Here is a 72,089-nt window from a genome sequence, read left to right as displayed (position 1 = left end):
ACTTTATTCCATGCCAAAAATAGTGTATTTTGCAGATTGGGTGGGGTGCTGAGGGGCTCACCACCGTGGAGAATAGACTTTACACAACACAAAACCATCTTTGGTTTGGTGAGTAGTGAAGTAGTTTTGTTTATTTTGACTTAGCTCCTTTCGGAACCACTCACCCCGCGGCTAACCTAGCCTGACACTTCAGTCCGCACATCACCCCCCCCTGCTGGTGGGTGGTTTGTAGTGTGGACTGAAACCGGTCCCATTTTAATCTATTTCGAAGGCGCCTTTAGAGCGGGCGGTTTGAATGGGCCAATCAGGGTTGTATGCTTGGGGCACATGGCTTGGCTGCTCCGGTCCCAGCCCCCTCCAAACAGAGCTCTTGAGCTCACGTGAGACTCGCTCGTGGACTCTGATTGGTGTCCTCTGCCCACGTGAGAGTCTAGTGGACTCTGATTGGTCCGTGAAAACTGTCATGGCGGAGTCAGACTTGACTCGTATTATTTTAATAAACGATGCAATAGTGCCGTTTTATCACGTTTTAATACCATTTTGCACTAACGTAAACATGCAGACATATAATATGTTATGAGAAATAACGTATTTTTGCAATGTCACGCCACGTCGCCGTCGCGTGGGTGTGTGTGTGTGTGTGTGTGTGTGTGTATGTGTGTGACGTCAATAGGCTTTACCCCGCCCCCGGCGAAGTAAAATCTCCGTCCCCGGTCTCAGACTCAAATCCCACGACGCAGTCAAAGATATTTGACGCAGTGTGTGATTGAGACTGACTTAGCAGTCAGGCTACGGCTAACCTGACTGCCGCCAGATAGGTGGCAGCAGTGCGTACCGCCCTACTGTACCATCTGGGACTGCTCAAGCACAACCGATGTAAGGGGCGGGGCCATTTTTTTTAGTTCTATAGCAGGTGATTGGATGGGGCCGTCTGTCTATCACAGTCTGGGACTGTGATAGACAACCACTTCCAACCACTCATATTGGCCTGTCTGCATGACGTATCAGGGAGTTCGGTGACGCAAAACAGCTGCGCGCTCCGGACGAAAAAGGCAGGAGGGAGAAATCAGCCACAGACAGAAAAAGTAAACAACGGAATAACTACACTTGTATTCCTCACGTTAGTCGCTGAAAAGACAAAGATATCATGGAGGTCGGAGATTGTTGCCGTTTTTGTCATGCGAATCTGCGCATCAAAGGAGTTCTAACGGGTTCAAAGAAAATATTTGATAAGAAAGCAAACGAAAAAAGTGTTAACGAACGCCTGATAGTGTTAGGTTTAATACTTTTTAAAAGCCCCTCAGTGTCTTGTAGAATGTGTCGAACATGTCTTCGCTTGCTTGCAAGGATGGAAGAAGATTTTTCAATTTTTAATCGCTGGGAAAGAGAGGACAAAGACAGCAGACCTGACGAGAGTGCAGAGGCGGCTGGATCGGAGAGGACAGATAAACGGGAGAGGGAACCCACACCTACTACAACACCACGGCGTATTAAAAAAATGCGTCCCAAACCCGTGACACCAGTTCATCCCCCCCCAGCTCACACACCCACAACGACCCCAACTCGTAGGCTGATCTCTAAACCGACAACTGCGATGCCACCACGGCGAATTAATTTGGAGGTAAATTAATATTGTGAAACTATGTTATTATTACCTCAACTTAAACGAATCGAACATCATACTGTGTGTGTGTGTGTGTGTGTGTGCGTGTGTGTGTGTGTGTGTGTGTGTGTGTGTGTGTGTGTGTGTGTCAGAGATAGACATGTCATTAAATGGGGGTCTGTAGCCTAATGCATTGGTTCTCAAATGGACTATGTAGGCTCCTTTAGGGGGAGTGAATTTGACCCATAGTATACAAGTATGTAACTACTGTGTACAAATGGAACCAAGAACCAAATAGACTATTTGGCCCAGCTGGGAGAAATAAGGGCACTCATAAAGCCTTTTAAAGCAACGTGCCTATGCTGCACACAGGAACAGGTCTGAACTCAAACCTGCAATATCCAAACTGCATTCACTGTAGGAGTTTGATTGTTGGTAGCCACTCAAGCCTGCATAAAAGGTTGTGTGGCCATTTGCACATTTGTAGTTAGTGGCTGGAGACAGGAGTGTTTGAAATGTTATTATTTCATTTTCTATTGGATTTTTAAACAAAAATACTCTTTTTTTTTTTCACCTCAATTTATTGTAGCTTAGCCTGTAAAAATTGACTCATTAGAGTCTATTATTAATAGACCCTAATGAGTCTATTTTTACACTGTCAAAGTTAAGGGGAGACCTTGACATTTTAACATTTTAGAAACACTGGCCTAACGCATGTCAAACTGGGGTTCCCTGAAAGTGAAATGGTTGAAAATCACTGCTAGAGCTGTAAAATATCTCATATGTGAGGGTCCCCTGCATAACTTCTGAAATGGGGGTCTGTGGGTTAATAAGTGTCAATTTGGGGGTCCTTGACATGAAAAAGTTTGAGAACCTTTGCTGTACTGTAACCCACTGTACTGTATATATATGTATTTCTGTGCATAGTAACACATTGTTTGCCTCTATTCAGCGTTATTGTCATGGTTAGGAGCGGTTTTTCGTCTCATTGCATTGAGATTACTAAAAACAGGAGTATAATTCCTTTTATGTGAGCACATACAGTATTTGGCCAATTATCTTTAAAAATGCAGAGTCACAGCTATGATTACTAATAATAAACATGTTTTTTTGTCTTTCAGGTTAATATCAGGGGTAGAACAACAGTGTGTGACAACAACACTGCAGGGATTGTTGAACACATCACCAGGGGAAATTGGACAACAGCAGCCAATCTGATTGTCAGACATGAAGAACTGTTTGGAGAACTTAAGATAAATGTCCTACAAGTAATAGAGGATGAGAGCAAAACACTGTGTAATCCATACAAGGGTTTTATGCTGTGGCGGTCATCAGCAGATGATTTGAAGGCATTTTCATTTGCAAACTTGCAGTCCGATCTCCAGCGTCTGTCACCATTCCTATTTGATGTATTTCATCGAATCACCAAACAGTCTCCCCAGGTTGCCTGTGCTGCTGCTGCAATAGCGCTGAGAGGAAGGGAACCACGCTTATCTGCCTTTGCCTATTATGTGGACAGTGTTCTACAGTATGGAGGGGCAAAGAAAGCAGTTTTTAAAAGGCTCAGCAAACTGGGCATAACCACAACGCACACCAACGCTGTAAAAAAACAGTTGGCAAGCACCTGCGGAGAAGATTTTCACCTACTGAAAGTAGCCAATGAAATCTTCCTCAACTCCGTCAGAGTTGTGCAAGACGGAGAGACAGACACTGCTGAAGGTGCAAGTGCTAGCAAGTCAATGGATGCAGATGGATCCCCTGGAAGAAGCGACAGTGCGAGGGACCTGGATGAAGCTATCCACAGCTTCTTTGAGCTGTCTGTCTTGTCAGGTTAGAAGGGCCAGATATTGTTTTTGGTTTGATAGATTGAATATAATTGAATTGAATTAGACAAAATGAATAACATTACAAGGACTCAATACAAAGAAGTGCAGTACAGTACAAGTACAGGTAAACACTCTGCCAGGAACATTCCAAATAAGTCCTTTTACGGTCTTGGAAGTCCTTGGTATTCAATTCATGGACATGGCGACAACATTCAATAAAATTATTAAAATAAGACTATATGTACAGAATAGGGGAATTCGTTGTCTACTTTTGTCGAAACGTATTCATTTTCCATTGATGTGTTACATTTCTATTTATAGCTTGTTCTTTTTCTGTCATGTGTGTATGTTGTACAGAGGATACCATGCAAAGCACCCAGGATAACAGCATGGACGCACTGGGAGCAGTGGGAGGTACTGTTATCCCCAGCGGTACTTTACAGACGGGGACTGGCGATGGCACAGCGGAGTTCACCTTCAGCTCTTTAACAGATGCTGAAATGGCAGATCTGGGCGTCGGCTTCTTGTCGCTAGGACCAGCACCATCACCACAAGAAACCCCACCACCCACATATTCTATAATATTTGACAATGTGGATTTCTTCATTCGACCACACTACCAGTCTAGCAGCCAAGCAAACAAATCAATCCACTGGATCCACCACATAGCTGTAGAAGACCGAGTGCCCACAACCCATCTTTCTGGGGACAAGCCAAAGCAGTCAATTAAGGACTTTGACATTGGGAACTCCCTCCCTGGCCATGAGACCCAAGACCACATGCGACGTGAGTTTATTGTCCTGGGGAGCCGCATACTGACCCAGTACCTGGATGCCTTCAAGCCATTAGCAGCAGTAGTGGTTCATCACATCCCTCACCAATATTCAGATGTAATGTTAGAGGCGTCCACACACGTAAGTATTAACTGACATAACAATTGTGACTTGTACCGTTGAGCTAGTAACAACTTGTGTACTGTACTGTCATAGCATTTTAACAAAAATTCCATCCATCCACATTCTGTCTTCATAGCATCCTCTTGGAATTCTGTTCAAAGATGAGAACAAATCTTCGGAATTGGCTGACGTTATACAGCATATCCAGAATGAGTAAGTAATGGATTGCCTTATAATTTATGAATTAGATTTTTTCAATTCCAAATTTGCCAACTCAAAAGCATTTAAATAAAGGATCTGATGTCAGTGTTTGTGCATTTCAGTGTCCATTGTTTGTTGAAAATGTACACAATCCAAATGACTGATTTTCACTCAGCTCAAAATTACTGAAATTCGATGTCATAGACATTGTAACATCATCACTGATGTACAGATCATATCATTGTCATTGTGTATTTCTACCATTCGAATAATGTTGACTGCAGGGGGTAGATTAAACAATCCAAGTGCCCAACTGACCTTGTAAATATGCTTGATATTTTGTGTAGGTATGCTCCAAAGGGCCCACATGGACTGGAAAGTGTTTTTGTAGGTGGAGACAGACTGACTGACTGAGGGGAACAGTCGCAACATCCAGTGGGTCTTTGCAGAGGGGGAGAGCAGAGAAGACAGACTGGAAGGCCTTGTTTTCAAGTTCGAGGATTGGCATGCAATCCGAAACTTGTTTGAGGTGGGTGAGATCACTACATTGTTTCACCTCAAACTGTATATTCTAAATAATTTTTTTACACAATTTATCGATGCTTTATTTTGAAGGAAAAATGTATTATAAATACTAATTATATTTTCCTCCTACATGACAATTTCTTTCTTCACGTACTATACAATCATTTGCATTTTAGATCTATCATCGTGTGTTCTACAAAGAGGGTTCGGCACGAGAACCACGAGGCACGAGAATCCAACATGAACAAGTTGAGGTAAAAAAAAAGAAAAGAAAAAGAGTGTTCTGTTTGTATACCGGTATCTACATATAATCGTTCAGAGAGCTTTGTTAACTAATGTTCAAATGTTTTTCAGATTTGTTCTTTACAGATGAACTCCATCCACCATGAATTCCGGCTTGGTACTTGGTCATCACGACTTACTGTGCTCTTTGCTGCAAGGGTAAATCCAGTCCAGCCAATATTAATTCTGGCTTGGTACTGCTGGGGGGAGAGGTGTTGGCTTAATAATAACTCCTGACAACTGATGATATACTGTATGACTTGATGAGCCTGTTTTGTTTGTCCATCTATCCATCCATTTCCAACCACTTATCCAAAATCGGTTCGCGGGGGTAACAGCTCCAACTGAGATTTCCAGAGTTCCTTATCCCGAGCAACTTCCTCCACTCCCTCAGGGAGTATACCAAGCCATTTTGGAGATATAATCCTTCCATCTGGTTTATGCATAGAGCATCTTCCTAGGAAGGCGCTTGGGGGGCATCCGTACTAGATGCCCGACCCGGGTGCCACTTGCGGCCACCACCTTCACTTAATGTGGCCTGCAGGTTAATATTGGAATACTGATATATTATTGATTTGAGCAGTTACAATTCTAAACATGCAAACATGACCTAGTAGCTTAATGACCAGTACTAGTCTTTTTTATGTCCACTGTCCAATGCATTTGTATTTAAGTTCATAATGTTAAAAACATATAAATGCATTTGAAATTAAACAAAAATGCACATTTTCAGGATTCAAATTGAAAAAAATAGTTAAAAAATATATATATATATATTCAGGATTCCAATAAAAAATTAGCAGATCTACAAGCTCAAAATGAGTTGCACTGTGACGCGTTTTCAGCTTGTAGATTGGCTTTGTTTGACTGTACAGTATATGCAATGTGGCCCTCTTCGTAGTCAAAGCTGTCCACCCCTGACTTAAGCTGACTTCTTTCCAAGTGTAGGAGCGGGCGACTGAAATTCTCACCCTATCTCTTAGGGAGATACCAGCCACCTGTCTGAGGAAACCCATTTTGTCCGCTTGTACCCACGACCTTATACTTTCGGTCATGGCTAGGGATGGAGCTCGTTCATTTTTATTGATAATGAGCACCTTATTGATCCTGCTTATTGAGCCGGGCTTTTATCAAGCCTACTATTGAGCGTTTTATAATATTTTGTGGAAAGATATGAGACGACAAATTCAGAACATAACTAGTATCAGTTGTTGAGACTGAGTTTGTTGCTGACCATCTATGAAGATGACAATTGACAAAAGTAACAAATATCATTCAAACAATCATTCATTACTGTGCGATAAGTGTCATGGATAATACTGTAATAACTTCTTGATCGCCTCTTGTCTTGATTGTGTCATGGGCTGCTATGCTCAATAACACGCTTGATAAGCCCAAAGCTTATTGATACCGGGTACTCAATAAATCTGTTATCAGGCTAATTGAGCTACCCTTGTTTAGGGCTCCATCCCTAGTCATGACCCACACACTTCATGACCTTAGTGAGAGTTGGAAAGAAGGTTTCTCTGTAGACATAGAGCTTTGCCTTCCGGCTCAACTCTTTTTTCTTTTTTTTTTTCCCTTCACTGTCTGTTTATAATTATGTGTTTGTGTATATGCTTCTCACCTAATTCACTGCCACCCTTTTCAACATAGTTACCCTCCTCGAATTGGCTTCTCTCCACCGCCGAGTCTAAATCCTCTACCATCCACTGCTGGCTGTATGTCTGTCTCATGTTTTAGTGACTGTCTGTTGGTCCCCTGCATGTCCTCATCCGCAAAAGCACTAGTTATTATTTTGCTTCGCCATCTCCTAGGGTAGATACGCTCACAATAACATGTTGTAATCCTGGTCTCTATAATGTCTCATCCTTGCCAGCCGGGGCACCTGATGGAGGGGAAAGGAACTGGTTGGAATAACGTGTTCCTTCAATGCGCTACGTCTAACCAGGGAAACTCCCCCGTCAGGTGAAAAGAAGTGGCCTCCTCACTCATCATGCACTGAAGGGAGCATGAGCTCAGTTCGGGGCCCTCCTCAGCGTGGCAGAGGGAGAGCAGAGCCCAGGATTACAGTTATTATTCTTTGGCTTATTAATTTACTCTTTCTTGCTCTTTCCATGTTTTTGCAGTTGTAGCAATGCCAAAAAAGGTCCCCATGCTGCATTCAACGCATATAAAGATTTTGTGAAAACCGATACTGCCGCTCTGTTCCTTGCTGCCACAATGGAGCACCTTGGACTGAACAATGTCACAGGTAGACAATTGATTGTCACTACTAAAGCAGATGAGATCAATTATGGTCACACAGGATTTGTTCAAGTTCAATTCAATATTTCTAAACATTTAAGTTATGAATTTTCAAATGTTTCACTATTGAACACGTCATAAAACCTCTAATTCGCAAGCTACTAAATTATTATTATTGAAATAGGGTTTAAATCTCATCACTCTTTTTTTTTGTCTATTGCTTCCACAACTACGTTGTTGTAATTCTCTAATTTTTTTATGTCTCAACAGATGTCCCAGAGGACTTTATCCCAGCGCACATCCGGTCTGGGTCAACAGATGTGCAAAGGAGCTGGCTGCATAGTGTCGTGTCAGAAATTGTTGACAGGTTTGTCATGTTCAATGACATCCCAGACTTTGCAGCCGATGTCAGGGAAAGTGCCAGTGATCGTCCGCCACAGGGGAAGGAGCTCCAGTGCCGCATGCCAGGATGTTCCAAAACCTACAAGTACAGCAAGGCCAGGGTAAACCACGAGCTAAAACTTCACGGCTTAACTGTTACTGTACCTCCAGTGGTTGTGCCAGATCCTGTCAGGCCTACAAACACTGTGGACCACAAACAGCAGCACACGGAAGCAAGACTCGGTTATGGCTTCATCCTGTCCAACATGCAGGATGCAGTGAAGGAGGGAGATGGGGAGAGGTTGCTGAGATTGTACTCTGTTGCATTGTTGTTCTACAAGGCGTATGGCTCTCCAGGTCAACGCCACTCTCTCGCCTCGCCAAGCACACAGTCTGACCTGGAACAGGTTCTGGAATGGAACGGGAGGGAAGGGCAGGAACATTTCCCTTGACTTGCATCTCGAACATCTCAACAACTTCTTAAAATCATTCCTGAAGCGCACAGGGCCAAACATGACTGAGAAAGCAGCAGACAGAATCAGCAAGTCCATTGGGGTTCTGAAGGACATGATGGACATAACAGACAATGAGCTGGGAGTATCAAAGTCCACCGGCATCCATCATGCACTTGACCAGACTGCAGACATTCTGACACTTGTTGATGTTTTCAGAGAGGCCGAGCTGTTCCAACACCAACCAGGAAGAGAGTTCACAGCCTTCCCCAAGTTTGACCGAAACCTGCTTTCCAAACTGAAGCACAACGAGTTCTGGGATTGGATTAGGTCAAAGTTGAAGGACTGGGATGGTGTCCCGATTTGAAAAGTGACTGCATAAAGGCCTGTCTAAGTGTCTATACTTCGGTGTGCTATTACACTAGATTAGGCAGGGGGCCACAATTATAAAATGACTAAGTCAGTCAGTGGCCACAAGAATGTTACAACACATGTTCACGGTTTTGACCGTTTGTTTTGGGCTATAGGTCTGATAGGACACAACAATGGACATGTGTCCATTATTTAACTTATGGCCTGCTTTAAACTCCTTTATAGAGCACAGGCTTTGATTTTGATATTAAGAAAATAGGGAGTAGATATTTCAGTATGTTCTATGCACGGATCCCTGGCGTGGGCGTGTCTTTGTGAGAAAAAATATTGGAGACAGACTTGCAAGGTGAAGTGTTTATATGTTCATTATGAATGCAAGGCTTTTGCATTCCCAGCTGATTAGAGCACTTGGCTTATGTGTTTCAAAGTAGTGACATGTACAGAAGTAGTAAAAGTAGACAACATTTCTGCCTGTTTTATTTCTTTGTACAATAAAAAAGGTCTTTATACTATACTGTTGATACTTTTTGTACTTTTATTGTTGATACTTAAATACAATTTAACACCAAATACCTTTTGACCAAAGTTATTTTCTTATGGAAGATTTTAACTTTTACAATAGTGAAATATCTACACAGGCCGCCAGTTGAATATCACTGATATACAGCATCGGGACAGATGAAAAACAATGATTTAATACTTAATTTTGAATGGGAAAATGTGATTGTCTATAGCCTATAGACTTTTGTCCCTGAAAAAAAAAAAGACAACTGAGGCAAAAGAGAACTGTTAGGAGTGAAATCATTTTATTCACTCGTACCGTATACAAAATCACAATCGTGAGCATTTAGTAAACAATTCCACCAACAATGTCAGTCTTAACCAAAAAAATGTTTATATCCAAAATAAAGAAAATGTCAACAAAGTTATTGTATACAGGGTCTTCCAGAGTTACTACAGGGGGTCCTCCAAATCTTTGTGTGATATAAATGTTTCCCTTTGATATTAACCTCTTGAACCCTACATCCATATTCGGAGAACTTTAGACAAAAATAGCCGATCTACAAGCTCAGCTTTTTTAGAATGCATATTTAGTTTGTTGTTGTAGATGGGGAAAAGAACAGACTAAAGGTCAAGTGCATTCATTATTGATGGTTCAAGTGGTTAAATATCTGAAAATACAAATTGACACAAATCCTATATACACAGATGTTTTTGCTGTCAAACAATGAAAATATATGGAAATAATTCACATGAATCCAAAATAAAATGCAGATAACTATGGAATCTATGAAAAGGTTGTGGGGCTCCCTGATTCATCTCTCTCAACTAAGAGGTCCTTGGCCTGAAAACATTGAAGATCACTAGTCTGAATCTGAGCTGCTGTGCTGTGTGCCCATCTCAAACTCCTCACCTTCTTCATCAAAATAATCTGTAAAATCGTTATCTACCTCGGTGAGGCTATCCTCTTGGGGATTAGGCTCTACATCATCGATGTCATCAAATGCTTCGCTGATGATTAGCAGAATTTCTCTTGCATGATTTAGTCTGAAAACTGGAAGGTTTCTAACAATGTACGACAAGTCAAATATGTGTGTGCAGTGTTCCACTACGGCATCAATGAGCTCAGCACTGAAACCATTACATATCGACTTGCTAGTGTAGACATGTGCTGTTTCTTTATCTAGACAGCTCTTATACTCCTCTAACATGTCCCGGATTAGAGATTTGTCCTCTTGTGACACCACTCTACATTTCCCTTGTTTGACATCCTCTTGTTCCATTACCTCTAGTTTGGGGATAGGCTCTGCACAATCTCCATCTGAACATTTACATACAGAGTGACAATAGCTGCAGCATAGATGGCCTGGCAAAACACTTGTTGGCTCGCTTTCAAAATGACTGTACAGTGCTTTTCTAATGCAGCTTTTAGTGCCAGTTTGTACCAGTTCTTTCACTTCTGGATCAGCTTTGTCAGTTTTTTTTATGGCGTACAAAATCGCATGCGACTGCAAACCATTTCTGCCAGCCCTTCCAGCTTGTTGAACAATGTCTTCAACATCCTGTGGCAAACCATACATGACCACATGAGACACATTTGGGAAGTTCAAACCCATCCCCAAAGCTGTCGTCGAAACTACAACTCGGCAGCTCCCCACTCCATTAAAGGAGGCCAACACTCTGTCTTTGTACTTCGGTAATGTGTTACTGTGGAACATTCCAATGAGATGGTTATCGGATTTATGATCGGGGTCTCTGTCAACCCAAGCATCTTCTCCCAGTTCTGCTTTAAGAAAGCAGAACACTCTCCCAACTGACTTCAGTTTTCGGCAATAAATGATAATGGGAGACATTGATAGACCCTTATCTTTGACCTCCTTTACCACCCAGTCCAAACAGTTCAAGTTAGTGTCAGGAACCCGACTCAATCCCAGCCTGACGTTTCTCCTGTTTGGGCTGACAGACACAAGAGTTGCCTCCTCCATGTGCAGCAGCCTGGTCACACGGTCTCGGTTCTTCTTATCGGCAGATGCTGTCAATGCCAACACAGGTGTACCTGAAAGACAATAAGTGCACGTGTATCAGCAAACAAGCATTAGTGCATATTTTGTGTTAGCTAGGCTTTCTGTAGCATTCTAAAATTCAAATTGTTATAGTACATGCATGTAAAACAGGGTGGTCACTAGGCTGGCTGGGGGTGAGAAATCTCCCTGAATAGATCAAACAACCTCTTCATCAACATAGTCCATTGTCTTAAGCCTTGCATAGTAAATAGGTTTACCAAACAGCAGGCACTGTTAAACAAAAGAGGTGTTACCTCAGCCTCTCTAGCAGAAGACCAATGAATATCACTTTGGTTCTCGTAGACGTACTGTCTCCATACATTCATACAGTAACATTAGAAATATTGGGTTATTAACATTGCCAGATTCACATCATTATATTTTATAACTGGCAGCTTAAGGTAAGGACTGCCATTTCCAGAAATCATACATACAGTATATAGTGTACATGCGCACGCACACACACACACACACACACACACACACACACACACACACACACACACACACACACACCACACACACACACACACACACTCACACACACACACTTAACAGACCCTTTCAAAAAAACAATCAATGCCGCTTTGCTGAATTAATATAAAATACTTGTTTAAAAACGTACCTTCTTTGGCTATGGACCTTAGTTCACCCAGCCTGGCAAAGCTCTCTCTGAATGCCTGCTCCTGCTCCCCTTTACCTCCCAATCCCCTGGCGGAAATAAAATGAGCAAAGTTTAATAATGATGCACATAGTTGCATTGCAGTAATAGTCACAGTCAAATGTTTACCATTTCAGTTAGCTTATTGTTTACATAGAATGTTTCACATGAACAGTGACTCAAGCATTTTAATTTGAGGGACCCCCCAGTTTGAGATGAAATAGGCTACAGACCCCCTACCCAATTTATATTGTAAAATCAATGATAATGTAACTGAGTGTACAAATGGAACCAAATGGACCCATTATGCTGCATTCACACTGAGAAAAGCCAAGCTAATGGTTTGCTTGGTAATTCAATGTGATCTCAATGCAAACCAGCTTTAAGAAGCTCAAGATGCTCCAAACAAAGCTTGGACATTTTTAAAGCTGGTTTGCATTGAGATTACATTGAATTACCAAGCAAACCATTAGCTTGGCTTTTCTCAGTGTGAATGCAGCAGAATAAGAGTCCATTTGAACAATCAGAGTTACAGACCCATAAGGGTCCATTTGGTTTCAAACTATCATTTAGCTAGGGACCCCCAGGAACTCCCTCAAGTACCCCTGGGGGTCCCCGACTCCCCGGACCACACTTTGAGAACCAATGACCTCAATAAAAGAAATGCTAACTGTATTGTATAAACACGTTTGATTGATTGATTGAAGAATTTATTAGAAGTTTGCAATAGAAAAAAGTACAGTTTCATGACAGTACAAATCACTGGTACAAGGTCAACTAAAAGGAGATCCTAGAAAGCCGAGGCTTATTTCCACAGGAACCACACTTTAAGTATCTCATATAACATTGAAAGACAGACGGATAGAACATAGTACTTTATCTAGGATAATATCAGTTTCAAAAGCATAACATCAAATACAAAAGGCAGAATACAAAGAAAAAGGGGGGGGGGAGCATGGGGGCTTAGTCTATTTACAAGTCACGGGTAGCTGCTGTCTGAAGGTGACTTTTCATACCAATTTTGAAGGAGGCTAGGGATTTGCTCTCCTTTAGGGCTTGTGGAAGGGCGTTCCACATGTTGATGGTATAGCAGGAGAACGAGTTAGCGCCTTGTTTAGTGTTAAATCTACGCTGATGATGATTAGTGGAGCTGCCTCTGGTGTTATGATCGTGAACATCCTTGACCTTTAAGAAGTAGTTTGTCAGGTACATGGGAATCTTGGAGGTGTAGTGTATCTTGTACACCAGGCCCATTGCAAGATGCTGTACTCTGTCAGCTACTTTGAGCCACCCCACGCTTTCGTGGTGATGCTCGGTAAGGTGGGTCAGAGGAGGGAGACCAAGCACAACCCTAATTAGTTTGTTTTGGGCTGTTTGGAGCTTTAGCTTTAAGGCAGCTGGGGCGTCGCGATACCAGACAAGGACTCCGTAATCAATGAGGGGCCCAATAAGAGCACCTCCTAGTGTCTTTCGGGATTTAATATTGATCAGTGGGGCAACTCTTTGCAAGAAGCGAATTCGTTGATTGACTTTATTGATTACCTTGGTGGTCATTTTTTCACTGGATAGGTTAGCCTCCAGGATGCAACCCAGGTAGCAGATGTGGTTTTTTCTTTCTATCACAGTGTCACCTACTTTAATTGTGAAGTTCTCAACTAGGCTAAGTTTCTGACTAGATCCAAAGAGGATACATTCAGTTTTGCCTAGGTGAATTGAGAGTCTGTTGTCATTGAGCCAGGTGCAGATCTTGTTAAGTTCACAGTTAAGGGCCTTTTCAACCTGCAAAATGTCTCTGCCTGAGACTAGGAGAGCCGAGTCATCCGCGAACAGAAACAGATTGCAGTCACAAGCAGATGACATGTCGTTTACGTATATTAAGAACAACAGTGGTCCTAGTATACTCCCTTGAGGTACTCCACAGTTTACTGGGAGGGGGGGGGACAGGGTTCCGTTGACTTCCACCATCTGTTCCCTCCCCACCAAGTAAGAGTACATCCATCTCACTGCTGTGCTATCAAGACCAATAGCTTTGAGTTTTTCGATCAGAATAGAATGATCGACGGTGTCAAATGCCTTCTGGAGGTCCAGCATGACCATGCCACAATATTTGCCATCGTGAATTTCACGTTTGATGTAATCATTCAAATAGATGAGGCATGTATCTGTGGAATGGGACTCTCTGAAGCCAGACTGGAACTCGTAGATCAGTTTATTCTCTTCAAGATATCTAGCCACCTGTTCATAGACAATTTTTTCCATTACCTTAGAGATGGAACTAAGGATTGAGATTGGCCTGTAGTTGCCAGGGTCAAGTTTACTGCCTTTTTTGTGCAGGGGGGTTACCTTGGCTAATTTGAAGTCCTGGGGGACATAACCCTGCTTGATAGATAGATTAATAATATGGGTAATGATTGGGGCAATGGTGGCAGCTGAGTCTATGAGAAATTTGGGGGCAATTTTATCATGGCCAGCGGCCTTGAATTGAGGTAGGGTGCGCAGTTTTTTAAACACTTCATCAGTTGACACCGTGGTAAGTTTAAAGTTGTCTTTGCATACCCCAAGGTTCCTGTAGAATTTCAAGATGTGCCTAACACCAAACAGCCCAGATGGAGCGGGCAGTTTATTGACCAGATTTTTGGCCATGGAGGTGAAGTAGATGTTGAGATTTTTGGCTACATCAAGACTATCCGTGAGGAGGGTTATGGGAGTTTGGATGGATATGTTGCTGGCTATGGATCTGAGTTTAGCACCACAGCCTAGCTGGGTTTTAAATAGCTTCCATAGGTCTCGTGGTTTGTGGATGTTTTCCTCAACTTTCTCATCCAAGTAGTTTTTTTTGGCAGAAAGGATTAAGGAGGTTGTCCGATTTCTCAGTTTATTAGCCTCTAAACTGACTATTTCTAATTTGGCTTTAAGGTGTTTATTGGGGCCTTTTTTGAGTTTGTGATTATATTTGCGTTTCTCAGAGTATTTTTTGTCTCTGAGTTTCATTGATTCACAGATTTCCGAATTCCACCATGGCTGTGAGCGGGCTTTAACCCTGACCCTACGCAAAGGAGCCACTTCGTCTAGGGTAGTGTTGAAAATGGATTTAAAGCCTAGCCAGGCTTCATCGACCTGAGTGCTAGCTAGTACTGGGGACCAGTCAGATTTCTCCAGTTTGTGGTTAAAGGCTTCGCTAGAGTAGGTTTTGAGGTTTCTAGCTTCAACTGTTTTGTGGCCGTCAGCTTTGGACTTATGTATTTTGCGGGTGCAGTAAATGATATCATGGTCGCTTAGACCACCACATTCAATAGTCCCACTCGCGGAGACTTTAGATTTGTCTGTGGTTACAATGAGATCTATGGTGGTTTGAGAGTTATCTGTAACCCTAGTTGGCTTGGTGATGAGCTGAGTGAAACCCTGTTGATTACATAGCTTATTGAACTTTTTGAATAGAGGAGCTTCTTTACGAAGCATGTCTGTGTTCCAATCGCCAATAATGTATTTTTCAACATTGTCCACCGGTGCAAGGCTCTCCTCCAGTAACTCATAGAAATCATTTTGGTCGGGCGGTCTATAGATGGCACCGATTAGTATGTTTTTAGCTTTCTTAAGAATCACTTCCACCCATACAGTTTCTAAAGAGCTGTGTTGTAGGTCAGGGCGGGGGATATACTTAATACAGTTATGAACATACATGCATACACCACCACCAAATCTGTTTCTATCATTTCGGATGACCGAGTAGTTGTCAATTTCGATCTGAGAGTCAGTGATAGAGTCATCAAGTTTGGTCTCTGAGAAGGTTAGAAAATGGACCTTACCTTCGTGAACCATATGCTTGATTTGTTCAAATTTAGCAAACAAACTGTTAATGTTTAAGTGCATAATATGAATACCTCTTTTCACAAAGCGGCTGGCAAAGTCCATGGCGAGGTCTATGGAAGTGTTCGCAACGGCGTCGGTGGGGGAGGGGGGGTTGGTTGCAGTCTCTGGGGGCTTCAGAGGGGGACAAAGGGACAAAGGGGTCTCCATGAAAAGTTGGGGGATGGGGTGGTGAGGGCCCGTGGTCACCGATTTAACCCATGTTGAAAACAGCGCTCTGGCCTTCTCCGTTAGCCAGCGTGGAGCAGAGTTAATGTAGACTCTGTTCTGGGGTGCTGGGTCCATGAGGGGGTCCACCGGGTCCATGAAGGGGTCCGCCGGGTGCGTCTGCAGGTCGGGTGGGTCGGTGGGGCCGCCGGGGTCCGGTGTTGTGTGACTAGCGTTGATGATGCTGGTCTCGTGCTGAGCTAGTCATGCGGGGGCGATCGCCGAGGGTTCACCGGGGGTCCGTGAGCCAGGGGGTCCTTCGACGATCCGTGAGTCCGCGGAGGCGACTGCCGTGTGATCGTCGGAGGTCGGCTGGTCAGGACATCTGGAGTAGCCCGTTGTTAGTCCCTCAGGATTCATCAGTGAGGAGCTAGCTAAGTTAGCATCGTTAGCTTCGCTGATCACAGACAAAGAAGGATCTGCCGTCGTCAATCCAGCTGCAGTAGCGAGAGCAGCTAGTCTTCGGGTCATCTGTCTGGTAGTTACAGGCCCTGGATTCAATTCTAAATCTCCTGATTGCAGTAATAATAAGAAGATCAAAGATCGACTCATACAACCATTCAGGGGTTTGTCCCTTTTGTTCCGGTTAGCAGCCAGCAAAGATTGAATAACATGAGATCCAAAGCTCGGGTGCTTAGCTACCGTTTTGGCAAGAAGATATAACTCACTGTGTTTTTCGTCCGTTGCTTTGTTTACGTTTACAGTGTAACACTACACAGCCAAGGCGATTATCTTACCATTTATATGTCACGTGAGCTTCATCGACGACAATGCCGATTAGGTTTTCACGGTACAGTGGTGATGAAAGCAGATTACGCCACTTGTCGTTCAAAACCCAGGATTCAGGGCTTCCAAAAACCAGCTGACATCGGCAATGGAGGATATCGTCCTGTGCTGTACTGTCTGTGAGTTGCCCAACTTTGAGTCCAAGTTTAGAAGCCTCTTTGATCTGATCTTCTACTAGGGCAACCAACGGAGACACGACGATCAACACAGGGTTTGGCTTCAACTCCATTTCTTTAATTACCAGTGGAGCTAGTTGGTAAATTAAACTCTTTCCGAAGCCAGTTGGGAGGAGAGCAAAAACATCTTTTCCGCTCAAAAAAGCTTTCAGTGCAGTTCCCTGTTCGTCTTTCAAAGTAGAAATATGCGGTATTTTAGAAATAACTGAACTTATTGCAGCATCGATGGTGTTCGCGGAAGCAGCCATGATGAAGAATGAACAACAACAAGCAGGGCAGGCGATTGTCTATGACGTCGCATTCAATTCGGAGCTTTATTGTCATGAGAAAACAGCCCACACTCAGAGCCCGCCCCATGAGCCCGCCCAGCCCGCCCGTAGCTGCCGCTGATTGGTCCGGACAGGGACAGTCCGAAGGGAACCCCTCCTCCCACAGTGAACCCAGATGGTACAGTAGGGCGGTACGCACTGCTGCCACCTATCTGGCGGCAGTCAGGTTACCCCGCGGCTATGCCGCTCCGAGATGTGGTTCCTAGTCAGGGCATGCCCAAATGAGGTATAGCCGGCAATGCCAGGGGTGGTTCGCCAGGTAAAAAAACGCTCTTACTGTCACTAAGCGTTGTATCCAAAAAGCAATGGTCTGTCTAGTCTCTTACTTCACTACTCACCAAACCAAAGGTAGTTTTGCGTTGTTGAAAGTCTATTCTCCACGGTGGTGAGTGATTTTTGTCATGAAATAAAACGCACTCCCCTCGAGCCACCCAGCGGCCACCGCAGATACAATGGTTCACAACCCGGAAATAAGCGGCGGTCGAGTTGGATGCACTTTATTTCATGCCAAAAATAGTATATTTTGCAGATTGAGTATTGGGATTTGCTGTATAGTATATTTAAGCAATGTTACATGAGCGGGTGTGCATTATCACGGTTATCTGGCACGACAGTCTTGCTGCAGGAACGAGCCGAAGGTGAGTTCCGTAGGCAGGACTGAAGTATAGTCGCTTCTCTTGGGCTTGTTTTAAGGACCTGGTTGCTTACTCCTCTTGCACAATCTGGCAATACTGATCGCATGGCATTGAAGAGGAGCAGATCTACAAGCTCTCTCATGTCACCATGACTCAGCCATAAACCTATAAGGAGTTTGTTATCTAATCTCAATTGTGTTTTCATGGGCATGGCATTCGGCAAAAAAAAGAAAAGAAAACGTCAGCTCAATATATGTGTAGAAGACAGGGCACGCCCTGTCGCCCATATGGGCTGTCCAGATGTAGGGAAAAAATGGACAAGGACAGACAGATATGTATGGGCATATCAGTTGGATTGGCGGTGCGACAGACGTGTGAGTGCTCCGTAGTGGCCCAAACTCTTGACTAGGGATGGGTATCGTTCACCTTTGAATCGATACGATACCTTTTTCGATACCTGGGAATCGATACGATACCATTTTCGAAACTTTTATAGAGGTGATGATGATGATCACACAGTGTGGCGGAACGGAGAGTATAGACGTTGGATAATCATCATAATAATAAACATTATAGGCTATTGTCGGCTATTTTCCACAGTAACGAGTGTAGCCTACTAAAGCAGTCATTAAACTCTCAGTAGCCCAACTGTTAGAGATGCGACCGGCCAGGGGTGCCTTCCAGAGTATCGAAACTAGGTATTGTTCGTTTTTACGTGAACCGATACCCGATAGTATCGACGTCATGCAATCGATACCATTAAAAGTATTGCAGATGATACCCATCCAGGGGTTGACACTAAGGTCTCAGAGGCACTTGCTCGTCGGGCAAGTACAGGTCATGTTCTACTTGCCCTCAGGTCTTGGCCACTTGCCCCCCCCCCCCCCCCCGCAGCGGTGGAAAGTAACTAAGTACATTTACTTAAGCACTGTACTTGAGTAGGCCTACAATTTGGAGGCATTTGTACTTTACTTGTGTATTTCCAATATGTTTACTTCTACTCCACTGCATCTCGGATCCCAATATTGTACTTTTACTCTTCTACAATTATTTGAAAACTTTAGTTACTAATTACTTTGCAGATATAAATTATATTATACAGAAACCACTGAAAATAGATGATCTGCAAGCTAGCATGTAGATCTGCTATTTTCAAACATTTTGTATGTTTACTTTTGGTACTTTAAGAACTTATTGATAAGAACTTATTGATGACAATATTGTTATACTTTTACTCAAGTAAATCTTGAATTCCGTACTTTTACTTGTAACACAGTATTTCTATATCACAGTAGCCTATTGATACTTTTAGTTTTACTTAATCATATAATAATCTATAATCATAGACTTGGTTGCTTGTTTCTCTCTCACAAACAACACCTGGCAACGCTGGACACCACAGCAGGCGATCTAAGTCGGAGATGTGTTTATCTTAGCACAATGCTAACAAGCTGCCCAGCAGACTGTGCATACGCATGCTGCTCATGATTAAATGCATTATGTAGAGCAATACAGGGAGTGAAAGATCGGAAAAGCTCTATTGATAGCGGGTGCATCTCTCCACTCCGACATGTCTCCTTTCCGACATGTCTCCATTCCGACACTAACCCTATCTCTACCCCTAACCCTAAACCTTAGGCCCATGGGAGTGTCGCCACTCCGACAATAAGAAGTCCATTTCTGAGTGGCGACATGTCGGAATGGAGAGAGCCTCCCATTGAGGGGTAGCATGGGAAATAGACGCTTTGCAAAAAAATAGACGCTTTGCAAAAAAAAAAAAAAAAAAAAAGACGCTTCGCACGGGGGAAGAAATAGACGCTTCGCGAACATGTTTTAGCGCTTCTTCAGCAGCCTCTGCTATAGATTTAGTCACCTTTTGCCCTGTGCTTCTGCACGTGAAGCGTGTGGATTAATCTGGCCATGCTGTAGAATAATGTGAGTTTGTGTTTTCGACTGAGCTTACTGGCTGCTCGTTCGTTCAGTACCATGGGTGGGTGACGTGACGTAGCGTTTTCGCTGTCCTCGGTGTCAAACATGTATAAATAAAAAATATATTTGTCAAAAACCTTCTGAATATTGTGCAGGACATTAAGCTTTATGTGAACTTACTCAAGATTAAAACATTTCATTCCTCATTTCTTCAGAATCTTCAACCAAACATGGTAAATGTCATCTGGTGTGACTGTCCCGACCTTGTTTCTCAAAGTGGGAACTTGAATAAAACTAAGAAAAAGAATTGCTAAAATTCATTTAAAAATGAATTTAGGCAAAAAAAAATGTCTATTTGTGAGCCTATATCTTTTCAAAGTCCAAGCATAATGTTTTCAGTCATTTCTGATCAAAAAGATTTTGTCCCCCAAACCAAAATCATCTGGTGTGACACTAGTTTGGAAAAATTAAACAGGCAATAATTTGGACACCTACTGGGCTAGAGAGGTCCTTCTTCTGTAAGGCTATTCAGCACTCCCAGCACAACTGCAAGACAGGTGTCTGAGGTGAGTTATGATTTTAACATTTTCATGAAATGCCATCTTGTTGAAACTTTGACAAGTGTGGCACTTCTGGATGTCATCTGGTGTGACACCTTTTTCATTAATAAAGCAAAAGTTATTTGAAACTTTGGTCATAATTACATGTAAATCTAGGTTGTTTTGTTATAGCTAGCATGTTGTTAGCATGCTAATGTGTACCTGGTAGCCTCAAGGTAGTCCTAAATGCAGAAAACGTCATCTGGTGTGACACTTCGTCATCTGGTCTGACATATCTGCTTGTCACGCCAGATGACTTGATTGTCACACCAGATGATATATACTGTATTTTCCTACAGACATAACAATAAATAACAAGTCCCATGTTTCTTTTGTCCATTTAAAACATTTTAACATGTTTAAAACAACGTTTTAAACATTTTTACATAATTTAATTTAGCTTCATTCGGTGATACAGCAAATTCATCAGACAGAGCAGAAACCCCTTCACAGAAACCTAAACCTTATATTGTGGTAACACTTTATAATAACTATCCGTTATAAGCAGTTAATATAAGACACTTGACAACAGAAAATGGGTGGTAACCGGAATCGCACAAACTGCTTCCTCATGAGCAGCATTCCTTATACATGGGGATTCAAGAGGGTCACCTGGAACTTTTCAGAGCGTTCCCATGGAAAGGGCGCACCTGATGGTGTGGGAGGGGTGCTGAAGCGTAAGGCAGACATGTATGTCCTCGGAGGCAGTGACCTACAAACACCGAGGGATCTGTGTGAGTATTTACAGAAGTCCTCTGAAAAAGTCACTGTCATGTGGATCGAAGAAGAGAAGATATCCAACATGGATGAAATGGTCCCTCCATCAGTGCGTCCAGTGACTGGCATCAGCACTACGCACCAGGTTCTTTCTATCTTCCCGGGAAAGATAGTTTACAGAGACCTGAGTTGTTTCTGCCAGTTTCCTCAGATCTGCACCTGTCACAACCCACGGAAATTACAGTTCGACCAAGTCTCCAGGGCTGAGGTGCCAGGTGACAAGACAAGTGATGAGTAAGTATAACTAAATCATTCTCTTTGCCAATTTTATGATACCTGTAATTGTACCTGTTTAATGACAATAAAGTAACTTATGTCATCCATTCATTCCTTTTCTTCCTTAACTAAGTGGTGGCCCATCTGCGGAACTGCCCCCTTCCCAGGTCAGCTGCAGGCCCAAAACAGCTTCCGGAGCTCAGTGAGTATAACATACTTGGCAAACTTGAGGACTTGCTAGTAATTACATTTTACTACTAAAAACAATCTACCTGACAAATAAATTACATTTAAATGTCTCCTCCTGAAGGTCTTCTACTCAGGTGCTGGACACAAGTGCATCTATTGGAGAGGCCCAAGCTGAGGATTCAGACACCTCCTCAGATGAATACACACAAGGACAGTTTGTCATAATCAAATATGAGGGAAAGCCATATGTGGGGCAGATTGTTACCATTAATAAGGAGGGGCTAGAGATAAACTGCATGAATCAACTTGGAAAAATGAAAAATGGTTTTGTCTGGCCAAAGGGGCGAGACTGCATTTTCTACAAAGAGCAGGAAGTTGTCTGTGGCATAGCAGAACCGCAACAGGGCAAACGGTTTGCTACCCTCACCAAATGTGACTGGCTGATGTACAATACAGTCTAAATGTCTATACCCTCACCAAATGTGACTGGCTGATGTACAATGCAGTCTAAATGTCTATTCTAATCTAATCTAATACTTTTGTACTTTCACTCACTGGACTGGACAATGAGGTAAGGTAGGACCCGAGACAAACATAGCGAAAATAGCTGATCTACAAGCTCTCAACGCATTGTGCTGCGAGAGCTTGTAGATCAGCTATTTTCGGAGTTGCACAACCCAGCACTCTTTAGCTAGTGGAGATGTGGTGTAACGACATGATTCGTAAATAAATGTGTTCAACTCAAAATGCTGTGTTCAAGTTCAGGAGACTTCGGAAAAAAGTAATACACCTGAATGCTGAGTTGTTTCCAATAATTGGTGTTAATAAAATGTTGCCTTGGCTCCCAGTGTGGCTATGCACCTTATTGTCTCTTTAAGATCCTTCTGCCGTGGGCCGGCAGAAGACTTAGGTGTGCGTAGCATTCCTGTGCACATCCTCATCATCCATCTACTACTACAATTCTTTGTTATCCTATGTTAAGGCCCAACAATACTATCCTGTTCAGAATAATTAAGGCCATGTTATTTAATGTTAAAGCAATTTTACTGTTGCTGTTTTTCCTGGGTAATTGTTTAATCAATCAGTAAAGTTCAGTACTCACTAATAGGTAGGTTAAAACACAGTTTGCTTTGACACATGAAGATATGGTCATCTGGTGTGACACTAAGTCATCTGGTGTGACATTCCAAATAGTGAGAAATCATACCTTTATTAATGATGAAACCGAAAAAATTTGTATGGTTTACATAGAAAATAGTATCAGGAAGAGTCACAAATATTTGTGTAATTTTAAAGAAAGTTTTTGTCAGAATAAAATTAAAATATGTTGAAAGATCGACAACATGGGCCTCACACAGAGTGTTGATTATGAAAAAAATATACAGATTCAATTAATTTTCACAAAACTATAGTGGATCACAGGTTAGTTATGATAAAGGACTTTGATAAAGTGAGTAACTTAAGAAAGGTGTACTCCATTTTCATTTTATGAACAATTATTGTCATGTCACACCAGATGACGGTTTTAGGCACAAGTACAACAAACTGCTCAATAAAGTCTGATTCCAATAAAATATCTAAAAACAAAATGTGTTTCCATAAAGTTGAGAGTGAGTAGAACAAAAGTAAATAATTTTTATGCCTGCTATTTAAAGTTTTTTAAAAAACATGTTTTTTGGGGCGTCACGTCACTGACCCGTGTGTTTGTGGAGGGAGGGAGAGAGAGAGAGAGAGAGATGTAACACTAGCCCCGTTCAAGTAGGCACAAATCTCATTATGTTGCTCAAAATGTGCGCCTGCCCGGTCGGGCAACCCAGTAGCACAATTCACCTGCCCGACCATTTGTTTTACTTGCCACGGGCAGTCGGGCAACCGTTAGTGTCATCCCCTGCCCATCCCTACTCTTGACCTATAGTAGCAAAGATAGCCAATCTAGAAGTTCACAATGTCCCACATGTTGAGTTTGAAGTTTTAAAAACAGAGGATATGATGTTATTACCCAAAGTGCAGTGGACTCTGCATGGCAGGGGCGTCCTCCTCCCTGAGCCAAGCTTGCACCTGACCACATACCTGACTGGGAAAAGGTGTTGCAATCCTTTTCTATGCTTTGAGATATAGATGATAAGGTCATCACAGGGTTGGGTGGAAGGGGGTAAGGGTTTCATTGGGGTCATCAGGTGGGCGCCCTTCATCTTGGGTGTTTTGTTGAATTAGGCCCAAGAGACCTCAGAAGGGTTCGTTTGATTTGATTACCTCATGGTATAATATACGATTGCTGAATGATAACCAAATGTTCTTTCTACTGGTGATTTCCACAGAGCACCACAGGGAGACGTCTACAGAGTCTAGAGAGATGGCCTCCCAAACATATTCAACGTTGTCACAGGAACAGCGAGAGACGGACAAGGGACTTGTACTGTTTGATGCAACCTGTTGTAAAGTTGTACAGGATAGGTATGTAAACTTATTCAGTTTACAGTTTAGGCATTTAGCAGACGCTTTTAATCCAAAGCGACTTACAATAAGCAGATAAAACATCACAATAATAAACAAGATAATGTCAGTACATCAACAGCAATATACCAAATGCAAATGAATATCTATCTAGACAAAACAATAAAATCTGTAAAGAAAAAAGGTTTCTAAAAAAAACTAAAAACAAATGCTAACTAGCTTCATGTATGGCCATTGATTTATCCAGTAGTGCTAAGGGTTTTACTTAACCTTAGTAAAACTAGGTCTAAACCAAACCTTATTCATGAACATATAGTAACTAAAGTAAAACTATGCAATGTTGCTTTCTAAGAACTGCGAGAGATGCCAACACACTTTTTTTTCCATATAAATACACAAGGACTGGTGTGAAAATCATCAGCAGTAATGAATGGTAGAGCACTGCAGTAAGTCCTTACTCATGTCATATCACAGTCCTTATTATTAAAGTCCTTATTGTATTCCTTAATTGCAGACCAGTGTGCGGAGTCCAGCCTGAAGGTGAAGATGAGTTGGAGTGTTTCTGTTAAACAGGAACCTGAAAACCACCTGGGCAAAAGTATGTTTCATGCTCTCTCTCTCTCTCTCTCTCTCTCTCTCTCTCTCTCTCTCACTCACTCACTCACTCACTCACTCACTCACTCACTCACACTCTCTCTCTCTCTCTCTCTCTCTCTCTCTCTCTCTCTCCCCCTCCCTCCCTCCCTCCCTCCCTCCCCACTTTTAGAAGAGCACACACATCCTATATGCTCCAACCATGTGTTGGTAAATTAGAATGTTTGTAGCAAATGGCATTTTTCTCTAATCATTGAGATAGACCTTTAGTTTGGAAATGGAAAATGAAGTTTTTCCAACTACCAAAGATATAAAACAGATGAAATGTTGCATGAAATAATGTATAATTCAAACTAATGTCTAATGTGTTTTCTCTCATTTCATCTTTTTATTCCCCCCAGACTTCGTTTCCCTCCCTGTGTGTAAAGAGGAGCTTTTCCCTGAACATCAGGAGAGGAGTCCCAGTCTGGAGGAACCACAACCTCCACAGATTAAAGAGGAACAGGAGGAGCTGCTACAAGAGGAGGCTGATGGATTAACGTTGACATTACTAGCAGTGAAAAGTGAAGGTGATGATGAAAACAGAGAGACTGAGGCTGTGGCCAGCACCTCAACTGAACACTTGAAAACACAAGCTGATGTAGAGGACTGTGGAACATCACAACCAACTAGTGGTGACCAGCTCCTCTCTCCACACTGTTCTCAATCTGACGTCACTGAAGACCGTGATGAGCAGGAGGAGGCGAGGGAAGGTCAGTCGGTTGTAAACACGCTGGATTCACAAAAGACAAAAAATGTGGAAGAACAAACAATGTCTGTAGGTCACAAGCTGTCAAGAGACCTGCCGTCGTCAAAACAAACGCACTCCAAAAACAGTTACGCAGGGAAGAAAATGTTTAGTTGTACAGAGTGTGGCAAAATGTTTAAGAACCCGGCATTTCTGAAGAGGCACACAGTTGTTCATACAGGGGAAAAGCCCTTTACTTGTACAGTTTGTGGCAAAGGCTGTGGTCATAGTGGTGATTTAAAAGTACACATGAGGACTCATACAGGGAAAAAACCCTTTGCTTGTACAATTTGTGGCAAAGGCTGTGGTCGTAGTGGTCATTTAAAAAAACACATGAGGACTCATACAGGGGAAAAGCCTTTTACTTGTACAATTTGTGGCAAAGGCTGTGTTGATAGTAGTGATCTAAAAGTACACATGAGGACTCATACAGGGGAAAAACCCTTTGCTTGTACAATTTGTGGCAAAGGCTGTGTTCACAGTGGTCATCTAAAAGTACACATGAGGACTCATACAGGGGAAAAACCCTTTACTTGTACTGTTTGTGGTAATGGATTTGGTCATAGTGGTCATTTAAAAAGACACATGAGGATTCATACAGGTGAGAAACCTTTTATTTGTACAGTTTGTGGTAAAGGCTGTGTTCATAGTGGTGCTTTAAAAGTACACATGAGGACTCATACAGGGGAAAAGCCCTTTACTTGTACAGTTTGTGGTAAAGGATGTGTTCATAGTGGTGATCTAAAAGTACACATGAGGACTCATACAGGGGAAAAGCCTTTTACTTGTACAATTTGTGGTAAAGGCTGTGGTACCAATCGGGTTTTAAAAGTACACATGAGGACTCATACAGGTGAGAAACCTTTTACTTGTACAGTTTGTGGTAAAGGCTTTGGTCAAAGTGTTCATTTAAAAACACACACGAGGACTCATACAGGGGAAAAGCCCTTTACTTGTACAGTTTGTGGTAAAGGATGTGTTGACAGTGGTAATCTAAAAAGACACATGAGGACTCATACAGGTTAAAACGCCTTTACTTGTACATGTTGTAGTTAAAGCCTTTAGTCAAAGTGATGCGCTAAAAGCACACTTGAGAACTCATACAGGGGAAAGTCTTTTCACTTATCTAGTTTTTAGGTTTAAGGCCGTAATCAAATGCAAGCTATAGACGTACATTTAAGGTCTCATACAGGGGGAGAAAAGCACTCTGCTTGTGTAGCGTCATGGCCGGGAGGCCAACCCGGGACATGCACGCTGACCAGTCAGCCAAAGTGCCAGGCACGTTGGCGAGAGCCAACGCACAAAGCGTATAGCCTACAGTCGTCCCCTCTACCTGGAAGCGCGACCACGCGCGCTGGCCAGGATCTAAGATCGACTTTGAAACCGGGGGGTTCAAACGCAACTCAGGGGGGAACAGTCGTCGACTACTAGCCGGACAGGTCTACACCGCCGCCGAGGATTAATACTTCCTCTCTGTACCGCTACCACCAATGTAGCGTCACGGCCGGGAGGCGAACCCGGGACCCCGATTTGCCAGGTATGCACGCTGACCAGTCAGCCAAAGTGCCAGGCACGTTGGCGAGAGCCAACGCACATACCGTATAGCCTACACTTGTACAGTTTGTGGTAAAGGCTTTGTTTAAAAGGGTAATCTAAAACACACAATCTCTCATGCAGGGGAAACGCCTTTTGCATGTACAATCTTAAAAAATAACATTTGAAAGAAAACATAAGGACAACCCATTTAGCTAGAGTTTGTGGCAAATGCTGAGGATTCATACTGCGCTATAAGGGACGTCATAATTAATGCCAGGTCTTGTGGAGACCAAGACGATGTTGCTACTATGGTTGCTGTAATCTGCACATCAAGCTGTGTCACGGTAGAACTGCCCTGCATTAGTCACGGGTGTGTTGGGTGTGAATTACTTTAATCAAACCAATCAGAGTATCTACTGCCATTCCCTTTAAGATCAGTGCAAGACATGCGTTAAGCGGTGAGACCAAAAGATTAAGAAACATGCTATTGAAAGGAGAAATGTGTATGTATGACCATAATATACTGTAAATGATTGCAATCCCAATAATTGCATTATAAGTTGTAGCCTTTGCCTGCATTTGAATGAAACCGCATTTGATTTGAAGTAGGCTATCACCCACATGTTACTGATTCTAGACATTTGATTTGAAGTAGGCTATCACCCACATGTTACTGATTCTAGACATTTGATTTGAAGTAGGCTATCACCCACATGTTACTGATTCTAGACATTTGATTTGAAGTAGGCTATCACCCACATGTTACTGATTCTAGACATTTGATTTGAAGTAGGCTATCAGCCACATGTTACTGATTCTAGACATTTGATTTGAAGTAGGCTATCACCCACATGTTACTGATTCTAGACATTTGATTTGAAGTAGGCTATCAGCCACATGTTACTGATTCTAGACATTTGATTTGAAGTAGGATATCACCCACATGTTACTGATTCTAGACATTTGATTTGAAGTAGGCTATCACCCACAAGTTACTGATTCTAGACATTTCCAGGACATAAGAGGGGGGAACAACGCACACACTGACTCCATTTGTTTCTCTTCTAAGCTCTGGACAAACGGCTAAACCGTGAACCATTTTCTGTTGATTGTCATTATCTTGTACATGATTTCTGACTGTTTTGTAGTTTTCTTCTCCCCCTTCTTCGCTGTACACCTTGTATAGAACTGTGAATAAAGTGTATCAAAACGTTTCACTGTTACAAGCATTTCCGACCTGAAAATAAGTTTTCTGTTTAATAAAGAGCTGGAGAGACAGGGAGGGAGACCCCTTTTACTGATTAAACACTCCATAGCAATGAGTACTGTCATACTATAGAGATGTATAACATTTAATTTAAACACAGACAATAACTTATAGACTTAACCCAGATCTTAAACTATCACTATTCTTTCATTTTAGTCTTCATAGTGTACTTAAAACTATTATGACTATTATGACATTATTTATTTAACATGGCATCACAATGACAATCATGATGTTTTGTCCTGTCTTTATTGATAGTGAACAGTTAGACTGACAGGAAATGGGGAGAAAGAGTTGGAGTGACACTCAGCAAAGGTCATCGGGACTCGAACCCGGGCTGAATTAGCAGCGTGGTTCCTGGCCCGCTACACTAGCAGCCTGGGCCCATCATAAGCATTCTAACCATTCATACTTTGGCTATCAAGAATAGCAGATCTACAAGCTCACAGCTAGCCTGGTTCCAGCCCATGGACCCCGCCTGGCGCCCACTCTCAGATTGGACTGTTTCTCTGGTCTGGAGCCGAATAAATGAATCGGCAGTTTAGCAACCCAAAATTGCGGCTTTCCAATGAGCGCAGGGGGTGGGGGTGGGTCTAACGAATATCCAATCCACGCAGCAGTTGAAACCATTCAAACAAAGTTCACACACACCAGGCAGGCAGGCAGGCACACACGCGCACGCTGATGGGGGAAATCTCGCTCTTTCGAATGACCGTCATTTCGACAAAGGAGCGTCGGGAGGGTTAGCGACTCACCCCACAGAGGTTAGGTTTAGGGTAAGGGTTAGTTGGGTGTCGAAAAGATGACCCTGAACATTTTTTTTGAAACACTTTCAAGATTTTTCAAAAATAGCAGATGTACAAGCTCGCAGTGTGGCACAAAGTGACGTGCTGTGAGCTTGTAAATCTGCTATTTTTGAATAGCCAACACTAAAATCTAAAATGACAGAGGCGTTCTTGGTTTAATGGGTTAATCACAGAGTGTATAGCAAGACATTAATAATAATAAATATCTCATATACATTTAGGCCGTCGGTTCAGATAAGCAGACAGACATTAATGATTAATTATGAATGATTGCATCCAGGGATGTTGTGTGGGGGGGCTGTTAACATTTATATCAAATATCTAAATATTGAATCAAGCAAATTAAAAACTGTCCACGATGTTCATAAAAGCCTGATTGTTGAAGTGAAATATCTCTTGAAGTAATCAGTCAAGTCAACTATATTTTGGTACAAGATCTCCTCGTTGGTCCTTAAGAATACAGTGAGGACTCTAGCTGGAGTGGAGCACTCATCCAATGTCCATTTAACTATGCATGCACCTTATGGTACCATAGCACCACAAAGGCTTTAAAAACAAAGCTACATTTTATGTACCGTATTTTCTGGTCTATAAGGCGCACCGGACTATAAGGCGCACTGTCAATGAATGGTCTATTTTCGAACTGTTTTTCATATATAAGGCGCACCGGACTATAAGGCGCACATAATAGACGCTACCGTTGCATTATGCATCCAACAGATAGAGCTGTGCTAAAGGGAACGTCAGTGTAAATGAATGATCCTTAATCCATATATAAGGCGCACTGGACTATAAGGCGCACTGTAGTTTTTTAAAGAAAATTAAAGGCTTTTAAGTGTGCCTTATAGTCCGGAAAATACGGTAATCAATTAAATGAAGTCCCCTCACATCTGTGTGCAAATTACATCCTGCACATAATTCCACATCAAACTGTGAACTCTGACTGTGGAGGGAGTCTGGGGGGGTTACTACTCTGAGTCTATTGATCATTACATCCTGATTTGAAAGAAAATATTTCAAAAGAAGAAAACATAAAGGTTGTTATGCCGTGAACACAAACTTAGCCCAGCTTTACCCTCCCACTGGCCCTTCTTTGTAATTATCTACTATAATGTTTTGCACTGTTGTTTTTCCGTCTGTCATTCAATACTTTAATGGTTTCCTGTGCAAATAAGCCAAGTGCTTTCTAGGATCTCTTTTTAGTTGAACCAGTGAACTGTACCGTGATGAAACTTCTAATAAAGTCTTCATTCATTCAATCAATGCATTTCTTTATTTTTCTATTGTTCTCCCTAATGTTATGCAAATTGATTCCTCCCCATGCACATTTTTTCTGTGTTTTCACTGCTGTTGTATCCTCACTAGTGAATCTGTCTGTCTGTCTGTCTGTCTGTCTGTCTGTCTGTCTGTCTGTCTGTCTGTCTGTCCGTCATTCAGTGACAGTTACACATTTCCTCCACCGGGGGGCGAAAGGCATTAAAAGAACAGCGCCTGGATCCGTTATTGCGCATGCGTTTAACACGTTGATCCGGAAGCCGGATCTTCCGGAAGTAGAATGTTTCTCGCGTGGCGTTTCCTCAACAAAGGAACTGTTGGTGTTAAATCAAATGGTGGTTTTGGGACGCGACCTGGCGTTTACCAACGAACCTAAGCATAACGGTGGTTGTCGGGGGGCAAGCAGCGCTCCGCTGTGTTCACTTGGACCGGGACGAAGATGTACTATTCTGTCCCTATCAGGACATATTAAACTCGGACGGACTTCGCAACGCTCGACACGGAGACTCGCTCGCTTTAGCTCGCTTGGCGGCGGTGTCTCACTCAGTGTTGGTGTTTTATGGTGGTTGGGACACAGCGCGTGGTGAAAAGCTTCTCATATTAAAAGGATTTAAAACGCTTCAAATGGAGTCTGTACGGCTGAAGATAAATGAACACATGACGTCGGTGGGAGAGGAGATATTGTGTGTTTTGGAAAAGCAACAAATTGTTGATGTTTGTCGCGTGAAGCTCGATGTCAGAGTGTTTGTGTTGGAGCGCCTCCGTGCGGCCGCAGAGGTCATGTGCAGCCTCTTCCAGAGAGAGATGGAGACACTACACAACACCACACTACACACTGCAGGTATGTCTGTTACACACACAACACCACACTACAGGTATGTCTACACACACAACACCACACTACACACTGCAGGTACCCAGCTAACAATTTTCCCGATATTTCTGACGTGAGAATGTCGTGACGCCGCCTCGCGATCGCCATTAGCGTGTCGTTCGCCAGGCGTGTTACGCTGCGCTGACGTCACGTCCTTGATCAGCGCACGCCAAGCTTTACGCCAAGCGTCCAGACGACGTCACTCCGGCGGAGCCCGGCGTGCGGCGATAGCGAGCGAATAGCGTGACACCGTCGTATAGCAACATCATTATGCCCCCCCCCCCCCCAATATTGTGTACCCTCCTCCCCTCCCTTCACCCATATTTATACAATCAGTTGAGGCACAGACATTAACTTTGTTTTCTTCTTTTTTATTAAAATGTACACAAGCAACAAGCAATCACAATTATGTACAAGGCAGGATGATATATCAGTTGTACTGATGTGAATCTCTTATTTTGTTCATTTGTTTACAAGTGCTTTACAACTACTGCATAGTACTGTCTGTCATTCAATTTTATGAGTTAGAGCAGTGGTCCTCAACCTTTACTGGCCGTGATCCCCAAAATAATCATATTTTAACTGGGGGCCCCCCACCCACGAGCACTAAGAGTTGACATTACATTTTGTATAACACGGTTCTACTGTGAAAACAGCAGATCTACATGCTCACACGCATGTAGATTGGCTATTTTCACAATTCCTGCCTCTAATATTTGACAATTTGGCCCATGTTTAATTTGTCATTTTAGATTAAAAAGTCCTTCAATTGTCACTTTAGAAATGTGCAGATACCCTCTATACACTTAAACTGTTGGTTTGTATACTGAGAAAACAATGTTGCAAGTTGAGAACCACTGAGTTAAAGAATATCAATGAAAATAAGCCTTACCTTACCTGAGTTTCCTTAGTTGACCTTGTGTCAGTGAACATATCATGAAACTTTAACCTTGCAAAACCTAATAAATACTTCAAGCAATCAATGTATTGCACAAAGGTTGCCATCTTAATATCATTGACAACTGGTGAACATGAACAGAATTTTATCAAAGTATGGGTGAGTTAACAGTGAATTTTGACATCCTAAAGGCTCTGCTATCTATTATTTTGGGAAATGTGAATCATTTAACCTGTATGCTGAAAACAGGAAGGTGTAAACATATACAAGCTCATTACACATGTAACATTTCTATAATAGTTCAAACTGTACTGTGGCAATGAAGAGGTACAAAATATAAAAATGTTATAACCATATGATATCTGATGATATTGTAAAAAGTATTTAGTTTTTCTATACACAGAATGCGAGCATGCTGTCAACCCTAAAAATGAATTATAGTACCATCAGAGCTGAATTCCCAAGAGCTGAAGCAGACCAAATTCCCATTATCAGTTTGTTTCATGAAGAGTATGTAAAATGAATTCAAATGGCAAAGTTAAACTGAGCATCCTTTGGGTAGAGTAACTGTGGGAAGTGTGGAGTTCAATGGACTTTGTGTAGGAGTGCACGTGGCGAGTGACACATGGAGTGGTGGAGTTGGATGAAGTAGGTGGCGTGGGGACTGAGCGACTGTGGTATCCTGGGCTGTGCTGTGCTTCTTTCGTGTGGCGTCGGAGGTCCAACTCTGTCGCGTGGCCGTGTCTCGGGATGAGGGTGGTCTGAATAGGGGGCATGTGGTTCGGTGTGGTCCATTGCTGGCCAGGGAGCTGGATGCAGGACTATTCAGCTTGGTGTGGGGACCGGGTCTTCCTGCAGGAGGATGATGAACAGAGAGAGAGTGTCAATAATTGAATAAATGCATTTCAATACATTTCTTTTCCCAAATTACAGTAATCTCCAAGCCAAAAAAAGCTGATCTACAATCTCAAAACGCCTCACGATCTTGTAGATGAGCTTGTAGATAGTTAATTTTCAGCTTACTGTGAGGTGTGATTGCTTACATGCAAAAGTAAATACTGGTGGAGATTAGGCTTCGGGCCAGGAGGTGGCGGCATGGGCAGCTTAGGGTTACAGCTGGAGATACAAGGCAAACAATGCAAAACAAAAATAGGAATCAATACAGAGGAATAGTACACATAGGTAAAATCAAATTAAGTGTCCATATTAACAGTCAGTGCTACATAAGCGTTTCACCTTGGGTTGCTGCATTGACGAGGTCGACGTAAACGTCAGGACAGGAGGTGAAGGCCTGGGTGGGTTACGGCTGGAGACCTAAGATAGATAGATAGATAGCTTTATTATCCCACAAGGGAAAACTGACAGTGCACACTGTCAGGGTCCATTTGGTTCCATGTGTACACTGTCAGAGTTACAGACATGTAAGGGGTCCATTTAGCCAAACACAGCTAACTTTGTGATTGTTCACTTACCATTTAGAGGTCCATGATGTGTTTTGTTGAATGCTGTTGCTCTGGAACAGAGAGAGAGAAAGGGTGTTGTTGCTAAATTAGTCATATATGCAAGTATTCAACTATTCAAAGACTAGCTGATCTACAAGCCCACAACGCCTCATGCTCTGTAAAAGCAGGGTCCATTTTTTACGCTCAGAGAGTTACAGACCTAGTATACTCTGAGTTACAGACTTCTAAGGGTCAATTTGGTTCCATTTTTGTACACTGAGTTACAGACTTGTAAGGGTCAATTTGGTTCCATTTGTACACTCTTAGTTACAGACTTGTAAAGGTCAATTTGATTCCATTTGCACACTGTCAGAGTTAGGAAGAGTGTTTTCTTCTGGTGTTTCAGTCAGTGTATCAAAGGGTGCGTTCGGAAATGCGCACCGGTTCTGGTTAGGGTTAGGTTTAGGCATAGTTTTACTGAGGTTAGGGTTAGGCATAGTTTTACTGAGGTTAGGGTTAGGGTTAGATTTAGGCATCCACTACACTGAGGCTGAGCACACACCCGGTGCACATTTCCGAACGCACCCTTTGATACACTCGGACTGAAACACCAGCAGAAAACACTCTCCCGTCAGAGTTACAGAGCAGTAAGTGTAAGGGTCCATTTGTACGCTCAGAGATACAGACATAAGGTCAATTTGGATTAATTTGTACACTGTCAGAGTTACAGACATGTAAGGGGTCCATTTGGTTCCATTTGTACACAGTCAGTCTGAGTTACAGACCTCTAAGGTCCATTTGGTTCCAAGAGTTACATACGTAAATTACAGTAAATAAAATAGTTCCTAAAACCTACCATGACTTCTCCAAATAGTGGACTGTACGCTGCAGTGAAATACAGGGAGAAAAAAAAAGAAAAAAAGAATGATGATGAGTAGAGTTTGGTTGTTTTAGTGGGTGACAAAAACATCACAGTAGTATATCACACATCGTTATCACTACAATAAAATCATTACAGTAGGTGCAGTCAGGAACAGAGATAAAAAAAGCTAAGAAAAAAAACATTTTAAAGACGAAATTAAGAAAAATAGCCTTTTCTTTCTGCTGACAAAGTCAAGAAAGTTGAAACTGGTGTTGCTGATGTACACACACACACACACACACACACACACACACAGACACACAGACACACAGACAGACAGACAGACAGACAGACAGACAGACAGACAGACAGACAGACACACACACACACACAAATAATATATATAGATCACAGATCTGCCTACCAAGCTGGTACATAACATTGTTAACCATTACTTTAACTACGTATGCAAAACCACGACGCTATTAGCATTAGCTTGGTAGCTACCAAGCTAGCTAACAAGAAATGCAGAAGACAAAGAACGCAGTCTTTTGATAACACGGGGACAATTATACTAAACAGTACACACGGCAGACATCTCCGCAGATGCAAAAAGCCAAAAACACACTCACCTTTCAAAATTAATTTCCAGGAGAAGGATTTAGTATGTTTATATCAGCATTTTAGCTGATCCGTTGTTGTCTAGTCGACGGAGACACAGACCGGAAGAGACGACACGACAACAACAGGCCTGCTTCCTCTCCTTTTTCCTGCCTGTGGAATCCATCGAGTTTATTACCCATTACCGCCACCTACTGTGTATATATAATACATTCAAAAATGTTAAATACAATTTGACAATGCAGGCCTAATGAATAAATAAAATAGCAACAGCACAAGAATAATAAAAAAAAAAACTAAAATAAGGAAAAACATAAATAAATAAAAAATAAAATAACTTTATTCAGTAGAAATTAATCATTGGAATTGAATGAGTATTATTACTGAAGTCATCTTGTTTTGTTTTAAACACTAAATAACACCAATATAATAATATTGGCATAATAATAGCAATAAATAAATAAATAACAAAAGTGCTGTACAATGAGGGAGAGAGAGAGAGAGAGAGAGAGAGAGAGAGAGAGAGAGAGAGAGAGAGAGACCAGATGAGAGAATTTCCTCATGCATATAAATGGCTTTAAGGGTGGCGTAGCGTGAGGACGTGAGGAGGTAGTTACACTATAGCTATACGCCACTCAAAATCGCCACGCTAAGGAATTCTAGATAGCGGGATTGATCGGCGTGAGGAGAGCTGAGCACCGGCGTTTCCCGCTCGGCGTGGACCCGCTCTTAAAATACCAGCGTCACGTCAGAAGCGGCGGTGCCTTGCTAGCTGGGTATGTCTGTTACACACACAACACCACACTACACACTGCAGGTATGTCTGTTACACACACAACACCACACTACACACTGCAGGTATGTCTGTTACACACACAACATGATCACACTACACACTGCAGGTATGTCTGTTACACACACACTACACACTGCAGCTGCAGGTATGTCTGTTACACACACAAACATACTGTCTCGGATGCTCGATTTCAAATAAATCTGGTCCATCGCGTCACCTCCAGTGACGCTCTGACAGATCCGTCGGCAAATAAATAGACCGCGTTTGCTCAGCCCCTACGAGCGCTCAACTTCAGTCAAAATAAACAAAACTACTTCACTACTCACCAAACCAAAGGTATTTTGCGTTGTGTAAAGTCTATTCTCCGCGGTGGTGAGCCCCTCAACACCCCACCTACTCTGTAAAATACATTATTTTTGTCATGCAATAAAACGCACCCACCTCGAGCCACCCAGCGGCCACCGCAGATACAATGGTTCACAACCCGGACATAAGCGGCGGGCGAGTTGGATGCACTTTATTTCATGCCAAAAATAGTGTATTTTGCAGATTGGGTGGGGTGCTGAGGGGCTCACCACCGTGGAGAATAGACTTTACACAACGCAAAACTATCTTTGGTTTGGTGAGTAGTGAAGTAGTTTTGTTTATTTATGAGAAAACGCGGTCTATTCATTTGCAGACGGGTCTGTCAGAGCGACACTGGAGGTGACGCGATGGACCAGAGCTAGATTTCAAATATAAAGTGCTTATTCCATGGCCACAGATGTTACAATTCTCTTCGGGTAGGTACAATAACCGTATCTTAAGTATTGTTCAATAAAAAGGCCTTTCAATTCTTTCGGCATATTTCCTCCATATGTTTCAACTACGCGACCCTATCAGTTGAAAATGTTTCGAAGTCCCAGTAGACGAGGATAACCTGCCGACGCGAGTGAACGCTAAAGGCCCTATCAGAGTACAGTCTGCGGTGATAAGTCATCACCGCGGTGTAGTTTTCTAGCTATCACCTAGGTGAATGCTAACCTGGTGAATGCTAACCCAAAGCCTAAACCCTAACATTAAACCTGACCCTAACCGGACTAGTACTGGGACCTCTGGAAAAAAAAAACAGGCCATCAAAATATTGCGATTTTGCCATCGGTTGGGGAGGTGTACTGCACTCTGATACATTGTAACTATGCAAGGACATGGCCACTGAACGAATGAAAATCTTTATTGAACAATACAGAAGATTAGTCTACTTCTGCGGGCCTGAAGTGAATTGTACCATCCGTGGTCATGGAGTAAATATTATATTTGAAATCTGATTGTTTATTTAGATAGATAGAGATCTGTAAATGGAAAAAGTGCAAATACCAGGTTGAAGTCCATCGGGGCTAGTTAGTGACATACAGAACATAGCATTTGAGCAGGGCTGTAGGTGTCCCGATTTAAAATTAACACGGAACTGAAAGTTCCTATGATTGGCCGCTATTTGCTCGCTAGATGTTCTCCCTAGGATTTCAACCATTTCCCCGAACTATGATCCAATTTGCTGTATAGTATATTTAAGCAATGTTATATGAGAGGGTGTGTATCATCACGGTTATCTGGCACGACAGTCTTGCTGCAGGAACGAGCCGAAGGCGAGTTCCGTAGGCATGACTGAAGTATAGTCGCTTACTCCTCTTGCACAATCTGGCAACACTGATCGCATGGCATTGAAGAGGAGCAGATCTACAAGCTCTCTCATGTCACCATGACTCAGCCATAAATAAACCTATAAGGAGTTTGTTATCTAATCTCAATTGTGTTTTCATGGGCATGGCATCAGGCAAAAAAAAAGAAAAGAGAAAAAAAGGAAAAGGAAAAAAAAACGTCAGCTCAATATATGGGCAAAAGAGGGCCCAGTCGCCCATATGGGCTGTCCAGATGTGGGGGTAAAAGGAACAAGGACAGAGAGATATTTATGGGCATATCAGTTGGATTGGCGGTGCGACAGACGTGTGAGTGCTCCGTAGTGGCCCAAACTCTTGACCTATAGTAGCAAAGATAGCCAAGAAGTTCACAATGTCCCACATGTTGAGTTTGAAATTTTAAAAACAGAGGATATGATGTTATTACCCAAAGTGCAATGGACTCTGCATGGCAGGGGCTAGGCCTGGGGCGGTATCGACATTTTGTTACCGCGATTACCGTCTTCCCATTTACCGCCGGTACTACGGTAATTACCGCACCCCCGTATCTATTAATTTAGGTTCGGCGATAAGCAGAAATATTGCAATCATCTTCCCAAAAGTCGCCTCTCCACAGCCTGACTGCCCGAGTTATACTTCTCCGTACAGCACAGCGGGTCTGGCTTTGAAAGGAGCAGATCTACAAGCTCACAACACATCGCATCCGCGATGCGTTCTGAGCTTTTAGATCTGCACTGTCGGGTTACCATAGTAACGTAGACTAGCTACTTGGGCTTTTCAGACACTAACAGCTGTGTGAACAAACCAGAAGAGGACGGGTAGTCAGATCGTGTACAGTGATTCTGTAAACTCACGTCTCAACTCTCAAATCGCGGTGATTGAGTGCTGCTATGTACAGGTTTTAGTTACAAGACTTGACAGAAAAGGTTATAAAATCGCCGACGCGCCGCCGGACGGGGCACAACGCGCGACGCGGTGGAAAAAGTTAAATAGTTTCATTTTCGGTTTTAGTCCACGCGGCCCGCGCTCCGCAAGTAATCCGTATGAATGAAAAAAGATATGCCACAACACAAGGTATGTATTAACATCCTTGTGTCGTGTGGATGGATTACAGAGAAAGTTTACGCTGCTCTGCTCTGTACTCCTCTACGAGGATTGCCTGCCCAAGCTTTGAAGGTCTGTCTCCGCGTGACGTATGTGGCTTCCAAACATGTGGTACACGGCCCAGAGCAGAGCGGCATGGAGCGCATGCGGTCCTCGCTTCTCCCCTGTTTTTTTTTTTTTTTTTTCAATAAAAAAATATACTTTTTTTCTTTTTCTTTTTTTACCGCGGTAAGCACACTGACACCCGGCGGTTACCGTCCCCAACCCTAGCAGGGGCGACCTCCTCCCTGAGCCAAGCTTGCACCTGACCACATACCTGACTGGGACAAGGTGTTGCAATCCTTGTCTATGCTTTGAGAACCATGGGTGGGGATGATAAGGTCATCACAGGGTTGGGTGGAAGGGGGTAAGGGTTTCATTGGGGTCATCAGGTGGGCGCCCTTCATCTTGGGTGTTTTGTTGAATTAGGCCCAGGACACCTCAGAAGGGTTTGTTTGATTTGATTACGTCATGGTATAATATACGATTGCTGAATGATAACCAAATGTTCTTTCTACTGGTGATTTCCACAGAGCACCACAGGGAGACGTCTACAGAGTCTAGAGAGATGGCCTCCCAAACATATTCAACGTTGTCACAGGAACAGCGAGAGACGGACAAGGGACGTGGACTGTTTGATGCAACGATGCAACCTGTTGTAAAGTTGTACAGGATAGGTATGTACACGTATTCCTAGTGATGTCCGATCACGTGATCGGCCGCCGATATGGTCATTTTTAAATGATCGGAGATCGGGGGAAAAAGATCGGATTTTTTTTTTTTTACAATTACTATTTTATTTACATTACAAAACAAACATAACCCGTCTGTCAATTGCGCAGAACCATATAGTTACAGTAGGTCTGACTCTGAACTGCATGCACTTGCTCCATTTCTCTGTCAGCTGTGAGCTGTGCCTGCCTGGCGGCTGGTCGTCTCTCTCTCTCTCTCTCTCTCTCTCTCTCTCTCTCTCTCTCTCTCTCTCTCTCTCTCTCTCTGCATGTGCGTGTGCGTGTGTGTGTGTGTGTGTGCAATCGCTCACATTGTGTAGAGACAGCCTGCAGCATAAGTCCACGGGATAAATACACTTTGTTGATGTGAAAATAAGTTAGAATGAGTTTCAAAAAGAATGCTCTGCTCCAGTCTACGTAACACTCCTGCTGCTTCTCTCCCCCCTCCCCCCCTGCTTCATTAACTACCGAATAGTCCACAGCTGTGTGTGGAAGGAATGCAGCAGTGTGAGGCTGTGAGCGCTTGTTAAGGTGATTAGAATGGCATGGAGAGGCTACATGTATATGCCTTCTTGCTGTTTTGTTTCCCAAAAAAGAAGAGCACAAAAAGGTGTGTAGCCTATGTGTAATCCATAATATAATTGCTGCTCTCTCTCTCTATCTCTCCTCCTTTCTCTCTTCCCCCCTCTCGTCTCACGATCCCCCTCTCACTCACTCACTCTCACACACACACACACACACACACACACACACACACACACACATACAGTTATGTATGTCATTGTACTGTGGTGCGTGACTGGCAAAGGAAAGTTTACTGAGAGGACATCTACTGAGGTTTTAGACATATTTTAGTTTTGTTTTCGTTTGGTTAAAAAACAATAGAATTATTATTGCACTTATTGCACTATTCTGCTCTTAATTTGATTTAGTTTGCATGGTTATTTGGTGCTGCACTACTCATAAGATTTATTTTTAATTTGTTGATTCAATGCTGCACTAAGTGATAGAATGAATCGAAAAAAAATAAAGGACAACTTTTTTTTTTTTTTTTTAATGCATCGGCGAAAGATCGAATCGGGAGCAATAAAATGTGATCGGGAGCAAAAAAACGTGATCGGGGTATCCCTACTTATTCCTAAACTTAACCTTAGAAACCTAGGTCTACACCAAACCTTATTCATGAACATACAGTAACTAAAGTAAAACTATGCAATGTTGCTTTCTAAGAACTGCGAGAGATGCCAACACACTTTTTTTCATATAAATACACAAGGACAGGTGTGAAAACCATCAGCACAGTAATGAATGGTAGAGCACTGTAGTAAGTCCTTACTCATGTCATATCACAGTCCTTATTATTTAGTAAGTCCTTACTCATGTCATATCACAGTCCTTATTATTAAAGTCCTTATTGTATTCCTTAATTGCAGACCAGTGTGCAGAGTCCAGCCTGAAGGTGAAGATGAGTTGGAGTGTTTCTGTTAAACAGGAACCTGAAAACCACCTGGACAAAAGTATGTTTCATGCTCTCTCTCTCTCTCTCTCTCTCTCTCTCTCTCTCTCTCTCTCTCTCTCTCTCTCTCTCTCTCTCTCTCTCTCTCTCTCACATCCTATATGCTCCAACCATGTGTTGGTAAATTAGAATGTTTGTAGCAAATGGCATTTTTTTTTAATCATTGAGAATAGACCTTTAGTTTGGTAATGGAAAATGTTTTTTACAGCTGAAGTTTTTCCAACTACCAAAGATATAAAACAGATGAAATGCTGCATGAAATAATGTAAAATTCAAACTAATGTCTAATGTGTTTTCTCTCATTTCATCTATTTATTCCCCCCCAGACTTTGTTTCCCTCCCTGTGTGTAAAGAGGAGCTTTTCCCTGAACATCAGGAGAGGAGTCCCAGTCTGGAGGAACCACAACCTCCACAGATTAAAGAGGAACAGGAGGAGCTGCTACAAGAGGAGGCTGATGGATCAATGTTGACATTACTAGCAGTGAAAAGTGAAGGTGATGATGAAAACAGAGAGACTGAGGCTGTAGCCAGCACCTCAACTGAACACTTGAAAACACAAGCTGATGTAGAGGACTGTGGAGCATCACAACCAACTAGTGGTGACCAGCTCCTCTCTCCACACGGTTCTCAATCTGACGTCACTGAAGACCGTGATGAGCAGGAGGAGGCCAGGGAAGGTCAGTCGGTTGTAAACACGCTGGATTCACACAAGACAAAAAATGTGGAAGAACAAACATTGTCTGTGGGTCACAAGCTGTCAAGAGACCTGCCGTCGTCGAAACAACGCACTCCAAAAACAGTTACGCAGGGAATAAAATGTTTAGTTGTACAGAATGTGGCAAAATGTTTAAGCACCGGAAATATCTGAAGAGTCACACAGTTGTTCATACAGGGGAAAAGCCCTTTACCTGTACAGATTGTGGTAAAGGCTGTGGTCATAGTGGTAATTTAAAAGTACACATGAGGACTCATACAGGGGAAAAGCCCTTTACTTGTATAGTTTGTGGTAAAGGCTTTGGTCAAAGTGGTGATTTAAAAGTACACATGAGGACTCATACAGGGGAAAAACCCTTTACTTGTACTGTTTGTGGCAAAGGCTTTGGTCAAAGTGTTAATTTAAAAACACACACGAGGACTCATACAGGGGAAAAGCCGTTTACTTGTACTGTTTGTGGCAAAGGCTGTGCTGCTAGTAGTGATCTAAAAAATCACATGAGGACTCATACTGGCGAAAAGCCTTTTACTTGTACAATTTGTGGTAAAGGCTGTGGTACCAATCGTGATTTAAAAGTACACATGAGGACTCATACAGGGGAAAAGCCTTTTACTTGTACAGTTTGTGGTAAAGGCTGTGGTACCAATCGTGATTTAAAAGTACACATGAGGACTCATACAGGTGAGAAACCTTTTACTTGTACAATTTGTGGTAAAGGTGTGGTACCAATCGTGATTTAAAAGTACACATGAGGACTCATACAGGTGAGAAACCTTTTACTTGTACAGTTTGTGGTAAAGGCTGTTTGCATAGTGGTGCTTTAAAAGTACACATGAGGACTCATACAGGGGAAAGGCCCTTTACTTGTACAGTTTGTGGTAAAGGCTGTGTTCGAAGTGGTCATCTAAAAAGACACATGAGGACTCATACAGGTTAAAACGCCTTTACTCGTACATGTTGTAGTTAAAGCCTTTAGTCGAAGTGATGAGCTAAAAGCACACTTGAGAACTCATACAGGGGAAAGCCTTTCACTTATCTAGTTTTTAGGTTTAAGGCTGTAATCAAATGCTAGCTATAGACGTACATATAAGGTCTCATACAAGTGGAGAAAAGCAGCAAGGCTTGTAGAGTTTGTGGTAAAGGCTTTGTTTAAAAGGGTAATCTAACACACAATCTCTCATGCAGGGGAAAAGCCCTTTACTTTACGGTTTTAAAAAATTACATTTTGAAAGAAAACATAAGGACAACCCCTTTAGCGAGAGTTTGTGGCAAATGCTTGGTGAAGTTACTGAGGATTCATACAGCGCCATTATGGACGTCATAATTAATGCCAGGTCTTGTGGCGTTGTGACCAATGCGACATTGCTACTATGGTTGCTGTAATCTCCACATCAAGCTGTGTCACGGTAAAACTGCCCTGTATTAGTCATGGGTGTGTTGGGTGTGAATTACTTTAATCAAACCAATCAGAGTATCTACTGCCATTCCCTTTAAGATCAGCACAAGACATGCGTTAAGCGGTGAGACCAAAAGAGTAAGAATCATGCTATTGAAAGGAGAAATGTGCATGCATGGCCATGATATAAATGTTTACAATCCCAATGTTTGCATGATGCACTGTAGCCTTTGCCTGCGTTTGAATGAAACCGCATTTGATTTGAAGTAGGCTATCACCCACATGTTACTGATTCTAGACATTTGATTTGAAGTAGGCTATCACCCACATGTTACTGATTCTAGACATTTGATTTGAAGTAGGCTATCACCCACGTTACTGATTCTAGACATTTGATTTGAAGTAGGCTATCAGCCACATGTTATTGATTCTAGACATTTGATTTGAAGTAGGCTATCACCCACATGTTACTGATTCTAGACATTTGATTTGAAGTAGGCTATCACCCACAAGTTACTGATTCTAGACATTTCCAGGACATAAGAGGGGGGAACAACGCACACACTCACTCCATGTGTTTCTCTTCTAAGCTCTGGACAAACGGCTAAACCGTGAACCATTTTCTGTTGATTGTCATTATCTTGTACATGATTTCTGACTGTTTTGTAGTTTTCTTCTCCCCCTTCTTCGCTGTACACCTTGTATAGAACTGTGAATAAAGTGTATCAAAAGTATTTCCGACCTGAAAATAAGTTTTCTGTTTAATGAAGAGCCGGAGAGACAGGGAGGGAGACCCCTTTTACTGATTAAACACTCCATAGCAATGAGTATTGTCATACTATAGAGATATGTAACATTTAATTTAACCACAGACAATAACTTATAGACTTAACCCAGATCTTAAACTATCACTATTCTTTCATTTTAGTCTTCATAGTGTACTTAAAACTATTATGACTATTATGACATCATTTATTTAACATGGCATCACAATGACAATCATGATGTTTTGTCCTGTCTTTATTGATAGTGAACAGTTAGGGTCGATCCATACCGTTATAAGGAGCCTAACTAAGTTCGGTTCGGCTCTAGGCGAACCCAAATATGGTTCGCATCCCCCGGTTCGGGGGGGCGTCAACCTACTAAATTCGGCTCTACGGTGCTGACGAAATGTTGTGACCTCCCGACTTAATTTCGGTACTCAGCGGTGTCTTCTCATTCATTCAGCCCGGCTTCACGTTCATATTCTCGGCTGTGAATCCAAGGAAACAGCGGTCGTTGGGAGGGAGACACGCCGACTTCCAAATGCTTGTGTGGCCGTCTTTTGGGCATCGCAGAGTGGACACAAGTCAGCCTGGCTCTGGCTGGAGACGAAGAGTGGTAGACGCGCGTGACACACACACACACACACACACACACACACACACACACACACACACACACGCCTTTGCTGCGTGTATCGCTGCTAACGCGTCGCCGACCGTTTTAAAGAGAAAAGAAGAGCTTAAACACAACTTTGCTAATTGCTAGTGTTCCGTGTTGATATGTTAATGGGGCGTCCTCCCGAACCGAAATTAGTCTGCTCCTTATAACGGTATGAAACGACCCTTAGACTGACAGGAAATGGGGAGAGAGAGATGGAGTGACACTCAGCAAAGGTCATCGGGACTCGAACCCGGGCTGAATTAGCAGCGTGGTTCCTGGCCCGCTACACTAGCAGCCTGGGCCCATCATAAGCATTCTAACCATTCATACGTTGGCTATCAAGAATAGCAGATCTACAAGCTCACAGCTAGCCTGGTTCCAGCCCATGGACCCCGCCCGGCGCCCACTCTCAGATTGCACTGTTTCTCTGGTCTGGAGCCGAATAAATGAATCGGCAGTTTAGCAACCCAAAATTGCGGCTTTCCAATGAGCGCAGGGGGTGGGGATGGGTATAACGAATATCCAATCCACGCAGCAGTTGAAACCATTCAAACAAAGTTCACACACACCAGGCAGGCAGGCACACACGCGCACGCTGATGGGGAAATCTCGCTCTTTCGAATGACCGTCATTTCGACAAAGGAGCGTCGGGAGGGTTAGCGACTCACCCCACGGAGGTTAGGTTTAGAGTAAGGGTTAGTGTTGGGTGTCGAAAAGATGACACGTAGTAACAGCGAAACGCTCCCGCGCTGATTTCACCAAGCTGTTAATGTTGATTACATGATCTGGTCGCAGGACTGTGTGGAAGCAGTCACTGGCACAGGCAGACACACACACACACACACACACACACACTCCGCAACCGTGCGTCGCGATCACTCGTCACCCGTAAATCGTTCAGACGGGGTACAATGTAAGACTCAAGCGTCAGCTGAGACTGAAATCAGGCTAGCTCACAGCATTTCACTATGTGCTATGCTCCAAGCTTGTACATCTTCTCTTTTGTATTTGTTAAGACAACAATTTTGGATGTTTTTATTTGTGTTTTAGATAAATCTCTTGGGCTAAAAAAAAACATGGGCTAATAAGAGTGTCAATTTGGGTGTCCTGGAAATTTGAGAACCACTGTTTAGTTTAGTCCAGTGGTTCTCAACCTTTTCAGGCCATGACCCCCCCACATAATCATAGTTGAACTGGGGACCCCCACCCTTATAAGCACTTGGAATGTAGTTGTTGACATTACATTTAGTTTGACTCTGCTCCACAGATATATATAAAAAAAAAAGAAAAACATCATTTTCACAATTTCTACAGTTTACCAGTTTTTATAGCATAGTTTGTTGGCTACTTTTGATGATTTATTCTTTTTTTATTTATTTTTTTAAAAAAGGTCTTAAAAGTCCTTCAATTCTCAATTCACTGTCCCGACACAGAATGAGAACCAACAGAATTCAACACTCTTCAACACTCTTCTGGTGTGTCTTCTGGTCCGACACACTGAGCAGAAGAGGAGCTCTCTATTGGCAACTTGCCTCTAAATGAACACAAGATTCAACACACAAGGAGTCTAAGCCGCTTCTTTTGATTCACTTTCACTTTCAAGATTTTTCAAAAATAGCAGATGTACAAGCTCGCAGTGTGGCACAAAGTGACGTGCTGTGAGCTTGTAAATCTGCTATTTTTGAATAGCCAACACTAAAATCTAAAATGACAGAGGCGTTCTTGGTTTAATGGGTTAATCACAGAGTGTATAGCAAGACATTAATAATAATAAATATCTCATATACATTTAGGCCGTCGGTTCAGATAAGCAGACAGACATTAATGATTAATTATGAATGATTGCATCCAGGGATGTTGTGTGGGGGGGCTGTTAACATGTATATCAAATATCTAAATATTGAATCAAGCAAATTAAAAACTGTCCACGATGTTCATAAAAGCCTGATTTTTGAAGTGAAATATCTCTTGAAGTAATCAGTCAAGTCAACTATATTTTGGTACAAGATCTCCTCGTTGGTCCTTAAGAATACAGTGAGGACTCTAGCTGGAGTGGAGCACTCATCCAATGTCCATTTGACTATGCATGCACCTTATGGTACCATAGCACCACAAAGGCTTTAAAAACAAAGCTACATTTTATGTACCGTATTTTCTGGTCTATAAGGCGCACCGGACTATAAGGCGCACTGTCAATGAATGGTCTATTTTCGAACTGTTTTTCATATATAAGGCGCACCGGACTATAAGGCGCACATAATAGACGCTACCGTTGCGTTATGCATCCAACAGATAGAGCTGTGCTAAAGGGAACGTCAGTGTAAATGAATGATCCATAATCCATATATAAGGCGCACTGGACTATAAGGAGCACTGTAGTTTTTTTAAGAAAATTAAAGGCTTTTAAGTGCGCCTTATAGTCCGGAAAATACGGTAATCAATTAAATGAAGTCCCCTCACATCTGTGTGCAAATTACATCCTGCACATAATTCCACATCAAACTGTGAACTCTGACTGTGGAGGGAGTCTGGGAGGGTTACTACTCTGAGTCTATTGATGATTACATCCTGATGTGAAAGAAAATATTTCAAAAGAAGAAAACATAAAGGTTGTTATGCCGTAAACACAAACCTAGCCCAGCTTTACCCTCCCATTGGCCCTTCTTTGTAATTATCTACTGTATATAATGTTTTGCACTGTTGTTTTTCCGTCTGTCATTCAATACTTTAATGGTTTCCTGTGCAAATAAGCCAAGTGCTTTCTAGGATCTCTTTTTAGTTGAACCAGTGAACTTACTGTACCGTCATGAAACTTCTAATAAAGTCTTCATTCAATCAATCAATGCATTTCTTTCTTTTTTCTATTGTTCTCCCTAGTGTTATGCCAATTGATTCCTCCCCATGCACATTTTTTCTGTGTTTTCACTGCTGTTGTATCCTCACTAGTCTGTCCGTCATTCAGTGACAGTTACACATCTCCTCCACCAGGCGGTGAAAGGCATTAAAGCAACAGCGCCTGGATCCGTTATTGCGCATGCGTTAAACACGTTGATCCGGAAGCCGGATCTTCCGGAAGTAGAATGTTTCTGGTGTGGCGTTTCCACAACAAAGGAACTGTTGGTGTTTCATGGTGGTTTTGGGACGCGACCTGGCGTTTACCAACGAACCTAAGCATAACGGTGGTTGTCGGGGGGCAAGCAGCGCTCCGCTGTGTTCACTTGGACCGGGACGAAGATGTACTATTCTGTCCCTATCAGGACATATTAAACTCGGACGGACTTCGCAACGCTCGACACGGAGACTCGCTTTAGCTCGCTTGGCGGCGGTGTCTCACTCAGCGTTGGTGTTTCATGGTGGTTTTGGGACACAGCGCGTGGCGAAAAGCTTCTCATATTAAAAGGAGTTAAAAACGCTTCAAATGGAGTCTGTACGGCTGAAGATAAATGAACACATGACGTCGGTGGGAGAGGAGATATTGTGTGTTTTGGAAAAGCAACAAAGTGTTGATGTTTGTCGCGTGAAGCTCGATGTCAGAGTGTTTGTGTTGGAGCGCCTCTGTGCGGCCGCAGAGGTCATGTGCAGCCTCTTCCAGAGAGCGATGGAGACACTACACAACACCACACTACACACTGCAGGTATGTCTGTTACACACACAACACCACACACTACACACTGCAGGTATGTCTGTTACACACACAACACCACACTACACACTGCAGGTATGTCTGTTACACACACAACACCACACTATACACTGCAGGTATGTCTGTTACACACATTGATTGATTGATTGATTGAATAATTTATTAGAAGTTTGCAATAGAAAAAAGTACAGTTTCATGACAGTACAAATCACTGGTACAAGGTCAACTAAAAGGAGATCCTAGAAAGCCGAGGCAATATTTCCACAGGAACCACACTTTAAGTTAGGGATGTTAATCGACGCATTATTGGCGAATCGACGCGTCGCGGCCGAAAATCGACGCGTCGATCGACTTTTTTCACTTTTTATTTTCGCTAAGCAGCAGCTGAGAGGAGAGCAGCACAACGGCGCATTACTTTAAACAACACAACGTATGCTGCACCCATCAGAACTTGCATCAAAGCCCTAATAATAATGATAATACATAATTGCTCTTCCTTGTTAGCATGGAGTCTGTTCTCTAGAGACTAGAAGCGGAGTGACAATAAGTCCATGGAACGTGCGGGAGCGCTGACCGCTCGCTCTCATATATCCCCAGTGTGTCGCATTAACGTTAACGACGAGTAGTGTGGTTTGTGATCATCGCACACAACGGTGACGCTGCCATTAACAAGCGAGCTTTCGTGTCAAGCGTGCATGCAGAGGCAGGAGGTAAACAAAAGCATCCAGTCCATAGAGTTGATACAGTCACAAGTCAGCGCGCACTGCTATGACGCGCACATCAGCCCGGTGCCCCGGTCCAGCAGTGTTTCTCAACCAGTAGTCCGCGGACCTGACTAGCGCCGCATGCATGCGAATGCACAACACATGCAGGCATGCACTCGTCTCCGACACAGACACACACACACACACACACACACACACACACACACACACACACACACACACACACAGTCCTCTCACATATGGAAAACATTAACGCTTATAACGTTTTTGAACGATTAAAACCTTTTTTGGGGGAAAAACTTTTGAAAAATAAAAAAATATATATATTTTTCGACTTTTCGACTCGTATATTTGAGTCGCGGTGAGCGTGAGTCGATCGACGCGTCGATTTCCGATTTTTTTTCACATCCCTACTTTAAGTATCTCACATAACATTGAAAGACAGACGGATAGAACATACTTTATCTAGGATAATATCAATTTCAAAAGCATAACATCAAATACAAAGGCAGAAAAAAGGGGGGGGGGGAGCATGGGGGCTTAGTCTATTTACAAGTCACGGGTAGCAGCTGTCTGAAGGTGACTATTCATACCAATTTTGAAGGAGGCTAGGGATTTGCTCTCCTTTAAGGCTTGTGGAAGGGCGTTCCACATGTTGATGGTATAGCAGGAGAACGAGTTAGCGCCTTGTTTATTGTTAAATATACGTTGATGATGATTAGTGGAGCTGCCTCTGGTGTTGTGATCGTGAACATCCTTGACCTTTAAGAAGTAGTTTGCCAGCCAGGTACATGGGTATCTTGGAGGTGTAGTGAATCTTGTACACCAGGCCCATTGCAAGATGCTGTACTCTGTCAGCTACTTCGAGCCACCCCACGCTTTCGTGGTGATGATCGGTAAGGTGGGTCTGAGATGGAAGACCAAGCACAACCATAATTAGTTTGTTCTGGGCTGTTTGGAGCTTTAATTTTAAGGCAGCTGGGGCGTTGCGATACCATACAAGGACTCCGTAATCAATGAGGGGCCCAATAAGAGCACCTCCTAGTGTCTTTCGAGATTTAATATTGATCAGCGGGGCAACCCTTTGCAAGAAACGAATTCGTTGGTTGACTTTTTGGAGCTGTGTGGAACACAAGCTCCCTATACGTGGCTGTGTGGGTCTGTGTGTGTGTCTGTGTGTGTGTATGTAGCCTGACTTCGGCGCGTAACTAGTGCCGCACCATTTACGCCACTCACGCAATATATACATCAAAATGTGCGGCTCGGCCGGGAATGGTGTTCTATTACCTTTCGTTCCGATCCGCCTTACCATGCCGACGTAATCGGCAAAAAACGACGCTTAATTATCCCCATTGACTTATAATGGGACAATGCAAGAAATCACTTTCAAGTATTTTTCTCTCGTAAACCATAGGAGCTACAGTTTCAAACCTCGGAGAGGTTTGAAAATTCTTTTTTCCCTGGATTCCTTGGGTCAAGACGCATCTCCCCATATAGGCCACGCCCATTTGTGCCAGGATAGATTTTCCGCCATCTTGAATTTTCTCCAAAACACACTTTTTGCTAGCCTAGTTCCAGACCCTGAATCGCTAGCCACACCCCTTTAATTTTTTTGTTTGGGCGATTCAGGTCTAGAAGTGCTCTCATTGAGGAGGCCTGCCTCGGTTGAAAATCCGTACGGCGAATCAGCGTCGTGAATCAGCGTCTTGTGATCAGCGTGGGTGGGGGTTTCCCAGACCTCATGAGTGTTTCCAAGTAGGCTAGCTCCGCCGCCGTACCGTACCGCGCATCGTGTCGCGCTAAAATGCGGTAAATTGCGGTAAAATGCGATCGTATCGATCTCGCTATGAAACACCAGTAGCAGGCATGTTATGTTGTGTTTGATTACTAGTTCATAGTGCTCCTATTCTGCCTGTTTCTTTGGTTAGCAAGTAGCACTAGCAAGCAACAGACTAGCCACTAGCCAGCCACACATAACAAGCATGATAACAACACTATGTCATGTGTTGGTCGGAGAACCAATCGCTGAAGACTGCCTCTTTTTGGCAACGCCCATCCCTGCAATCGCCCTCAGGGGAAGAACTTTCAGACTGAATAATGAAGTGAAACAAAATGTCAATTCAGGCTGAGTGTCAGGCTAACTTTTTGCTCCTTTTCCTACATATTTTCTTCAAATGTCACAAAAATCGGTACACATGATCTACACACACACACACACACACACACACACACACACACACACACACACACACACACACACACACACACACACACAGCTCCACTTCACACGGGTGTGATTTTTTATTACCTTGGTAGTAATTTTTTCACTGGATAGGTTAGCCTCCAGGATGCAACCCAGGTAGCAGATGTGTTTTTTTCTTTCAATCACAGTGTCACCTACTTTAATTAGGCGGTATTGCATTATAAGGAAAAGTGCTTAGAAAATGAATTTCGTTCCCACGTCTGGGCACTACTCATTCAATGCATTTTTGCATAGACAATACCCCTGTAGACTTTGGGTTAAAAGTTCTCCGCACGAAACCTGCACGACTTTCGTCACCAGACAGAATTGTATATAAAAGTGAAAAACAAAAAAACGAAAATCTTGTGCTGCTGTTTTTGCTTGTAAAATGTACTATATTGATTTTGGCAGCACAAAATCTTTCTCAAATGTCATAAATACATCTACTTAACATCTGAAAAAGTATTGGTGCCTTTGTATTCTCATAAGTGAATTTAGATAGTGAAATATAGCAAATTTGTTGAAGAAAACGCCTCAATGTACAGTATGTGATTGGCACCCAGCAAAATGAAACATACACATAGTAAATTTAGCTAAAAGCTTATGTCTCATACATAACACATCTCACAGCCAACTGTGTAATGAAAGGTACCTTGGCCAGAAATGGATGAAAATCAATCAAACTGCTATCACACACCCCTAAATTGGAAGACTATAATAAATGCACAAAAGGTCATGTCAGGTATAAAATATGTATTTAAGTACCACAGAGTGTCCCAACATCTGTCATTTGTAGGCTACATCAAGACACCCCCCAACTAGTCTCGCGAGGCCAGACTGTTGCCTCCGCGATTTGGGCAAATGCTCCCGGCATACAGTCTGGCAAACGGAAATAGAAACGATGAGTGCGAGATAAAGCGGATGTGACGCAACCGCTCCCTTGGCGCAGTAGCAATAACATGTTCTACTGGAAGCATTATGTCTCCTTTCAATATTTCTGGGGGTGTTATTTTGTCTTTCTCTGGTGTTGTTGGTGTTACCTCCATGATGTTTTCAAACGTTTTCTTAAACTATACACCCATAACAAGAATAGGCCGCTCGAATGACTTTGTCTGAGCTATTGAGTTTCTGTTATGGTTCCAATGGGACTCCCAGGGGACTACAGTTCAGTGCAGCACTGGCTACTTCCGATACTCGCCGTTCGGGAGCTGCCGTTCCAGACTCCATATAGCATTCGGAGATTGTGGAATAGTTGTCTGGCTACGCGAGTCTACCCTCCAACCAAAACAAAAACGCATACAAATGTTGGCAGCATCAGTAAACGCAAGGCTGTGCTGTGACAAAATACAGCAAATGTTAAGCTTTTTCCTCCCACATGTATGTATTGCATAAGCAAATCTTGAAATAAAACAAGTATTTAGCTAATTTTACATGCTGACATGGTGCGTATATTACTCATCCCTATTACGTTCATCCAGGGGTCATCAATATGTCTGTACTACGGACAAAATGTGTCAGTGGCTGATTTTATATCTTATAATGTTCTTGTTTTAGATTAGATCCAATTACTGAATATCTATGACATTGTGACATTTTGGCATAGTAGGAGTCCAACCAGTACGCCCTTAACTCTGAGATTGTACAATTGGAACCAAATGGTTCTCAGAGTTACACACATGTTATGGTAATTCAGGGCTTGCTCATCTATGTGTTTCTGGTATATATTATTGTCCACTCATTTAGTATGTCCGTGGCAAAAAAGATATTTCAACATAAATCTCCACCAAAAGCCAGCATGGTGATGAATGACCCTTGCTTAATCAGAGTCATCATCCCATAAAGCTTGTTTCTTTTGAAACATTCTCACAGTTCTGGCACTCCGTTTCCGACCTGTTCTGGCACTGAAATAAATCAGTACAAGACAGTCTTGCAGACATACTGTACAGGTTTGCTTGTCTTCAACTGTAGTGAACAACATGAAAAACACTTGACTGTGGAATCAGCACACTGTCCTGTAGATATGTTGAGCAAGGATGATGTGGTCACTGTAGATGGGTTAGTGTCCACTGCTGACATGGTGTGGGTTGGAGGGGTGGAGGTGGAGCATAGACTTGAGCTCTGCAGAGACAGGGCTGAGTGTAATGCCATCCAGACTGCTTGCTTCCTTGGCATCAGCATTATATGTCTGTTCCAGTAGCATGTCAAAAGAAACACTACTGTTGTGGCTGCCATCTGCTCGTCAGCCAACAAATACACCTGCCATCAGTGCTTCATGTACCTCTGAAGCTGTTTCCGGTAATTTCTTCATCTAAGGCAAATACAAAGGTAAAGATTTCTGCCCGTACTTGTAGTGGCCTACTAAAGCGAGGTAGGGTAGCATTCTTGCTGATTCACAGAGATGTCCTGTCCAGTCACCTTCCTGCTCATAATAGATAAACCTTTGGAGAATATCTCCAGGAATTTTGCCCAGAGGACTGCAGTTGGTTGCCCATTGAATGATTCCTGAAAAGCAGCAGCTGATCTCCTAGGACTGCCATCTCTGGATGCCTCGTCATTTCTAACTTCTGCCAGTTATCTCTTTTTCAAACAGGACTTTTAGGGCATGTAAAGTTTGGTAGTATTATGTCTTTTCAACAAACATCTTCTTGACAGTTCCTTCTCGACAAAAACGTGCTGCAACAAGCAGATCATCTGCCCCTGCATCCCTGATAATCTTGCAAATAGCCTTCATGTTCAGTAGTTGTGAGCTTGGTGGAAGCCTCCCAGCAACAGGACTACATTGCCAAACTCATCTTGGTGCTGTCTGATCTCCAGTGATAATGGTGTACTTATGTAGTGAAGAGTCGCTTCATCTCTTTTCTGAGGACAGAAAGATCAGTTGGCGATGCTGGGATGAGTGGAAGGTAGCCAATAATGCTAGCCTGTGGGTGAAAGTTTACACAGAATGCTGAAAAGCCAGGTAAACCAGCTTCTGCATCTGGAGGAGCATTCAGCAACTTTGATGTTGGAAGCTATTCTACCTACAGTAGGCGCCAGCCACACAAGTAAAAGGTCTTCAGCCAAGCCATCTGATGAAGTCTCTAGAATCTCCAACTTCCAAGTGCTCAGGAGACCTGGACTTCTGTCTCTCTTTGCTTGCTGACAAGAAAAACTTGGGAGTAGGTGGTTCAGCAATGTGATGAACAAAAAATGTCATCTTTAAGATACATTTAGCTGTAGCCTATGTACGTTTTCTCAGAGTTTTCTCCGCAATCATCCCCACAACTCTTGATAGAGGTAAAACTGACCAAATGTGTTCATATTGCTTTTGTCATAACAGCCAGCTGTCACTGCAAAAGTTATAGTAAAGCTCTCGGGTGGCGGGTGGCGTCCATCTTGGAAATATGTATATATATACACACCCAATCATGAAGATAAGTATTCCATTGAGTTTCTCTTGCTGTGAAATCCAAATAGACACCAAGTTTACTTAACAAAATTACAGTCACTGACAATCACTTACATTGAAACGTTTCCTTCAACAAATTTGCTACATTACATGATCTAAATTTGCATATGAGTATACTAAGGCACCAATACTTGTTTCAGATGTTAGGTAGATGTATTCATGACATTTGAGAAAGATTTTGTGTTGCCAAAATCAATATATCAAATTTTACAAGCAAAAACAGAAGCACAAGATTTTCGTTTTTTTGTTATTCCCATTAAATACATTTCTGGCTGGTGACAAAGATTGTGCAAGTGACACGCAGAGAACTTTTTGTTTCTTACTTACTATCAATAGATCTTTCTAATCAAGCAAAGTTTATGTAGTGCCCATGGGGCGGGAACGAAACCGAACGATACCAGCCATGCAATACAGCCTAAATTGTGAAGTTCTCAACTAGGCTAAGTTTCTGACTAGATCCAAAGAGGATACATTCAGTTTTACCTAGGTGAATTGAGAGTCTGTTGTCATTGAGCCAGGTGCAGATCATGTTTAGTTCACAGTTAAGGGCCTTTTCAACCACACACACAACACACAAACATACTGTCTCGGTAGCCGCAAATATCCCTCAATGTTAACCACTATGCCTAACCCTAACCTTAACCTCAGTGAGGGAACATAGGGTTGAGGGAACATAGGCATTACCCCCAAATATTGCAACACTAGATTTTTTTTATAGTCGAATGAATCTACGGTTGCAATACCTCCCATAGGCAGCCAATCCATCAAAACAGTTTGTTGCTATCTGATTGTATCAAACGACGTCAAACTCACCAATATTGCGGCTCTATGGAAAGCTTGGAATTTACTCTTTCTATCTGCAAAGTGTTTGTTTCATAAAAATCCACCATAGACATGTTATGAGCCAGTTTCTATCAAGAAATTTGGTTCAGGTCATTATTTTTTCTAAGTCCTGGAGTTTGGAAGCGCTTGTGGAAAATCACTCAGCGGTCTTGTGACCACATGGATCTAAATGTCACATAATGCAGGAGGCAGCGGGACGTTGCGTTATAGAAGACGAGTGCTTCCGAAGTTCAACACTTAGAAAATAAACCATGTCTGCTCGCTCGGATTTCTTGACCGAAAATAAATCATAACATGTTTACGGTGGATTTTTATGAAACAAACACTTTGCAGATAGAAGGAGTAAATTCCAAGCTTTCCATAGAGCTGTAATATTGGTGAGTTTGACGTTGTTTAATACAATCAGATAGCAACAAACTGTTTTGATGCATTAGCTGCCTATGGGAGGTATTGCAACCCTAGATTCATACGATTATAAACAAATCTAGTGTTGCAATTTGCGGCTACTGTCTCGGATGCTCGATTTCAAATAGCTCTGGTCCATTGCGTCACCTCCAGTGACGCTCGACAGACCCGGCCGTTGGCAAATAAACAAAACTACTTCATTACTCGCGTTGTTGAAAGGTGGTGAGCCCCTCAGCACCCCACCTACTCTGTAAAATACATTATTTTTGTCATGAAATAAAACGCACCCACCTCGTCCTCGAGCCACCCAGCGGCCACCGCAGATACAATGGTTCACAACCCGGAATAAGCAGCGGTCGAGTTGGATGCACTTTATTTCATGCCAAAAATAGTGTATTTTGCAGATTGGGTGGGGTGCTGAGGGGCTCACCGCCGTGGAGAATAGACTTTACACAACGCAAAACTATCTTTGGTTTGGTGAGTAGTGAAGTAGTTTTGTTTATTTTGACTGAAGTTGAGCGCTGGTAGGGGCTGAGAAAACGCGGTCTATTCATTTGCCAACGGGTCTGTCAGAGCGTCACTGGAGGTGACGTGATGGACCAGAGCTACATTTCAAATATAAAGTGCTTATTCCATGTCCACGGATGTTACAATTCTCTTCGGGTAGGTACAATAACCGTATCTTCAGTATTGTTCAATAAAAAGGCATTTCAATCTGAATGGTCGCTATTTTCGGCGTATTTCCTCCATATGTTTCAACTACACAACCCTATCAGTTGAGGATGTTTTCCAAGTCCCAGTAGACGAGGATAACCTGCCGACGCGAGTGAACGCTAAAGGCCCTATCAGAGTACAGTCTGCGGTGATAAGTCATCACTGCGGTGTCGTTTTCGAATGCTAACCTGGAGAATGCTAACCCAAAGCCTAAACCCTAAGATTAAACCTGACCCTAACCCTAACCGGATTAGTACTAGGACCTCGGAGAGAAAAAAAACAGGCCATCAAAATATTGAGATTTTGCCATCGGTTGGGGAGGTGTACTGCACTCTGATACATTGTAACTATGCAAGGAAATGGCCACTGAACGAATGAAAATGCTCTTTATTGAACAATACGGAAGATTGGTCTACTTCTGCGGGCCTGAAGTGAATTGTACCATCTGTGGTCATGGAGTAAATACTATATTTGAAATCTGATTGTTTATGTAGGTGTAGGGTCTGTAAATAGAGAAAGTGCAAATACCAGTTTGAAGTCCATCAGGGCTAGTTAGTGACATACAGGACATAACATTTGAGCAGGGCTGTAGGTGTTCCGATTTAAAATGAAGTAACACGAAACTGAAAGTTCCTATGATTGGCCTCTATTTGCTCGCTAGATGTTCTCCCTAGGATTTCAACCATTTCCCTGAACTATGATCCAATTTGCTGTATAGTATATTTAAGCAATGTTACATGAGAGGGTGTGCATTTTCACGGTTATCTGGCACGACAGTCTTGCTGCAGGAACGAGCCGAAGGCGAGTTCCGTAGGCAGGACTGAAGTATAGTCGCTTCTTTTGGGCTTGTTTCTAAGGACCTGGTTGCTTACTCCTCTTGCACAATCTGACAACACTGATCGCATGGCATTGAAGAGGAGCAGATCTACAAGCTTTCTCATGTCACCATGACTCAGCCATAAACCTATAATGAGTTTGTTATCTAATCTCAATTGTGTTTTCATGGGCATGGCATCAGGAAAATAAAAAAGAAAAGAGAGAAAAAAAAGGGGGGAAAAAAACGTCAGCTCAATATATGGACAAAAGAGGGCACGCCCATATGGGCTGTCCAGATGTGGGGGTAAAATGGACAAGGACAGACAGACATGTATGGGCATATCAGTTGGATTGGCGGTGCGACAGACGTGTGAGTGCTCCGTAGTGGCCCAAACTCTTGACCTATAGTAGCAAAGATAGCCAATCTAGAAGTTCACAATGTCCCACATGTTCAGTTTGAAGTTTTAAAAATCAAACCTCGGTTCGAAGTGAAGCGGTGGACAGATAAAACCTCTATTCTGAATGTATTTGGAGAGCCGGTATGACAGTTGGTATAATAGCCTATTCATTCTGAACTGAAATGACCATATATGGACATGGGACACACATTTTGCTTTTTGAAAAAGCCTATTCATTCTGGACTGATATTTTGCACGTACGGGACAGGAAAAACCTGTTCATTCTGGCCTGGAGTGACCATATATGGACATAAGGTAACATACATTGTGTTTTTGAAAAACCCTGTTCATTCTGGACTGAGATCACCATATATGGTAATTAAACGGACATTCTGTTTTTGAAAAAGCCTATTCATTCTGGACTGATATTTTGCACGTACGGGACAGGAAAAACCTGTTCATTCTGGCCTGGAGTGACCATATATGGACATATTAACATACATTGTGTTTTTGAAAAACCCTGTTCATTCTGGACTGAGATCACCATATATGGTAATTAAACGGACATTCTGTTTTTGAAAAAGCCTGTTCATTCTGGACTGAAATGACCATATATGGGCGTGATACACACAAAGCCATTCATTGGAAGCGGTTTTCACCGCTTCAAAAACAGAGGATATGATGTTATTACCCAAAGTGCAGTGGACTCTGCATGGCAGGGGCGTCCTCCTCCCTGAGCCAAGCTTGCACCTGACCACATACCTGACTGGGACAAGGTGTTGCAATCCTTGTCTATGCTTTGAGAACCATGGGTGGGGATGATAAGGTCATCACAGGGTTGGGTGGAAGGGGGTAAGGGTTTCATTGGGGTCATCAGGTGGGCGCCCTTCATCTTAGGTGTATTGTTGAATTAGGCCCAGTACACCTCAGAAGGGTTCGTTTGATTTGATTACGTCATGGTATAATATACGATTGCAGAATGATAACCTAATGTTCTTTCTACTGGTGATTTCCACAGAGCACCACAGGGAGACGTCTACAGAGTCTAGAGAGATGGCCTCCCAAACATATTCAACGTTGTCACAGGAACAGCGAGAGACGGACAAGGGACGTGGACTGTTTGATGCAACGATGCAACCTGTTGTAAAGCTGTACAGGATAGGTATGTGGTCTAAACCAAACCTTATTCATGAACATACAGTAACTAAAGTAAAACTATGCAATGTTGCTTTCTAAGAACTGCGAGAGATGCCAACAAACTTTTTTCATTTAAATACACAAGGACGGGAGTGAAAACCATCAGCAGTAATGAATCGTAGAGCACTGTAGTAAGTCCTTACTCATGTCATATCACAGTCCTTATTATTAAAGTCCTTATTGTATTCCTTCATTGCAGACCAGTGTGCGGAGTCCAGCCTGAAGGTGAAGATGAGTTGGAGTGTTTCTGTTAAACAGGAACCTGAAAACCACCTGGACAAAAGTATGTTTCATGATCTCTCTCTCTCTCTCTCTCTCTCTCTCTCTCTCTCTCTCTCTCTCTCTCTCTCTCTCTCTCTCTCTCTCTCTCTCTCTCTCTCTCTCTCTCTCTCTCTCCCTCCCTCCCTCCCCACTTTTAGAAGAGCACACACATCCTATATGCTCCAACCATGTGTTGGTAAATTAGAATGTTTGTAGCAAATGGCATTTTTTTGTAATCATTGAGAATAGACCTTTAGTTTGGTAATGGAAAATATTTTTTACAGCTGGAAGTTTTTCCAACTACCAAAGATATAAAACAGATGAAATGCTGCATGAAATAATGTAAAATTCAAACTAATGTCTAATGTGTTTTCTCTCATTTCATCTATTTATTCCCCCCCAGACTTCGTTTCCCTCCCTGTGTGTAAAGAGGAGCTTTTCCCTGAACATCAGGAGAGGAGTCCCAGTCTGGAGGAATCACAACCTCCACAGATTAAAGAGGAACAGGAGGAGCTTCTACAAGAGGAGGCTGATGGATCAATGTTGACATTACTAGCAGTGAAAAGTGAAGGTGATGATGATAACAGAGAGACTGAGGCTGTAGCCAGCACCTCAACTGAACACTTGAAAACACAAGCTGATGTAGAGGACTGTGGAACATCACAACCAACTAGTGGTGACCAGCTCCTCTCTCCACACTGTTCTCAATCTGACGTCACTGAAGACCGTGATGAGCAGGAGGAAGCCAGGGAAGGTCAGTCGGTTGTAAACACGCTGGATTCACACAAGACAAAAAATGTGGAAGAACAAACATTGTCTGTAGGTCACAAGCTGTCAAGAGACCTGCCGTCGTCGAAACAAACGTACTCCAAAAACAGTTACGCAGGGAAGAAAATGTTTAGTTGTACAGAGTGTGGCAAAATGTTTAAGCACCCGGCATTTCTGAAGAGGCACACAGTTGTTCATACAGGGGAAAAGCCCTTTACTTGTACAGTTTGTGGTAAAGGCTGTCGTGATAGTAGTGATCTAAAACAACACACGAAGACTCATACAGGGGAAAAGCCATTTACTTGTACAGTTTGTGGTAAAGGCTCTGGTCGTAGTTGTGATTTAAAAGTACACATGAGGACTCATACAGGGGAAAAACCCTTTACTTGTACAGTTTGTGGTAAAAGCTGTGGTCTTAGTGGTCATTTAAAAGTACACATGATGACTCATACAGGGGAAAAGCCCTTCACTTGTACAATTTGTGGTAAAGGCTGTGGTCATAGTAGTCATTTAAAAGTACACATGAGGACTCATACAGGGGAAAAGCCCTTTACTTGTACAGTTTGTGGTAAAGGCTGTGGTCATAGTAGTCATTTAAAAGTACACATGAGGACTCATACAGGGGAAAAGCCCTTTACTTGTATAGTTTGTGGTAAAGGCTGTGGTCAAAGTGGTCATCTAAAAAGACACATGAGGACTCATACAGGTTAAAACACCTTTACTTGTACATGTTGTAGTTAAAGCCTTTAGTCGAAGTGATGAGCTAAAAGCACACTTGAGAACTCATACAGGGGAAAGCCTTTCACTTATCTAGTTTTTAGGTTTAAGGCTGTAATCAAATGCAAGCTATAGACGTACATATAAGGTCTCATACAAGGGGAGAAAATCACTCGGCTTGTAGAGTTTGTGGTAAAGGCTTTGTTTAAAAGGGTAATCTAACACACAATCTCTCATGCAGGGGAAAAGCCCTTTACTTGTACGGTTTTAAAGGACCTACACCATGAATTCTCACTTTTTCTATTTTAAAACCTTTTTTTGGGGTCCCACTGGCACCTTCTATCCTCACAAAGTCCTATTTCTGACAAGTGTGTCTTTCTCTGGTTTTGGGAAGACAGAGATGAAAAGCTTTCCACGGGTTCTCAGAACAGTGCTGTTCTGAGAGTTGATCCGTTTGACGTCACACAGATTCCCGTTTAAAAAAAAAAAAAAAAAAAAACATAAAAAAAAAAAAAATCTTTTTCCAAAAAACTTTTTTTTTTTCAGTGGAAAAACCCCACTAGATGCGCCCCTGAGCAAACAGAGGCCGTTTTGGTATTGCAGCTGGAGAGCCTCATTATAGTAGAGCTAGAACAAACAAAAGGAATGGTCAGAGTGTTTGTTGAGGGTTAAAACCTGTCTAAGACTCAATTTTGAGCATATATTTATACACAAAATATAGTTTTAAAAGCATGGTGTAGGCCCTTTAAAAAATTACATTTTGAAAGAAAACATAAGGACAACCCCTTTAGCTAGAGTTTGTGGCAAATGCTTGGTGAAGTTATTGAGGATTCATACAGCGCCATTATGGACGTCATAATTAATGCCAGGTCTTGTGGAGTTGTGACCAATGTGATTTTGCTACTATGGTTGCTGTAATCTGCACATCAAGCTGTGTCACGGTAAAACTGCCCTGCATTAGTCATGGGTGTGTTGGGTGTGAATTACTTTAATCAAACCAATCAGAGTATCTACTGCCATTCCCTTTAAGATCAGCGCAAGACATGCGTTAAGCGGTGAGACCAAAAGAGAATGAAACATGCTATTGAAAGCAGAAATGTGCAATTGTGCATGCATGGCCATAATATAGATGATTGCAATCCCAATGTTTGCATTATAAGCTGTAGTTTTATTGAGTGCATTTGAATGAAACCACATTTGATTTGAAGTAGGCTATCACCCACATGTTACTGATTCTAGACATTTGATTTGAAGTAGGCTATCACCCACATGCTACTGATTCTAGACATTTGATTTGAAGTAGGCTTTCACCCACAGGTTACTGATTCTAGACATTTGATTTGAAGTAGGCTGTCACCCACATGTTACTGATTCTAGACATTTGATTTGAAGTAGGCTGTCACCCACATGTTACTGATTCTAGACATTTCCAGGACATAAGAGGGGGGGACAACGCACACACTGACTCCATGTGTTTCTCTTCTAAGCTCTGGACAAACGGCTAAACTGTGAACCATTTTCTGTTGATTGTCATTATCTTGTTTGATTTCTTACTGTTTTGTAGTTTTTTCTCCCCCTTCTTTGCTGTACACCTGTCACCTTGTATAGAACTGTGAATAAAGTGTATCAAAAAGTTTCACTGTTACAAGTATTTCCGACCTGAAAATACGTTTTCTGTTTAATAAAGAGCTGGAGAGACAGGGAGGGAGACCCCTTTTACTGATTAAACACTCCATAGCAATGAGTACTGTCATACTATAGAGATATTTAACATTTAATTTAACCACAGACAATAACGTATAGACTTAACCTAAATCTTAAACTATCACTATCCTTTCATTTTAGTCTTCATAGTGTACTTAAAGCTATTATGACACATGTACATTATTTATTTATCACAATGACAATCATGATGTTTTTTTTCCTGTCTTCATTGATAGTGAACAGTAGACTGACAGGAAATGGGGAGAGAGAGATGGGGAGTGACACTCAGCAAAGGTCATCGGGACTCAAACCTGCGACACGCTGTCAGGCTGAATTAGCAGCGTGGTTCCTGGACCGCTACACTAGCAGCCCAGGCCCATCATAGGCATTCTAACCACTTTATCCATTCATACGTTGGCTATCAAGAATTGCAGATCAACAAGCCCCTGCCCAGGCGCCCACTCTCAGAGTGGATAGCTGAGTCTGAAATCAGGCTAGCTCACAGCATTTCACTAAGTGCTACGCTCCAAGCTTGTACATCTTCTCTTTTTAATTTTTTTAAGACAACAATTTTGGATGTTTTTATTTGTTTTTTACATAAATCTCTTCTGGGTGTCCGTGGCAAAAAAAACAAAAAAAAAAGGGTAATAAGAGTGTCAATTTGGGCGTCCTGGAAATTTGAGAACCACTGTTTAGTTTAGTCCAGTGGTTCTCAACCTTTTCAGGCCATGACCCCCCAACATAATCATAGTTGAACTGGGGACCCCCACCCTGATAAGCACTTAATGTAGACATTACATCTAGTTTGACTCAGCTCCACAGATAAAAACAATGTGCCATTTTCACAATTTCTACAGTTTACCAGTTTGTATACCATAGTTTATTGACTACTTTTGATGATTGTTCTTTTTTTTTTTTTTTTTTTTTCCGTATTAAAAAAGTTTGTAAAAGTCCTTCAATTGTCAATTCACTGTCTTGAGAAGCAACGAAAATTAACACTGCTCTGCTACTTTGTTCCACCCGATTTCCAATGCAGACATTTAGAAAAACGGTCTATGGTCCTTTTTTCTGTGTTTCATGCACTGGGTGAAAATGGGTTGCAAAATCGTGGGATAAAATTATATATATATAAAAAAAAGTAAAACATGGGAATTTGGAAAAACAAACTGGCCCTTCTTTGTAATTATCTACTGTATATATTTTTTCCACTGTTTTATTTTATTTTATTTATGACTACAGTATATCTACTGCATAGTACTGTTCTATCCGTCTGTCATTCAATACTTTAATGGTTTCCTGTGCAAGTGCTTTTGTGATGGAGATGAAAGAAGGGTAGTGTTATTTTTCATTTTTGTATTATTTCTTTAACTACAATGATGTTTTCTTTTTGTTTCTTTTATTTAAACACATTGTATTTTCGTTATGATATTTATGTCGTAATAATACTCCTTTCCCCTAATCATGTCTGTTTTATGAATGATAACTGAATATGCTCCAGAGACTTTACGTGAATGAGGACACTTGATAGGGTAACTAGCAGAGAGGACTCGACCAATGCAGCAAGGGCTGATGTCACCACTGGCCAACCTAGGCAGCTGGGCGGAGCCCACTGAGGGTATGAATGAGTAGCTGGCTTTCATTCAAGCTGAGCCGGGGAGGAGCACGGACGTGCTGTGAGAGAGCCCAAAAGACTTGTGACTGAGTGAAGTAGCTAAGCTACGCTAAGTGAGAGACATTGTGTGAACTTTATAGTTACAGCGAACGGAGAGACTGGCATGCCGGTGAGAGAGGCAAACCGGTGCCTGGCCCGCTGGTGAGAGAACGGAGAGACGGTGACCTGACCCGCCGGTGTGAGAGGAGAACCGGAGACAGACGGAGAGGGGTCCTGCGTGTGTCGCACGTCTACATCACTCACAGGGAAAAGTTGCTTCCCTGGTGCGTAAGTGACTTTCCATCGCGACACATGAAGTTAAACACCGTACTCCTAGGACGATCAATGCCGCACCTGTGACCATATAAGCTGGCGGCCTCCCTTTTGTGTGTTACAGGAGACGACGTATGATGTACTGCTGAGCTGTGTGGCTACCTTGGCTCCCTGCTGTTCACCCCCTGGCATAAATCACTTGTTATATAACGAACACTAGTAGAGCGACCCTGCACTTTACTAGTTGAACTTGAACATAACATTTTAGCTTTAATAAATGATCTTAATTGTTATTTGCAACGGCGCCTTTTAGTATTTAGGTTTTCTTTTATTTTATTGTTATTAGGGCATTTTAGAGACCCTGTGCTGTATAGGCTAATAAATACTTTTTGTACTTTTGTACCCCCCTAAGCAAACTGTGTGGTGTCGGTCTCTCCAGGGTGTTCGTACCCATTATTGCTCTCCCAGCCTGGTATAATCACGAACCTGTGTCTAGCCTAGTGGTATTAAACCTTTAATGGTTTGTTGGTGCAAATCCAACTGGCGTTGTCTGGCAACAAAGGTCCCCCTTTTCCAATTGGGTTTATATAAGAATAATCATACAATAGTAATATATATATATATTCCTTTAATGGTAAATGGTTAATAGTATTGAATTATTGTAATACAGCTGTTTTGAACGTAACAGTAAGACTGGCCTATCTTACACTTTCTAGGATCTCTTATAGTTGAACCAGTGAACTGTACCGTCATGAAACTTCTAATAAAGTCTTCATTCATTCAATCAATGCATTTCTTTATTTTTCTATTGTTCTCCCTAATGTTATGCCAATTGATTCCTCCCCAAGCAAATTTTTTCTGTGTTTTCACTGCTGTTGTATCCTCACTAGTGAATCTGTCTGTCTGTCTGTCTGTCTGTCTGTCTGTCTGTCTGTCTGTCTGTCTGTCTGTCCGTCATTCAGTGACAGTTACACATCTCCTCCACCAGGGGGCGAAAGGCATTAAAGCAACAGCGCCTGGATCCGTTATTGCGCATGCGTTAAACACGTTGATACGGAAGCCGGATCTTCCGGAAGTAGAATGTTTCTCGCGTGGCGTTTCCACAACAAAGGAACTGTTGGTGTTTCATGGTGGTTTTGGGACGCGACCTGGCGTTTACCAACGAACCTAAGCATAACGGTGGTTGCCGGGGAGCAAGCAGCGCTCCGCTGTGTTCACTTGGACCGTGCGGGGGGACGAAGATGTACTATTCTGTGACTGTCCCTATCATAACTCGGACGGACTAAGCAACGCTCCACACGGAGACTCGCTCGCTTTAGCTCGCTTGGCGGCGGTGTCTCACTCAGACAGTGTTGGTGTTTCATGGTGGTTGGGACACAGCGCGTGGTGAAAAGCTTCTCATATTAAAAGGAGTCAAAACGCTTCAAATGGAGTCTGTACGGCTGAAGATAAATGAACACATGACGTCGGTGGGAGAGGAGATATTGTGTGTTTTGGAAAAGCAACAAAGTGTTGATGTTTGTCGCGTGAAGCTCGATGTCAGAGTGTTTGTGTTGGAGCGCCTCCGTTGGGCTGCAGAGATCATGTGCAGCCTCTTCCAGAGAGAGATGGAGACACTACACAACACCACACTACACACTGCAGGTATGTCTGTTACACACACAACACCCACTACACACTGCAGGTATGTCTGTTACACACACACAACACCACATTACACTACACACTGCCAGGTAGGCCTATGTATGTTATACACAACAAAAATACCTGTCTCAGACGTTCAATTTCAAATATAAAGTGCTTATTCCATGGCCACAGAAGTTACAATTCTCTTATTTTGGGAACAATAACTATCTTCAGTATTGTACAAGAAAAATGATTTTAATCTGAATGGTGGCCATTTTCGTCGTATTTCCTCCATATGTTTCAACTACACAACACTATCGGTTGGGGTTGTTTCGAGGTCCCAGTAGTCCGAGGATAACATGCCGACGCGAGTGAACGCTAACTTGTCGATGCAGGTGAATGCTAACCTGGTGTATGCTAACCCAAAGCCTAAACCCTAACATTAAACCTAACCCTATCCCTAACCGGACTAGTACTGGGACATCGAAAATACAACAGGCCATCGAAATATTGAGATGTTGCCATCGGTTGGGGAGGTGTACTGCACGGTCACCAGCGTATTCGCTTATAACTTTTTCGCCACAACACATTTGGTCTTTTCGCGTGGCACTTTCGCCGTGGAGGAGAGCCTTTTCACCAGGCCTGTCTGGTCGATTCACCGCTGTTGTAGAGCCATTTCACCTACCCTCAGACTGCCCATGTTTGCATGCCAGTGGTTTTTTACCTGTCAAACAACGGTGACGGCTATCCTTTGCACTGCCACTCCATAGAAATCACATTAATATGATTTAGAAGTTAGAACTATTGGAATCAGTAGGGCTTTGCACAGGGCAAAAGGTCCACAATGTAATTTCTCTCTGATCCGTCCTCTCTTTGAGGCGCATGCAGCGCACAGTCTGGGCAGCTCAAAGCACCACTCACTCACTCGCGAGTCACGCTGATCCAGGCAGCAAAGCTGTATCTCGTTATTGATAATGTGCACCTTATCGATCCGGCTTATTGAGCCGGTGGAAAGCTATGTGAGACAACAAATTCAGAACATAACTGGTATCTTTTGCGACTCTGAGTTTGTGGCTGACTAGTGACCACCATCTATGAAGATGACATTTGACAAGAGTAACAAATATCATTAAAACAATCATTCATTAGGGCTCCATCCCTAAACAAGACAGCTGAGCTCTCTAATGTTAACATGTCGTGAATGCGCTCATAAATATGGATTTTCTACAGAGACTACCATGGGATTCTCTCATAGCAAGGAGGAGGAGGCGAGGAGCACAAGGTGACGTAAGCATGCAAGCAAAGAACTTCTCCGTTTACGGTGGTGTCCACAAGGCAAAATAAATACGCCCGGGTAACAAAAATGCACTGCAGCCGGAGTTTTGGAAACTATTCGGCTAGTCCTCTGTTTGCATGCGTTTGCATGTGGACACCCATGGGTGATCGTGGCTCTACCTCCCCGGGCAAAAATAATCCGTCATCGTCTGGACTACCCCTCAATATAATGGTGTCAGGCACATTCGCCTATGTTTTTTCGTCTACATGACAAAAGGATAATATGGAACCATGGACAGTCTGACAGCAGAATTGAGCGTAGGCGAAATGGCTCTTCAACGGCGGCGAAACGGCCATACAGGTTAGGTGAAAACACTCTCCCGCACGGCGAAAGTGCCACGGGAAAAGACCTAATCAATGTAGGCGAAAAAAACATAGGCGAATGTGCCTGACACCTACTGCACTCTGACTCTGACATTATAACTATGTAAGGAAATGGCCACCAAACAGATTAAAATGCTCTTTATTGAACAATACGGAAGATTGGTCTACGATCTGTGGTCATGGAAGTAAACACTATATTTGAAATCTGAATGTTTATGTAGGTGTACGGTCTGTAAATGGAGAAAGTGCAAATACCAGGTTGAAGTCCATTAGGGCTAATTAGTGATATACACAACATCACACTGCAGCGGTTCCACATGACCGTTGGCAGCCAATAGCATTCGAGATGGCACCATTTATACCAATGAACATTGATATCTACACAATGATGGCGTCAACCTTACAACGGCCAAAAAAAAGCTTCATTTGCGCAGCACTGTCCATATATTTTTCTTTTTTAGAGTCTGAAGATGTTTCTTTTAATGCCTTATAAGTGCTAGCTGTTAGTGTATCATGGGGTGCATTCAGAGTCTAATCAGTTTGATTGAATGCTTTAAATGCTACCTTGTCTGACTCATATGATTAAAGGGGCCATTCTCTAAAGGTGATCAGGTTTTTGCTGTGGTAGCCTATAATAGCCCGACTCTCTGGAATGACTGGATGAGTTAGTCGATGACTTTTAGAAATGATGTTCTTGTTTTATTATCATTTTTTAATTGCACAGCACCTTAACTGTTGAGTTATGCTCTCATTGTGTGATATCTTTATTCATATTATCTATCTTTATTTCTATTTACTAATGGACAATGGGCAAACTTAATGTGGACTATTACTGATTATTGAAGTGATGATGAAGACTTGATTTGACTTGATTTGAGCCACCTGCGTGTGGGCGTGTTACTGCTCTGATTTGGGTGTGTTCAATAAAATGCCTCACAGCAGAGTGAGGGCAGTCGAGTCTGGCTGTGTAACAGAGAAGGTGCTGTCTCCCGTCTCCATGTTTGTTCTTTTAAATCCCCCGTAAGTTATTTTGGTGCTATTTGTGTTTAGTTTAACCACTGTGTTTTAGCTCTGCTAATAGGTTATGGGCCCAGGGAGGCAAAACCAAGAGCAAAACCTTTTTAAACTAAACACTTAAGACTAGGCGCGTGTAGACTCCGCGAGGAGCCATAGCACGCCGGGTCGTAGCACCATGGCAAGGAAACCAGCAGAGCCGAGTGGGAGCCGCTGGTCGCGTTTAGTTTTTGACGGGGAAGATAATAATTATGAACTGTGGGAGACTAAGTTTTTGGGCCACCTTCGCTTGCAAAGGTTAAAAGAAACCATTCTAACAGCGCCCGACACTGAGGACGAAGAAGAGCTGCTGCGGGATGCGGCCAAGAATGAGGAAGCATATGCTGAGCTTATCCAGTTCCTCGATGATAAGAGCCTGTCCCTCGTGATGCGGGAGGCACCAGACGACGGCAGAGCAGCATTACTTATTTTGCGAGACTACTACCAAGGTAGAGGAAAGCCAAGAATTATCAGCCTTTATACTGAACTGACCTCGCTCCAGAAATCAAGCAGCGAGAGTGTAACCGACTATGTGATTCGTGCTGAGACAGCCATCACTGCGCTGAGAAACGCTGGAGAAACTTTGAGTGACGGGCTACTTGTAGCTATGGTTTTAAAAGGGCTTCCTGAGTCTTTTAAGCCGTTCGTTATCCACATCACGCAAGCAGATGAGACCGTGGCGTTTCCTGAATTCAAGACGAAATTGAGGAGCTACGAGGACACAGAGAAGATGCGTGCTCCAGACATTGATGACAACGTGATGACAGCACGGGGACGACGAGCAGCGAGGCCCGCCAGAGGAGGTACAGGCCGGGGTGAACGTGAGCAGCAGCAGGCGGCGGCAGCGGACGTGGTGTGTTTCAGGTGTGGAACACGAGGACACCTCGCCCGCTCTTGCCAGCACAGAGTATGGTGTAGCCACTGCAGGTGCGCCACACACCGCGACGAGACCTGCCGAAGCAAGAAGCGACGAGGCCGAGATGACGCCCGTAAAGCTTCAGAGAAGCCAACAGAGGAGGAGGACGAGTATGCGTTCCGGCTGAGCGACATGGCAGCGGACTTCCAGCCAAGCCAAGATGTCAACGTGAGGGGCCTGATGGTCGACTGCGAGGCGACCTCGCATATTATCACCGACATCGCCAAGTTCAAGTGTTTCGACGGCGAGTTCAAGGCCGAGTCACACTGTGTTGAGCTGGCCGACGGCACCAGATGCACAGGCGTAGCAGAACGGCGAGGCGACGCGGTGGTCTGTCTGACGGACAGCTCAGGCCGACAGCTGAAAACAACGCTGAAAGACGCGTTGTTCATCCCCTCCTATCCCCAAGATATCTTCTCTGTAAAAGCAGCTACAGCTAGCGACGCAACGGTGATCTTCAAGAAAGGAAAGGACGTTTTGATCCACAAAGACGGTACGAAATTCCACATACACGTACACAACAGGCTGTATTATTTACACACAGTAAATGATGATGTGAAATGTGATGACCAAGTTAAAGGGTGTTTTGATTTAAAAACCTGGCATGAGATATTGGGTTGACGTGCGGGGTGCCAGTCAGGCTTAGCCTGACAATAAAGAACATACAAATAATAACAAACGCTACAAAGCGTACACACATATAAAGTATGCACCCTTGTTCAAACCCAGAAGTATACCCTTTTTGAAACCATAGACCTTTTGAATGTACCAGAAACCATAAACACAGCAGAAAATCATATGCACAACAATGGGAATAATAATGAGACCACACACACAACAATCCAAGTTTTTAGGAGTTTGTATTAAGTTCAGAGGGGTTCAAAGAAAAGTCAGTTCCGTTCAGTTCATTCCATTCAGAGGAAAATAGCCAATTGAAATGTTCCCAACAAAAGAAACTCAGAAAAAATCAAACTCAAAGTTCTCCTTTAAATAACCCACAGGAAATCAATGAAAAACGAAAATGAAAACTTCCCCTTTAAAGAAAATGAATACACTTCAGATTTCCTCTTCGTGGAGTAATGTGTTAGTTCAGACCGACCTGTATTGAGCTGTACACGGAATCCTGGACATTTAAGTGTAGACGGTGCTTTCCTCCTGTGTCACACTGTGGTTGTAGCACACACAAACGCACACACACACACACCGCTCGTACAGCGGCTCAGTGTGTCACAACGTAGCGCCGTTAACAGCTGTTAGCTCTTCCAGCCAGCGATGATGATGGGCGATCGTGAGGGGAAGACATCATGCACGTTGGCCGCCGATTCTCCTCCGTGGACGCTCGTCTCAACGCAATCGCCAAACTAGGCTTAACTGACAGCTAACGGCTAAACAAACAGTCGCGCTAGAACTGTGTCTGGCTGTCGACAGCCACGCAGCCTCTGGCTCTGTTCACCATAGCCTCCTCCTCCAGCAGCAGCACTGACTCGCGCCGATTCCATTCATAAAATGGGACGGAACCATCACGCTGAATGATGCAGGTGAGTGGATGAGCGTGAACATGGGTGTGCGCGTTGTGACTTGAGTGACAGGTTCGGTGACAGTTAAAAGCAACGGTGGCAGAGTGACAGATCGCCACACTCCCCCCCCCCCCTTAGAAAAAGCCGACCCACAGGTAAGGCTTAAAATCCTTTAAACTCTTCTTCATCACTTTCTTCCAGAAAGATGTTGAGCACTTTGTTTCGAGCATCCTCCTCTTCATCCTTGACCATCAGGGACTGGGAGAATGAGAGGTCAGATGCGGAAGTATCCGGATCCCTGACATTTTTGTCCTTCCTCCCAGGAGCCTTTGCCATTGGAACCTGTCCCGAATCAGGGAATCCGAGGAAGTCCTCATCCTCACTCTCCTCTTCAAAGGTCCGAAGAATTCTCTGCCTCTGCTGTTCATCCACTTCCTTGGCAGTGGGATAGCATGGCTTGAGCCTAGCCACATTCACCACTCGCAGGTCTTCTCCGGAGTCCTCCTGCACTACTTCGTAGTTCACAGGTCCGACCTGACGAACTACTCTGTACGGCCCAAGCCATTTAGGAGCCAACTTAGCAGCAAATGATTTTTCTGCTTTTGACAATGGATGAGACCGTAACCAGACCCGAGCATTCTCTTCCACCTCCATGTCTCGTCGATGCTTGTCGTAGTTCCGCTTTTGCCGTCGACGAGCCTTAGTGAGGTTTTCGGAGACAAATAAGTTCAGTTCCTCTAGTTGAGCGACCTTTGAGTAGGCAGGAGACGTAGGTGGTAAATCCCGTGGCTGCAGCAGCACATCTAAGGGTCCTCGAAGTGGTCTGTTCAGATTGAGTTCCGCTGGTGTTACTCCGGTGGACTCATGAACTGCTGAATTCAGGGCAAACCTGAACTCGGGAAGATGTTTGTCCCAGTGTTTGTGGTTATTGCCAACAAACGAAGCGATTATGGTCTTTAAGGTGCGGTTCACTCTCTC

This window comes from Nannobrachium achirus (genome assembly GCF_963921795.1).
Source record: "Nannobrachium achirus genome assembly, chromosome: 6".
Classification (NCBI taxonomy): Eukaryota; Metazoa; Chordata; class Actinopteri; order Myctophiformes; family Myctophidae; genus Nannobrachium; species Nannobrachium achirus.
The sequence above is the reverse complement of the archived record's forward strand: the minus strand, read 5'-3'. Positions refer to the sequence as shown.